The sequence below is a fragment of the Ranitomeya variabilis genome, chromosome 6 (assembly GCF_051348905.1).
Source record: "Ranitomeya variabilis isolate aRanVar5 chromosome 6, aRanVar5.hap1, whole genome shotgun sequence".
Taxonomy (NCBI): Eukaryota; Metazoa; Chordata; class Amphibia; order Anura; family Dendrobatidae; genus Ranitomeya; species Ranitomeya variabilis.
In genome coordinates this window covers 451630365-451702453 of record NC_135237.1, presented here as the reverse complement: position 1 = coordinate 451702453, position 72089 = coordinate 451630365, and positions in this window count along the sequence as shown.

Genomic DNA, 72089 nt, shown 5'->3' with positions numbered 1-72089 from the left:
TTGATTGAGAACATAGTTGTTGATCAATAATAAAAATAATCCTCTAAAATGCAACTTGCCTAATAATTCTGCACACGGTGTATATATATATATATATATATATATATATATATATATATATATATATATATATATATATATATGCAGCGCCCCAGAGTCCTGGTCGTTGCAATACTGTGGCTCCGCCGCTAAGGGGGGCTATGGTACGTCTGATGGCACTGAAGGAGTTCATCTGATCAGGTATCACATGCACCAATACATTTCGCAGTCGGGCCTCCAGGGGGAGCTAAGGGTGCTATTTATTAGGCCACTCCTCACCGTGTGGGTAAACTGGGGGTCAGGCAGGAAGTTAGACAGAAAGCTGACTGGGTTGGAACCAGGCAACACCTTGTGGCAGAGGGTGTTGTGGGGGAAGATTCGGTAGGGTCCCTGTCAGGTTTGGGACCCTGACAGAGGCCTGGCAACGAGAAAGAACGTCACGGGACCGTGCCTGCTCAGCATAGCGGCGGTGCCCTAAGAAAGGACAAGAAGCGAGATATATTGTGCTGAGTGAGAAACGAGATCAAAGCAAGAAGGAGAATACCAGTAGGAGTCGTGCTGTAAGACCGAGGCAACATCCTACTGAGGCGCACAGCCGGCGGCCAGGACGCCGAGGAAGTATTTATATATCTAGCTCCAAGCAATACTTCAAACCAACGGCAGGACAGTCAGTCACAGGCGGGCTGTCTCACCTAAATCACCTACGCAGACATAGGGGGCAACCTGTGGAGAGGGGCGACTCTAGGGTCCCGGAAGAGCTCCGAGCCTACCCGTCATACGGGTGCGTCCCAACCGTAACATCAGGGAGGGACGGAGGATTAGCAGAACATCATCTAATCGAGTTGTTGTGAGGGAACACGAGAAACAGACACAACAGTTGTGGGGACTATCCCGTAAGCACAGCAGGGGAGGACCACAACACATAGCGCTAGCAGGAAGGCACAGATTTCCACCTGCAAAGAGAACTCTGGAGGTGCCATTGGACCGGCCGGACTTGCGCAGCCTGGTGAACCGTATTCCGGACTGAGGACCCAGAGACCTTCAGTAAAGAGGTAAAGAGACTGCAACCTGGTGTCCTCGTTATTTACTGCAAGGCACCACCACCACTATCCACATCTATTACTGTACGCCCCTCAGCAGGGTCACGGGCCGGGTCTAGCCACCGTGACAACCCCAGAGCAGAGACTCAGAGGCCCGGTACCGGGTACCCCTCGGCCCTGCGGCAGTGGGGGCGCTACAACTTGGCGTCACGAACAGGATCTACTTAAGCCTGAAGAATCAGGTCATGTGTGCCTTGGAACTGTGATTTACTATGCTTGGACTGTGACTTATTGCAAAGACTGTGTATTGCCACTTGCCGCCAGAAGTTCCCGCCAAAACTGCCGCCATTACAGCGCTAAGGAGAGCACAGGAGAAGAAGAAGGGCGTGGAGTGGGCGTAGACAAGCTGGAGAGCGCGAAAGACAATGGCTGCCCAGTCTAAATATTTCTGCCCCTTGAGGACGTGTCCGTCAGCAGCCGAGATCCACCTACTGATCCTCAATGGGGGGCGGAGACAACAAAAGCGAAACCGCCCACGAAGGAGAGAGCGGGAAAAGAACCAGGAAGCGACTCACGTGGAGGACGCCATGGCCAGCAGCTCGGAACCCGAATGTGGGGTGGAAGCAGAAGTCTCCCCCAACTACCCGGACGAGTACCGCAGCCACTACTCCACAGACAACGCTGATCTTTTGCAGGCTGAGATGGGAGACCTGATTCACCAGCTCCTTCAGCTGAACACGGGGGCCCAGGCCCCGCACCAGGTAGCGCCGGAAGGAAGTCCTCTGACATCGGATCCTGTACCGCTACCAGAGTTGTTGCTGAGGCCCTCGCCGACACCGTTAGCGGAACCCGCCGCGGAGGAGAAACCTGCATCGGCTGGTGAGTCCGTCGACCCTGTCCCGCCGGCGGAGGACTTGTTAATAGGCCCCGTCGCAGCACCCCCTCTCCCTGGGACCCATAGACTCCAACGCCTGTTACCATGGGAGGAGGCCACGGGCATGGAACACTGCCTGAGGGCCCCGATCGCGCCAACCACCCTGTTGTGTGAGACCCGTGCGGAACGCACGGTCTGTCGCTGGGTGAACCCAGGATCCAACCTCATGGGGTTCCCCGGGGTGAAGACACGGGAAGGGGAGATGGTGCAGGCTCTGAGCTGGGAGGAATACCAGGCCCAGCTGGAACAGCAGTGGAAGGAGAGAGAAAAGGAGTACCAGGCCGGGCTGGAGGCCTACCATCAGAAAGACCTGGCGGTCAAGGACCGGGCCCGCAAGGACCCCACCGCTCACCAGGCCCCGCGCAGGCAGGGCATCATCACCACCTTCAAGCTCCGCGGAGGCTGGGGCTTCATTAAAGAGCCGGGCCTGTATGCTGAGGTGTTTGTAAACCGAAGGGATGTCGAGTCGCACCTCAGAGAGGGCCACCCAGACCGGGATCTCTACCCGGGGGATGAAGTCTCGTACACCAGGCACTTTGGGGAAAAAGGGTGGTTTGCCCTGAATGTCCGCAAGGGGCCGAACCCTGTGATGCCTCCGATTAAGGTGCCAGTGAAGCTGACCCCTGTAGTGAAGGTGCCCCCTTGTGGTCAGCCCATGGTCATTGCCAGGACCACCGAGGTCACCCCCACGTGCACTATGGTCAAGACCACGACATGCAGCATTGTCACCTCCACCACCCTCGTGGCCAAGGAGGCACCTCTTCAGGTGGGTGGTGCTCGTGCTGCTCCAGAATTGAAGACTGTGGGTACGCAGACCCCCAGATGGGACAACAGACCCCCTTATGCAGTACCGGGCGGCTCGCAATACCCAAAGGGGTTTCCTCCGCCGGTGCTGCCTCCTGAGTGGTTCGAGTAAGCAAAAATGCTTTAATGAATGTATATAGTTAACTGTTTCTCTGTTATTTTGCTGCTAAAACCCGTCCAGGGTTAACTCTTAAAGGGATCCCTTTGTTGGCCCGGGATCCCTATTGCTTTTTGGCTTGTTTTCTAATTTTTGCACAAGTTATCAAAAACTGCTGGAATCATGAACAGTGCATGATACAAACTCATTGTATATAGTTTGCACCTTCTTAAAGGTGCTTTCTACTGGTTTTATATAAAAGATGGACTCTTTGCGAAGATACGGTTCTTGGAACTTGTACTGGAGTCCTTGCTGCATACGGACTTGCAGCTTGAAAAGTTGCACTACCTCATAGAGACTTGGTCCCCTCTTAAAGGGGATGTTCGCATCCTGCACTTATGAACAGTGTTGCCTTAAGATAGTTGAATGGCAATAATGTCCTGAAAAGAAAGTATTGATGATGTTGATATGTGAAAGTTAAATGCAACCAATTAGTTGATTGTAAGAAATGTTCAATAATGTTAATAGAAGAATGAGGACAGGAAGTGAACCCATAGGGGTTAGTGGTGAGTCCTCTTAGGAGCCATATAGAGATGGCTCAGTGATCTCAAACTGAAAGAAAAACATGTTCTATACTGTGTATAGTAGTGGAAGGACAGTAGGCTCGGGCGGAAAGGAGCGGTCCTGTAATAGAAAGGAGAGGCAGTAGGTCTGGAGCGTTTAGGACAGGCGGTCCTGCAGACGTAAAGTAGGAGAATACAAAACAACAGAACGGAGTATACAAGTCCCAATACGCATTTTATTTAAAAATTGTATAATTTTATTTATATTATCAAAATATATAATTCAAACTGAGTAATCAAATATAAATACAATACATATAAATAACAGGATTAATACCATAAATAACAGGTGGGTTTTGGATTTATTTATGTAGGCAGTCACTTTGTTTACAGCACTTTAAGCACTTTTCTTGTGGTCCCCGATATGGTGATCTGGGGAGTTAAACTATGTAATTCACAGCAGGCTTAGTAGTATTACTTACTTTGCGGTGATTCGTGCTTCTGATGGTCTCTGGTCAAAGACTTTCTTTTATTTACTCACATGTTACTTTGTAACATACTGGATATCATTTAGAAAATGGCGGCCGCCATGGACTTCGGTGGGAGGGTCTCAGGCTGTGCGCACACGTGCTCTAGAGTCTATGCACCTGACTTCCTGGGCGGTTATCATTAGATGCCGCACACACACCATGTGACGTCACTGAGCGGTTTTCCGCCCCCTGTGTGTGCGGCTCTGACGACCGCCGGGTATGATGGATCTGGACCTTGGACACATGTGCGCCGATGCGCTTGATGAGACTTCCTGTATGCGCCCTATTTTAACCGGTGAGAGAGTGAGCTAGCAACAAACCCCTTTTTGAGAAAGCGACCGCGAAACGTGCGTCAAGGGGGTGGTGTGTGGAGCGTGGTGAGACATCTCAGACCTAATGGGTAAGCTGCTTTATATGATATGAGGTGATGAGTCCTGTAGGCACTATGGCACTTTAGCTAGTGATATAACCTGCACTGTTGCAACTTTTTTTTTTTTTTTTCTTTTCTTTTTGAGCAATATAGCTATGATGATTAGGGCTATTGCCACAGACTGTTTTCATACTATGGCTCCCACAATAGCAGTCCTTGTGATATGATGTGATAGGTGTTGTCATCCGCTCCGCCACTATTATAGTGTTTCCTCCTCCACTAATCCTGTTATTTATATGTATTGTATTTATATTTGATTACTCAGTTTGAATTATATATTTTGATAATATAAATAAAATTATACAATTTTTAAATAAAATGCGTATTGGGACTTGTATACTCCGTTCTGTTGTTTTGTATTTATTGGGGAGTTTCCTAGACTGTCCTATTGTTTCGGACAGAAATATTGGGAGAGATATAACAATCCTTGTCTCTCGGCCACGCATATGTATTAATTTTTGTGAGTTTTGTATTGAGTAAAGTAGGAGAATGTAGCACAGTTGCTTAAGCCTTATAATGTGTTATAAGAAGGTCTTTAGTGGATTCAGAGTGTACATCCTTAAAGGCAATGTTGAATTAATGTTTAAAAATTTTGCACTTAGTAGAATACCCGGTTGGGTAAGAAAAGTTATTTAAAAGTATTTAACCATGTTTGTAACGTTTAAGTGTCCTCACCTCCCATAAAGGGAAGCTCTGTTCAAATATGCTTATTGTTATTGCACTCACAAAAATTGTATGTCTTTTTGCTGACATGTATTGTTGTTTTCTTCCCAGTCCAGGAGTACTGGATTTAACCGGGGGGGAGTGCAGCGCCCCAGAGTCCTGGTCATTGCAATACTGTGGCTCCGCCGCTAAGGGGGGCTATGGTACGTCTGATGGCACTGAAGGAGTTCATCTGATCAGGTATCACATACACCAATACATTTCACAGTCGGGCCTCCAGGGGGAGCTAAGGGTGCTATTTATTAGGCCACTCCTCACCGTGTGGGTAAACTGGGGGTCAGGCAGGAAGTTAGACAGAAAGCTGACTGGGTTGGAACCAGGCAACACCTTGTGGCAGAGGGTGTTGTGGGGGAAGATTCGGTAGGGTCCCTGTCAGGTTTGGGACCCTGACAGAGGCCTGGCAACGAGAAAGAACGTCACGGGACCGTGCCTGCTCAGCATAGCGGCGGTGCCCTAAGAAAGGACAAGAAGCGAGATATATTGTGCTGAGTGAGAAACGAGATCAAAGCAAGAAGAAGAATACCAGTAGGAGTCGTGCTGTAAGACCGAGGCAACATCCTACTGAGGCGCACAGCCGGCGGCCGGAACGCTGAGGAACTATTTATATATCTAGCTCCAAGCAATACTTCAAACCAACGGCAGGACAGTCAGTCACAGGCGGGCTGTCTCACCTAAATCACCTACGCAGACATAGGGGGCAACCTGTGGAGAGGGGCGACTCTAGGGTCCCAGAAGAGCTCCGAGCCTACCCGTCATACGGGTGCGTCCCAACCGTAACATCAGGGAGGGACGGAGGATTAGCAGAACATCATCTAATCAAGTTGTTGTGAGGGAACACGAGAAACAGACACAACAGTTGTGGGGACTATCCCGTAAGCACAGCAGGGGAGGACCACAACACATAGCGCTAGCAGGAAGGCACAGATTTCCACCTGCAAAGACAACTCTGGAGGTGCCATTGGACCGGCCGGACTTGCGCAGCCTGGTGAACCGTATTCCGGACTGAGGACCCAGAGACCTTCAGTAAAGAGGTAAAGAGACTGCAACCTGGTGTCCTCGTTATTTACTGCACCGCACCACCACCACTATCCACATCTATTACTGTACGCCCCTCAGCAGGGTCACGGGCCGGGTCTAGCCACCGTGACAACCCCAGAGCAGAGACTCAGAGGCCCGGTACCGGGTACCCCTCGGCTCTGCGGCAGTGGGGGCGCTACATATATATATATATATATATATATATATATATATACTGTGTGTTACTGGGAAAATTAACTAGACTCAAGATGATTTGGACAATCTTGATTGAAAAATAAAAAAAAACATTGACTATTCTCTATGCTTTATACCCTCATTGTAATGTCAATAGAATCTGGTGGCAAAGGACTACAAGTCAGATAAACATTTGATGAAGAAAAATATGCACTGAAAGTCTATATCAAGGGCAGCCAAGAGAATGCACTTACTGATGTTTAAAACTGAGACTTATTGAAAATTCAAGAGACAAAACAAGAATATCAGAAACATGTAATCAAAACAGGAATGGACAAATGGAAAAAGAAGGCAATGCATGGACAATAATGGACAAAATCAGCACAAAAAAAAAAAAGGCTATGGCTTACAAATGGAACTTTGAAGAAAGAAACTTAAGGTTTAATAGTAGCTTCATCAGAGCATGCCATTTGAACAAATGCCATAAAATCCAGCATTGATAAGTCTTCTGATGATGCTAAATACAGACTAAACAGAAGACTCAATTTGCATAACATTTGCTCAGGACAAAGTATTATAGCGCAGCACACCTAAATTAATTAATCATCATTAAGAAAAGGGTGTGTATTGACCACATAGGGTGTTTATTGTCAACATAGTAATACTTGGAGGTAGTAGATTAGTAAAAAAAATAAATGGAAAATGTTGAAAAATATCAAGACATAAAATTAAAAATTCAAAGACTATACCAAAAACCAACAGTTGTAAAACCATTGATAGCCGGAACACTGGCCACTGTCCCAAAAAACTTTGGGAAGGATGATTCAATGTTTGTGCACATCCTCCAATACAGTATAACATGGTAATTTCATGGGAAGAACCTCATATGTAATGAAGATCAACACCAACTAGTAATTTTTAAGTTATGATTTTTAAAATATTAATATACTCTTCAGCACTGAAATTGCAACACAAAGAAGGAAAAGTCAAGAAATTAGGATGTGACAATAGATCGAGACGATCCATCATGAAAGTCTCTTCATGGCATTGCCCACATGGCCTCCTGGCCAATCTCTGTCTTTCACTGGGTCCAATACAAAAGAGGGACACATCGCTGAAGAGGAAAGACCTTTTATCCATTGTCCATTGACATATTGCTCTGCACCTATCAAAGCGTTGGCATAAGGTCAATGAAACACCTTCACGAGGTAACCTCACAATGGTCCTACTCCCAGCATAATGGTGTGTAGTGGCATAATGTATGGTAGACGGACCCCTGTAGTCTTCATTCCAGGTACACTAATAGCTCAGTATCACATTTATTTGTTCATGGGACCAGTAGTACAGTCATTCCTTCAAAGTGTCTCAGGTGGCATTTTCCAACACAACAATGCCATGCTGCATGTTGCTTTTGCTATTATGAGAAGTCTTGTGGCCTAAACCTGTTACAAGTTCTGCAGTGTCTCAGGACACAGGATGTCATTGGTTGCTAACTGCAAAGGTAGCTGCCAACAGAAGGTCTTAATGATCTGCGTGCCCAAGTGCATTCAGTGTAGCAGAATATTTCTCAGACAACCATTAAAAATCTCATTGATAGCAGCCAAGGTGAGTGAGTGTATTCTTGCACATGGCACTTATACTCGGTACTGAATAAATTGAGATGTTTTGAAAACATTTTTTTTCCATCATTAGCATATCAATATCATGTCTCTTCATTCTATGATTTCCATAATTCCACAACTTTACCTTCTTGGTGTTGCAATTTCAATGCTGGAGAATGTAATAATAATTATAACAATAATCTCAAATGTTTATTATAAAAAAAGTTAAAAAATTAGACATAGTGATTGATATCCATGTCAACTGGAATCAAATTAAATTGCATGCTAAAAAACTGAAAATAATTATTATTAGAGACTAAATGGAGGCAGAATGCATCATCATGTAATAGTTGACTGCTGGCACTGTAATTATTGCTCTACTTATCATTAATTATTAAAATAAATCACACAGAAAATGTGCAAATCTGTCAAAATATTTAAGCCTTTTTAGTTTCATTTTCTTAAGTGAGCTTGGAAAGATGGCAAAATATGTAACCATAGCAACTGATCATTTGTCCTCATTTTAAGCAATTTATATAAGTACTGCATGTATTGGCGAATGTTATTTTAAACTTTTCCATGAAATACTAGAACGGTCTGCATTTACCTGTGACTATGTAAGGAGATGAGCAAATGAAAGTTTGAGGCAACGCTATTTGCTGGTCAAATATTACAGAACAAGAGAAAGTACTGTAGCAAGAACTGCATCAGCTAGAACTGCAGGACGAAGTACATGGTTCCTGAGGGGAAGGGATTAGAGGACACACTAAGTAAAGTGACAGCTGTGGCACAGTTATTCATTATAAACAAATCAGGAGGGCAGGAAAGGGGAAGAGTTGGTGCAAATTTGTCAACGCTTGTTTGGACTCTTATAAACCAATGAAATGTAACAGAAAACACCTATACTATACTGATGACTAATTGAAACCAGACACATTTTTCAACTCTTTTTTGGAGTCTTACATACATGGTAAAAATTGTTGGTACCCCTCGTTTAATGAAAGAAAAACCCATAATGGTTACATAAATCACTTGAATCTGACAAAATTAAATTAAAAATCTATGAAAATGAACAAATGAAAGTCAGACATTGCTTTTCAACCATGCTACCACAGATTGTTTTAAAAAATAAACTCATGAAATAGGCCGGGACAGAAATGATGGTACATTTTTTTAAGAAGGGTAATACATAAACCTTTGAAGGCAACAACTGATGGGTTTCATTAAAACATTGAATATTAAAACACGGTATATGCTGCTGTCATCAAGTGTTGTGGAATAGTGGGGGATAATCCTGGCATTACTCTTTTTTATGAGAGTGAGCCTGTCAGCATTCTCTGTTGACAGGCACTAAAAACCTTGCCCAGGTATTGCTTGACATCTTTAAAAACTTTTTCTTCCTTTTTAAAAATACCCGGTCATCAGGGCCTGGACACTGGGGGTGGGTGTCATGAAATTGGCCCAGGATTTTGACAATGTACCCCTGCCTATGCTGTACCTGGTGTGCATCTCCCTTACCTCTCCTCCTTGCACCCTGGCCGCTAGAGTCTTCTGATGGGAATTTTTTCAACATATTTTCCACAATAGCCTTTTGGAATGGTGCCATTTTAGTAGACCTTTAAACCTCAGGAAGGAGAGATGCAAGGTTCTCCTTGTAGCATGGGTCTAGCAGGGTAAACAGCCAGTACTCTTTTTTTGGCCAAGATGAAAATAATGCGAGGGTCACGGGAAAGGCAGGGGTACTTACAGTCGGCCATATGTGCCAAGCAACCTACAGCCCACACTTCCCTGTCTCCATAATGATGATGACTCTCCTCCTCCTCCTGCCTCTCTTCCTCCTCATTCCCCTCCTCAGGCCATCTATGTAGGAGAGATGGGTCGAAACTTGGTGGGCACTAGCCTCTGTTGCGCCAGTGAGCTGGCACTTGCATGCACTGCTGCATCACTGCCAGAGCAGCAGCAGCTGTAGATGATTTTAGAAAATCGGTGCTGTTGCAGCATACCTTGATGATGGTGCCTCAGAATGCGCAAGGAATGGTGCAGGGTGGGAGAAATCTGCACCAGTGTCATGGACAGGGGATTTGCAAGCACCTAGCACAGGGAAAGAGGCAGTAGTGTCACCTGCTGCCACCAACTGTGAACCGAGTCAGGTACTTAAATGACATGTGCCTAATCATGCTTGTGGTGGTTAGGCTTTTAGTGGTCAGATCCCTGCTGTTGTTGGCATAGCACAGGCTTTAAATGACCATTTTTTGTCTCAGAACTTTCTTTAAAAAATTACCAGACTGGGGAACACCTAAGTCTTTGATGGAGAAATTCACGAGTGTCGGTGCTCTGTGGATCAGTTGTCGGCCTTCTCCCTCTAATCACCCCACTACCTCTTCCTGCCTGTTTCATTGCTCTCGATCTCTCCCTTTCCCTCTCAGTGCTGCTGGCCTCACTCTGTGTCACGATTCACACCGTGACTGTCAAGATCCCTCAGCCGCTGCCTACAATATGTCACGGATTGGGGTGACTTTAGACCAGCAGACGGCTATCACATGTGCAGGGGGCTTATCCTAGTTATCCCTCCACTGCCACAATGTGATGAAAAAAGAACACACGAGGCTATTGACCTCTTGTTTACAGCAGGGGCTTATTGTAGGTATCCCACTGCTCTTCAATATACCATGAACTGCAGGGATTTGTGTCTATCCCGCTTACAGTTCCACTTAACACTTGCAGCTCTCTGGCGCCCCCCTTACTCTCAGGTCAGATTAGGTACTGCACCTGGGGTAATTAGTCGCCAGAAAGGCTGCCTGCTATGTACTGGCTATTGGGCGCACTACAGCAACGCGATAACTACTCCCACTCAGGCAGGAACAATAATTATCAAGCCGCAGTCGCTACAGTGACCCCCCAACAGCCGGCACACGGTAAGCTGCCACCAGCGCCGATTAAACGGGTTCGGCTGCTAACCCCCAAAATAGTAGCGTAATTCCCTTCAGAGACAGGGTACGGTTTAGGGCAGGAAGAACGAACTAGTATTAAAGAGTATACCCCATAAATGATTTTTAGGCAGTGTTTATAAAATATTTTACAAAGATGTTACAAATGAGACAATTGCAAATATGTACAAGGTAATTATGAAAATAAAAGGATTAAATGAAGAAAAGATAACACTCACATATTCTCAGATCATTGCATTGCAGGCAACCAGACATCCCAGCTCATTTGTCGTGCTGCTCAGGCCTCACAGGAAAAGACAAGAAGAAGGAGCTGGGGATCTGGCCACAAACTTAAGACCTACAGCTAGTGACATCACAGAAAGGGCTGGCTTTTCCAGATCCTCCTACCTTTCAGTCTGAGTACTTTGAATACCAATTGGTCTAATGCTTATAACTCCGTTCCAGTACATATCAGAATCATAGCACACCCAGCATTCAGCTTGTATTAACATGAGCTTTCTTATGAGATCAAATATGTCATATTATTTACAGAGCAATCCCTACTTCTTCACCAGAGGGAGCTACAAGCCTGTGATTAGAGTCATTGATAGATCCACCGAGAGAGAATAAGAACATCTATTTTCGTGTTTTTAACGTAAACGGTTTGCGTAATATCTTACAAAAATGGAACAAAAGACTTTCATGATTCTAGAAGTTTCTCTAACAGTTCCTGCTAACACAAATTTCCCTTGCAGCTATGACCGTCGTAAATACCTTCCGTCAATAAAACTCCCCCACAAGGCAAGCTCTGCTACACAGACAGTTAGAACCACAGGGAAGGAAAGAGAACCAGAGAGAGGGGGGGTTTAGCCCCCGCATGCTAGCAAGAAAACTAACTTATGATATTTCATACCATATCGTGACACCTCCCCCTTTTGGCGTGCGCTACGGCGGCAGGACCTCTCGGTATGCCTCCATGCGCACCTCCGTGGGTTCACCCTGGCGGGAGAGTCCATCTGCATTACCATGCTCTTTGCCCGCTTTGTGTTTAATGGTGAAGTCAAATTGCTGAAGGGCAAGGCTCCAGCGTAGCAACCTGCCATTGGTTCCACACATGGTGCTTAGCCAGCGCAGAGGGTCGTGGTCGGTCACCACAGTGAAGGTGCGCCTGTACAAGTAGGGCTGCAAGCGCTGCAGGGCCCAGACTATGGCCAGGCACTCCTTCTCAATGGTGGAGTAGGCCACTTCCCTCGGCAAAAGTTTCCGGCTCAGGTACAACACGGGGTGCTCTTGGTCCTCCGAGTCCACCTGGCTGAGCACAGCACCAAGGCCAAACTCGCTGGCGTCGGTCTGTACCAAGAATGGTCGACTGCTGTCGACTGCTTTCAACACAGGGGCGTTGCACAGTGCGGTTTTCAACGCCTGGAAGGCCCCCTCACAGCCATCTGTCCAGTTGACGATGTGGGGTAGCTTCTTCCTGGTGAGGTCCGTCAAAGGTTTTGCCAGGCTACTATAGTGCTGCACGAAGCGCCTATAGTACCCTGCAGTGCCCAGGAAGGACATCACCTGTTTCTTGTTCCTGGGAGTGGGCCAGTTCACGATCACGCCCACTTTGTCAGGCTCTGGCTTTAGGGTGTTTCCACCTACCCGGTGCCCCAGGTAGTGAACCTCCCTCATGCCCATCTGGCACTTTCCCGGCTTGATAGTCAGTCCTGCTCGGTGAATTCGCCCGAGCACCTCCTCGAGATGCTGCAGGTGTTCATCCCAGGAGGGACTGAAGATGGCAATGTCATCTAAGTACGCCACAGCGTACTTCTCCAGTCCCTGAAGCAGGAGATTGACCATCCGCTGGAAAGTGGCAGGGGCATTCTTCATGCCGAAGGGCATGACCGTGGACTCGTACAGTCCAAAGGGTGTGATAAAGGCGGACTTCTCCTGCGCCTCGGGGCTCAGGGGAATCTGCCAGTATCCGCGACTCAGATCCATTATTGTCAGGTATTCTGCGCCAGCTAACTTCTCAAGCAGCTCCTCGATGCGCGGCATTGGGTGCGCGTCAGAGGCTGTAATGGCGTTGAGCCCCCTGTAGTCCACGCAGAACCGGGTGGTCCGGTCCTTCTTTGGCACGAGAACTACAGGTGAGGCCCACGCGCTCTTTGACCGTCGAATCACCCCCAGCTGTAACATCTCATCGATCTCCTGGCGCATAATCTGCTGCACCTGGTCAGAGATTCGATAGGGTGTTCGCCGTAGTGGGGCGTGATTCCCGGTGTCCACCTCGTGGACGGCTAACTCAGTCCTTCCAGGCCGGTTGGAGAACACGACCCGGAAGGGTTCCAGCATGGTTTGCAACTGCAACCGCTGTGGTTCATCTAGCGAGGCGCTTACCTCCACGTCCTCAATGGACCCACGGGCCTTGGCTTGGGCCAGCATGTCCAGGAGGGTGTCTTCCTCCCCGTCTTCGGGTAAGCTGCAGACCGGTAGGACGAAAGGTTCACGTTCGTGATGAGCCTTCATCATGTTGACGTGAAAGGCCTTTCGCCTACCCCGCGCGTGGTCAAGCGTGACCACGTAGGTGACCGGGTTGAGCTGTTGGTGGACGACGTACCGGCCCTCCCAGGCTGCCTGAAGCTTATCCGTTGGTACAGGAACCAGCACCCACACCTTTTGACCCACGTGGTAGGTCCGCTCCCGGGCGTTTTGGTCGTACCAGTGCTTCTGATCAGCCTGAGCCTGCGTCATGTTGTCATGCACCAACTGCGTCAAGGTCTGCATCTTGTCACGGAAGCGCATGACATACTCCACTATGGACACTTCAGAAGGGTTCGGCTCCTCTTCCCAGGATTCTCTTACCAACCCAAGGGGTCCCCGGACTCGCCTGCCGTACAGGAGCTCGAAGGGGGAGAACCCCGTCGAGGCCTGCGGAACCTCTCTGTAAGCGAATAGCAGGTGTGGGAGGTACCGCTCCCAGTCGCGCCCTTGTGTCTCAACCAGCATGCGTAGCATCTGTTTGAGGGTACCATTGAAGCGTTCACACAAGCCATTGGTCTGTGGGTGATACGCACTTGATACCAGGTGCTTCACCTGCATTTTCTTACAGAGAGCCTCCATTAGGTGAGACATAAATTGGGTCCCTCGATCAGTAAGCATTTCCCTGGGAAATCCTACATGTGAAAAGATGGCCAACAGGGCATACGCCACCTTATCTGCCCTAGTTGACGACAGAGCTACTGCCTCTGGGTACCGGGTAGCGTAGTCTACCACAGTAAGAATAAATCGCTTTCCAGAGCTGCTGGAGACGGCCAGCGGGCCCACAATGTCCACCGCAATCCTCTGGAAAGGCTCCTCTATCACTGGCAAAGGGATCAGGGGAGCCTTAAGAGCAGGCCCCGCCTTCCCCACTCTTTGACAGGTGACACAGGAGCGGCAGTAGTTTGACACATCTGTCCCCATCTTCGGCCAATAGAAGTGTTGAGACAGCCGGGCCTTAGTTTTGCTGATCCCCAAGTGTCCAGCTAGCGGGATCTCATGGGCAATCCGCAACAACTCACCCCGGAATTGCTGTGGGACGACCAGCTGTCTTTCCCTCAACCACTCCTCCTTTTGTGATTCTCCGGGTACTGTCTCCCGGTACAACCTTCCTCCTTCCCAGAACACCTTCTCCTTGTCAGTCTCGGAGAAGCGCGTCCCGGCGAGTTGTCTCAAACTCTCTAGGCTCGCATCTGTGTGCAGAGCGGCCTGAAACTCCTGGCTAGGGGAAGCCAAAAACGATGTCAGGGTCCCTTCCCCACGGGAACCCTCTTGGACCTGCTCTGGGTCCACCTCTGGTTCAGTCACACTGATGACTGAGGAGGGTCCGGAAGGCAGACAGTTATCTGCGTTCCGGGCACTCTGACTGCGGGTGACAGCAGCTACGTAGGCTGTCTCCCCGGGGATTTCTACAGACCCAACAGCCGACGCTGCTATGGGCTCTACCTCCCCATCCACCCCCATTACCTCAGGAGCATTGCTACTTATGGGCCAGTTACCTTCCTCGGTGGCACTGGTCAATTGCATGGCATCACCTTCCTCACGGTTCCCATGTATCTCCCCATTTCTTGTAGCACCGACACTTGCCCCTGCTAGGGGTTCCTCAGCCGTCTCACTCCGCAGAGCGACGTGGCTGAGCACTCCTGTACCTATGGACACATCAACTTTCACAGAAACATTATTATCAGATACAGTTGGCACAGGTACAACATTTTCACCATCAATCCTAGGGAAAAAATGGTTAACAGATGCATCACTACAAGATAAAGCATGGTCAGGTAACACATGCGATTTCCCATCATCATCATCATCATCATCAGGGTTAACTTTACCCTCATTAGTAGATTGGGGAGGAGGGTCATCCACGAAGTATGCAACCAACCTCCCCAAATCAGTCCCCAACAAAACATCAGTGGGCAAATTATCAGACAGCCCCACTTCCTTCACCCCGCTCCCAGCACCCCAATCAATAAAAACCCGGGCCATCGGTAAGGGACAGCTGATGCCCCCAATCCCAGTGACAGTTAGGGTTTTCCCCGGAATGATTTCTTCAGGGGCCGCCAGTTCGGGTCGGATGAGGGTTCGTTCAGCCCCGGTGTCCTTGAGGCCTGTAGCAACACGACCTCCCACAGTGACGGGCTGTACGTTGTCACACACCCTCCCAACCACACCACCCACCAAAAGAACGGCTGCATTAGGCCCTGGGGCCTGGGATGAGGGGTTCTTCTGCCTGGCTGGACATTGGTGACTGAGGTGTCCAGTCTGCCTGCAGTGGTAACACTGGCGAAGTTCGGTGGTAGGTCTGGTGCTGTTGGCCACGGGGACAGGACCTCTGGTGTGTTGGCTGGCAGGGGTACTGGCGTTGGCTGCAGGCTTACCCCCTCTCCAGCTGGTGGTGACTGGCTTCCGCACTTCCGATCTACGGTTGGCCTCATAGGCATCGGCAATCTGCGCTGCTTTCGTCACATCGTTGGGTTCTCTGTCCATCACGAACTGTCGCACTTCAGTTGGGCAAAGACGGAAGAACTGGTCTTTGATCATCAGGTCTCGCAGCTGTGTAAAGGTGGTCACTGACAGTCCTTGGGTCCACTGGTCAAAGTGGGTCCCCAGTCTATGCACCACATCACTGTAACTGTCGTGTGGGCCACGTAGGAGGGTCCGAAACTTTTTACGGTACACCTCGGGTGTAAGCTGGTACTTAGCTATGAGAGCCTGCTTGATGGCCTCATAGTCACCATCTTGTTCTTGTGGGAGAACAGCAAACGCCTCCAGAGCTTTTCCTCTCAGCCCTGGTGTCAGGTACCGTGCCCATTCTTGTGTAGGCAGCTGGTACTGTCTGCAGGCCTTCTCAAAGGCCCGCAGAAAAGTGTCCAAGTCCCCATCCTTTTCCATAACAGGAAAGTGGTCGGGCCGGGGCTTTGGTGTCTGAGCGCTGCTGGGCTCACGACTGGACTGGGACGACCCCTGCATTTGCAGTCGGGCCATCTGCAGCTGGTACTCCTGCTCCGCTTGGGCCTCTCGCTCGGCTCGCTGGGCCTCTCGCTCGGCTCGGGCCTCAGCCTCCTGCCGGTATTGCTGAATCAGCTGCCGACGTCCCTCATGGTCGTCAGTGGGGAATTCTTTCAAGGCCGCCTGCAGGTGGGGGTCCAATTCGCCCGGATTGCTAACAGGGCCAGCATTCAGTGGTTGGACCTCTGCTGCAGCACCATGTTCGCGGGTGCTGGCATCTGCGGCTTCTGGGCCCTGTGAGTGGTCTAGAGCGGCTTCCCATTGCATCAGGGCTGCGACCAGTTCGCTTTTGTTTTTGCTTGCATAGTCAATGTGCTGTGACTTGCATAAGGCAACAAGGGTGTCTCTGGTCTGCTGTTCATAAAAGGTTTCTCCCAGCACAACCATGGTTGCCAAATAAAAGATAGGATAGAAAAACGAAGAAAAAGGGAAGGGATAATTACCAGTACACAATTGTCTCACAACTAATAAACACTGAGTTCGTTCTCCAAACTTATTTGCGCAGAGTTCTCGCAAGAACTTTCTGCAAGTTTTTAGTGAGAGGAATGATTGCTCAAACCAAATCACTAATGCTCTAATATCCCACCGCCTTGCCACCAATATGTCACGATTCACACCGTGACTGTCAAGATCCCTCAGCCGCTGCCTACAATATGTCACGGATTGGGGTGACTTTAGACCAGCAGACGGCTATCACATGTGCAGGGGGCTTATCCTAGTTATCCCTCCACTGCCACAATGTGATGAAAAAAGAACACACGAGGCTATTGACCTCTTGTTTACAGCAGGGGCTTATTGTAGGTATCCCACTGCTCTTCAATATACCATGAACTGCAGGGATTTGTGTCTATCCCGCTTACAGTTCCACTTAACACTTGCAGCTCTCTGGCGCCCCCCTTACTCTCAGGTCAGATTAGGTACTGCACCTGGGGTAATTAGTCGCCAGAAAGGCTGCCTGCTATGTACTGGCTATTGGGCGCACTACAGCAACGCGATAACTACTCCCACTCAGGCAGGAACAATAATTATCAAGCCGCAGTCGCTACAGTGACCCCCCAACAGCCGGCACACGGTAAGCTGCCACCAGCGCCGATTAAACGGGTTCGGCTGCTAACCCCCAAAATAGTAGCGTAATTCCCTTCAGAGACAGGGTACGGTTTAGGGCAGGAAGAACGAACTAGTATTAAAGAGTATACCCCATAAATGATTTTTAGGCAGTGTTTATAAAATATTTTACAAAGATGTTACAAATGAGACAATTGCAAATATGTACAAGGTAATTATGAAAATAAAAGGATTAAATGAAGAAAAGATAACACTCACATATTCTCAGATCATTGCATTGCAGGCAACCAGACATCCCAGCTCATTTGTCGTGCTGCTCAGGCCTCACAGGAAAAGACAAGAAGAAGGAGCTGGGGATCTGGCCACAAACTTAAGACCTACAGCTAGTGACATCACAGAAAGGGCTGGCTTTTCCAGATCCTCCTACCTTTCAGTCTGAGTACTTTGAATACCAATTGGTCTAATGCTTATAACTCCGTTCCAGTACATATCAGAATCATAGCACACCCAGCATTCAGCTTGTATTAACATGAGCTTTCTTATGAGATCAAATATGTCATATTATTTACAGAGCAATCCCTACTTCTTCACCAGAGGGAGCTACAAGCCTGTGATTAGAGTCATTGATAGATCCACCGAGAGAGAATAAGAACATCTATTTTCGTGTTTTTAACGTAAACGGTTTGCGTAATATCTTACAAAAATGGAACAAAAGACTTTCATGATTCTAGAAGTTTCTCTAACAGTTCCTGCTAACACAAATTTCCCTTGCAGCTATGACCGTCGTAAATACCTTCCGTCAATAAAACTCCCCCACAAGGCAAGCTCTGCTACACAGACAGTTAGAACCACAGGGAAGGAAAGAGAACCAGAGAGAGGGGGGGTTTAGCCCCCGCATGCTAGCAAGAAAACTAACTTATGATATTTCATACCATATCGTGACACTCTGTATGCCAGCTTCCCAGATTGGCTCAGTGGCTTCGTCATCCACCACCTTGTTTTCCACCACCGTACCCTGATCCTCCTGACTTGGTGACTTAACAACCTGACTTATCGGCAGCTGTGTCTCATCTCATTATCTACCTCCTTTTATATAACCTTATCTGTTAGCTAACCTTCCATTATTGTCAGCTTTGAAATTAATTATATATTTGGCTGACGTCTGCATTTATCTTAGATTATCAGCACATATGGTGGGGTGTGGTTTAGTGACTTCCTCACTCATATGTATGTTATGGTTTCTTGTGCAATATTTTTTGGTGTATGCTTATAAATAATTATTGAATGTTATTATACATTGTTATACTCATATTAGTCTGTATATGGACTTGATAATGTATTTACAATGATTAGAAGCATTTAATATTGCAACAATAGTCTGTTATTAAGCATATACCCATTTTACCATTTCCTGTTGCACCCATCTAGTGCCTTACCAGTGGTTTCTCTCACTTCTTTTATATGTGTTTGTATACATATGAAAGAATATTTTGTTTATATTTACTAATAAAAATATATTTGTTTTTTTTTAACCCTGACCCTTGTGTGAAGCTTTTCTTTGAAAATTGTTATGCAGTTTGCATTATGGCCTTATGTATAAAGGATAATTATTTTTTGGTGTATCAGCTACCTCCTTAGACAAAATTTGCCATTCCCCACCTTCATCTTCCTGTGACCGTGACTGCTCAAAATTTTTGTCCATCACTAAACAGCATGTCCTCTTGTCCCTCTTGGAACATGCAAGGTGAGACACCACAATCAAAAAATGATGATGTAAATGGCTCCTTGGACTGTTCTAGCATGGAATTACTGGTCCCCTGGGACTTGACATGGTAGGAGGAAGGATGATCAGAGAGATATTTAAGTGATCCAGACTCTTGGCTGGTGAGACAGAACTGTGTGGAAGACTAGTTGGAGTGGTGTTGGCAAGCATACTGAAAGCATTATCTGCTCTCCAACCGACCACCTATTCACACTGGTGTGGTTACAGAAGAGGTGTTTCATGCCTTTCTGCAAAATGTGACAGGAAGCTATGTGTTGTGGATGTGTGTGTTGCTTGTGCTTCAGCAACAGGCTCAGTCGCACTTGCCCCACATTCTCTTCACCTGCATGCACCATCATCAGCACTTCCACTTCCCCGTGCCTTACCACATGCCTTGCGTATTTTCTAATTGCTAGGTCTGTGGAAACCAAGTTTCCTTGATTAATTGAAACAACATTTTTCATTAAAATAACTTTTCACCTAAAGCAGCCCAAGCTTGTTTTTTTTTTTTATTTCAAACCACCGTAATTTCACACAAAGCAGGTTAAAGTGTATGAATGAAAATACATTCAATTTCTTCACAAAAAAATGTGGTCACCTGCGGCAGCTATATATTTAACAATAGATTGCAAAGCCCTAAGCCCTGCCTAGATGCTGTATTCAGCCACTCTCCCTACTCCAACTGTCACTAGGCTAAATGCAAAATGTTTCACATAAAAACAGCAAAGCACAAGATTAGCCCTAAGTAGGACTTTTAGTATGATGGTTCTGCAAAGTATCACCACAAGAGGACTGGTTCCTATAACTATGCACACAGAAGAAAAAAACCATACACCAAGAGCAAGGATAACAGTATCAGAAAAGGAAAACAGAGCAGGGTATCTGTATTAATAATAATAATTTTTATTAGTGGTAATGATACATACAATTAAAAAGTGCACTTGTTGGATACTGAAACAAATATAAAACAAAATTGCCAGACAGATATATATAAGCCACATAGGCCAGCGGTGTGCCGAAAGGAATTCAATAGTAATTTAATTTTTATATGTCTCCCCAATATAAAAAATTTTTTTTAAAAATGAATATATATAAAAAGTGAGATTATAAAGTTGAAAGAAGTAACCCTAAAAAGGGTTAAAAAGTGCATTATGTGGAAAAGTGCAAATGTGCAATATATAACTTAGTGTGGATCACACAAAAAGTATAAGGTGTTGTACACACAAGAAAAGGGGGGGGCTATATGAAAAGAGACATATACCTTGTAAGCGTCACCGATATCCAACAAAACGCACCCCGACGCGCGTTTCGGATACACGATCCTTCGTCAGGGGGTGATGGCTGTATATACTTAGGGGTTTATATAGTTTGCTCATGGCCGGCGCCATTGTGTAGGCGGCGCAGACTCCGACAGACGGACCGGAAGTTCCCGCCCACAGCGTCACGTGATCGGACGCACAGATGGAACCCGGCGTTACCAAGATCACAATGACGCTGAGAGCAGAGACCGCGGGCCCCCGAAGGCGCATGCGCACCACTCTGGCGCCAGGCGTGAGCAAAGGAACAAGGATTTATACCAGAATAGACCAAATACACGGATGGCCGAACAGATAAGTTAAATAGAATATGTATAGCACCCAAAATGTAAACATATAATCAACAAAATTATAATAAATGCCATGTAGTTCGCTGAATGTGTAGGGAAATTAGAAAGCTAATAACAATATATTTATATGTAGCATCATTATATAGTGGAAAAACAATATATACATTACTATATTGCAAAGAATTCATCATGAGAAAAGAAAAAAACAATATAGAAACAAAAAAAACCAAGCATGGGCCCAAAATATACTAATAAGCATATAAGGGTGCAACAGGAGGACCAGGATGAACAACACGTAAAAAATGAAAACAGTGTAAAAAAATGTCCACCAACAGTATCATATAATCATATAGATAATCCACATTTAGAAAAAATGGGGTTGACTAATTCACTATACATAAGAGGATAATTCAATAATATAAAATATAAATAACACACAATCACCAAAAAAAATTGATATTACACAATAGTCTAGTCTGGGCAATAATAGTATGTTAGAAAAAATTCACACAATCATAATGATAGTCTTTTGTGTAGATGAAAGCACCGTCGACCATTCCTCAGGACACGCCAATCGCATGAAAAAGAGGACAAAGTGATGAAGATTAATGGACTTCATGGGAATAAGGTAAGTAGACTTCTGAAAGACTAAAATAATACAAATATGAGTGCCATACAATAACGCATCAATAAACACCTAAAAAATAATAATATCCAAAACAATTAAAAATAGTACACTAATACTGAATAAATATAAGAAGGTATGATTAAAATTACTAAAATAACAAGTTTAAAAGGTTTTTATACAAAGGTTTTTATAAAAAAGGGGCAAAGCTAAGATTTTCATTGAGGCCAAGTGGAGACACAGTATCCAAAGTCCATATCCACTTGGCCTCCATTTGTGCTAAAGGTATGCTGATTTTACCCCCACGTTCATTTGGTTTAATCATGTCGATGCCAATCACTTTCAAAAGTGAGGCATCACAGTTGTGGTGGACCCTAAAATGCTTAGGAATTGTTTTAAGGGTAGAGATGTCTTCTACATCTTTGGCCGCCAAAATACCCAGGACGTGTTCCCTTGTCCTAACTTTTAGTTGTCTTGTTGTGAGTCCTACATAAATGAGGGAGCAGGGACACGTGGCATAATATATCACTGCCTTTGACAGGCAATTAATGGTATGTTTTATTGGATATATAGTCGTCCCTTTAGAATTGGTAAATTCATGGGCTTTTTGAATATTGGGACATGAAACACATTTCCCACAGGGTTTACATCCAGTCTGTAGCCTGGGACTAAAAGGAAGGAAGGGAAGGAGGGTATTACTATGTGCATAGTGGCTCTGCACCAAATGATCACCCAGATTTTTTGATCTCCTATAGGTGATATTGGGCCTATCTCCAATATATTTCTGTAGGATAGGATCAGATTGGAGAATTGACCAAGATTTGGTTATATAAGATTTCATAAGATCAGCTTGTCCGTGATATTTTGTAATGAACCTTACAGGTTGGTTCACGTCAGACGTTTTTTTAGAATATAGGGCTTCATGTCTGGTTGTATGCTTAGCCCTATTGAAGGCTTTTTTTATAGATCGCCTACTGTAACCTCTTTCCAGAAAACGTATTTTGAGCTCTTCAGATTGTTTTATAAAATCAGTCTCATCTGAACAAATCCGTCGTAGACGCAGGAATTGTCCCGTTGGTATTGCTCTTATAACTGATGGAGGATGTGCTGACTTAGCATGAAGTAGGGAATTCACGGAAGTGGTCTTGCGATATAAATCTGTACATAGGCACCCATCCACCCCCCTCCGAACAGTAACATCAAGGAAATCTAGTCCCTCATGATCAAATTTGTAGGTCAAATGGATATTATATTCATTCTGGTTAAGTAGTGTCATGAATTCCTTAAGTGTGTCAGACGACCCTTGCCAAATTAAAAAGATGTCATCAATGTAGCGTGTCCACATGAGGACACGCTCCATCAATGGCACCTCACCCGACATGAATAGGTCCCTCTCCCACAGCCCCAAGAACAAATTAGCGTAAGCCGGCGCAAAGGCCGCGCCCATTGCAGTACCTTGGAGCTGCAGGTAGAGGGACCCCTTAAATAAAAAGAAATTATGCGATAAAGAAAAATCTAATAATTGGATTAAAAATGCATTCATGTGGGTAGATAAAAAAGAGGAAGTCTGCACAAAGTACTGAGTTGCTTTAATCCCATCCACATGGCGAATATTAGTATAAAGGGATTCCACGTCGCAGGACACCAAGAGTGTGTCTTCCCCAATATACAAACCATCGACTTTTTTCAAGAAATCCGTGGTATCCTTTGTAAATGATGGAAGTTCTTCTACTAAGGGTTGTAATTTGGCAGCAATGAATTTGTTTGCGTTTTCAAGATAGTTACCACATCCGGAGATTATTGGTCTACCCGGGGGAACACTGGGATTTTTATGAACCTTGGGTAGAAGGTAAAGTGTTGATACCCTTGGTTCAGACACCTGGAGAGCTATAAATAATTCTTTGGTAATTACCCCTTGTTCAAGGGCCCCCTTTAGGATACTTAAAAGTTCGGTTTTGAATTTATCCAAAGGGTTAAAGGTCAATCTCTTATAGCATTCACTATCTCTCAATTGCCTAAAGGCCTCACTCTCATATAGTGTCTTAGGCCAAATTACAATATTTCCACCCTTGTCAGCTGATTTAAAAATAACATCATCAAGTGTTTTCAATCTTTGGAGAGCCTTCCTTTCATCACCACTAAAATTATCCGAGTCAGAGTAAAGAGGAATTTGATTGAAGTCTTTACTGACCGTTTTTACGAATACATCAATTGATGGACAAGCTGACAAGGGTGGAAATTTGTTAGACCGGGGTTGAATGGATTTGGGAATCTTACCTTCCTGTGGTTCATTTTCCTGTGCCAACTCCTGTAAAATGGCTAACGTCTCCTGCTCCGCCTCTGTTGGGAACATTTGTAAGAGACTCTCATTATGGAAATATTTCTTAAATACTAATTTTCTCGCAAAGAGATGGAGATCTTTGACTGCAGTAAAATGATCAAAGTTTGCCTGAGGACAAAACATTAAACCGCGACCCAGGATATCAATCTCAGTAGGGGATAGTTCATGTGAGCTCAAATTTATTACCTTTAGATTATTCCCAGAATTTTCATTGATGTACCCATATGGTTTCTTTGCAGGTACATAGCGGGGTTCTCTTTTCCGTTTTGGAGTTGAACCCGTTGATATCATGGAAAAGGCGGATGATGAAGTTCCGGACACATCACACAACGGTAAATTTGATGAGGTTGATGGAATCCCATCTCTCACCGATTCCTTACGCTGCTGTCTCCTCCATCTATATACATTTCCCGTAGAAAAGTCCTTTTGATCCCTCATAAGTTTGCTAGATTGTTTTGCTTGAATATCCTTAACCCACTGGTCAATGTTTTTGTCCATTTGTGCATTAATGGACTGGATCTGCTCTGATGTCAAAGTAGCCTTAGCTTTAGTAACAGTTTCATCCAAGAGATCATCAATTTTTGTTAGGATTCCCAAATTGAGTTTAATAAGTAATTCCATTAATTTCCTAGATGTCCCATTGCATATTTCCTCCCAGTTTTTCACAAACTCCTCGTCATCCACAGGAAAAGATGGAGTCACTTGGATTCGTAACCCCCTAGGGATCAATTGTCTTTGCATATAATTATCTAGGAAGGCCCGGTTCCACCACGACCGGGTTCTCTTATGAGTGAGATTTTTTATTTCATTGAATATCTCACTATATTGTAAACCTTTATCAGTATTAGGACCCATATCACCACCACAGAAAACAGCATTGATTTGGCCCTGCCAGGAAGCCTCTCTGGCCTTGAAGTCCATGCTCAGGTTAATGGAGAGAATTCTGTGCAAAACACAGTACAATTGTTACAGAAATTGAAACCACACAATGGGTAAAAAATAGTAATAAAACTTAATAAGGATCAATTATAATACCCCCGGTGATAACAAAGGAAGTGAATGGAAACCACTCTGATCATGAAGAAAAAAACCATACACCAAGAGCAAGGATAACAGTATCAGAAAAGGAAAACAGAGCAGGGTATCTGTATTAATAATAATAATTTTTATTAGTGGTAATGATACATACAATTAAAAAGTGCACTTGTTGGATACTGAAACAAATATAAAACAAAATTGCCAGACAGATATATATAAGCCACATAGGCCAGCGGTGTGCCGAAAGGAATTCAATAGTAATTTAATTTTTATATGTCTCCCCAATATAAAAAAATTTTTTAAAAAATGAATATATATAAAAAGTGAGATTATAAAGTTGAAAGAAGTAACCCTAAAAAGGGTTAAAAAGTGCATTATGTGGAAAAGTGCAAATGTGCAATATATAACTTAGTGTGGATCACACAAAAAGTATAAGGTGTTGTACACACAAGAAAAGGGGGGGGCTATATGAAAAGAGACATATACCTTGTAAGCGTCACCGATATCCAACAAAACGCACCCCGACGCGCGTTTCGGATACACGATCCTTCGTCAGGGGGTGATGGCTGTATATACTTAGGGGTTTATATAGTTTGCTCATGGCCGGCGCCATTGTGTAGGCGGCGCAGACTCCGACAGACGGACCGGAAGTTCCCGCCCACAGCGTCACGTGATCGGACGCACAGATGGAACCCGGCGTTACCAAGATCACAATGACGCTGAGAGCAGAGACCGCGGGCCCCCGAAGGCGCATGCGCACCACTCTGGCGCCAGGCGTGAGCAAAGGAACAAGGATTTATACCAGAATAGACCAAATACACGGATGGCCGAACAGATAAGTTAAATAGAATATGTATAGCACCCAAAATGTAAACATATAATCAACAAAATTATAATAAATGCCATGTAGTTCGCTGAATGTGTAGGGAAATTAGAAAGCTAATAACAATATATTTATATGTAGCATCATTATATAGTGGAAAAACAATATATACATTACTATATTGCAAAGAATTCATCATGAGAAAAGAAAAAAACAATATAGAAACAAAAAAAACCAAGCATGGGCCCAAAATATACTAATAAGCATATAAGGGTGCAACAGGAGGACCAGGATGAACAACACATAAAAAATGAAAACAGTGTAAAAAAATGTCCACCAACAGTATCATATAATCATATAGATAATCCACATTTAGAAAAAATGGGGTTGACTAATTCACTATACATAAGAGGATAATTCAATAATATAAAATATAAATAACACACAATCACCAAAAAAAATTGATATTACACAATAGTCTAGTCTGGGCAATAATAGTATGTTAGAAAAAATTCACACAATCATAATGATAGTCTTTTGTGTAGATGAAAGCACCGTCGACCATTCCTCAGGACACGCCAATCGCATGAAAAAGAGGACAAAGTGATGAAGATTAATGGACTTCATGGGAATAAGGTAAGTAGACTTCTGAAAGACTAAAATAATACAAATATGAGTGCCATACAATAACGCATCAATAAACACCTAAAAAATAATAATATCCAAAACAATTAAAAATAGTACACTAATACTGAATAAATATAAGAAGGTATGATTAAAATTACTAAAATAACAAGTTTAAAAGGTTTTTATACAAAGGTTTTTATAAAAAAGGGGCAAAGCTAAGATTTTCATTGAGGCCAAGTGGAGACACAGTATCCAAAGTCCATATCCACTTGGCCTCCATTTGTGCTAAAGGTATGCTGATTTTACCCCCACGTTCATTTGGTTTAATCATGTCGATGCCAATCACTTTCAAAAGTGAGGCATCACAGTTGTGGTGGACCCTAAAATGCTTAGGAATTGTTTTAAGGGTAGAGATGTCTTCTACATCTTTGGCCGCCAAAATACCCAGGACGTGTTCCCTTGTCCTAACTTTTAGTTGTCTTGTTGTGAGTCCTACATAAATGAGGGAGCAGGGACACGTGGCATAATATATCACTGCCTTTGACAGGCAATTAATGGTATGTTTTATTGGATATATAGTCGTCCCTTTAGAATGAGGTGAGGTGCCATTGATGGAGCGTGTCCTCATGTGGACACGCTACATTGATGACATCTTTTTAATTTGGCAAGGGTCGTCTGACACACTTAAGGAATTCATGACACTACTTAACCAGAATGAATATAATATCCATTTGACCTACAAATTTGATCATGAGGGACTAGATTTCCTTGATGTTACTGTTCGGAGGGGGGTGGATGGGTGCCTATGTACAGATTTATATCGCAAGACCACTTCCGTGAATTCCCTACTTCATGCTAAGTCAGCACATCCTCCATCAGTTATAAGAGCAATACCAACGGGACAATTCCTGCGTCTACGACGGATTTGTTCAGATGAGACTGATTTTATAAAACAATCTGAAGAGCTCAAAATACGTTTTCTGGAAAGAGGTTACAGTAGGCGATCTATAAAAAAAGCCTTCAATAGGGCTAAGCATACAACCAGACATGAAGCCCTATATTCTAAAAAAACGTCTGACGTGAACCAACCTGTAAGGTTCATTACAAAATATCACGGACAAGCTGATCTTATGAAATCTTATATAACCAAATCTTGGTCAATTCTCCAATCTGATCCTATCCTACAGAAATATATTGGAGATAGGCCCAATATCACCTATAGGAGATCAAAAAATCTGGGTGATCATTTGGTGCAGAGCCACTATGCACATAGTAATACCCTCCTTCCCTTCCTTCCTTTTAGTCCCAGGCTACAGACTGGATGTAAACCCTGTGGGAAATGTGTTTCATGTCCCAATATTCAAAAAGCCCATGAATTTACCAATTCTAAAGGGACGACTATATATCCAATAAAACATACCATTAATTGCCTGTCAAAGGCAGTGATATATTATGCCACGTGTCCCTGCTCCCTCATTTATGTAGGACTCACAACAAGACAACTAAAAGTTAGGACAAGGGAACACGTCCTGGGTATTTTGGCGGCCAAAGATGTAGAAGACATCTCTACCCTTAAAACAATTCCTAAGCATTTTAGGGTCCACCACAACTGTGATGCCTCACTTTTGAAAGTGATTGGCATCGACATGATTAAACCAAATGAACGTGGGGGTAAAATCAGCATACCTTTAGCACAAATGGAGGCCAAGTGGATATGGACTTTGGATACTGTGTCTCCACTTGGCCTCAATGAAAATCTTAGCTTTGCCCCTTTTTTATAAAAACCTTTGTATAAAAACCTTTTAAACTTGTTATTTTAGTAATTTTAATCATACCTTCTTATATTTATTCAGTATTAGTGTACTATTTTTAATTGTTTTGGATATTATTATTTTTTAGGTGTTTATTGATGCGTTATTGTATGGCACTCATATTTGTATTATTTTAGTCTTTCAGAAGTCTACTTACCTTATTCCCATGAAGTCCATTAATCTTCATCACTTTGTCCTCTTTTTCATGCGATTGGCGTGTCCTGAGGAATGGTCGACGGTGCTTTCATCTACACAAAAGACTATCATTATGATTGTGTGAATTTTTTCTAACATACTATTATTGCCCAGACTAGACTATTGTGTAATATCAATTTTTTTTGGTGATTGTGTGTTATTTATATTTTATATTATTGAATTATCCTCTTATGTATAGTGAATTAGTCAACCCCATTTTTTCTAAATGTGGATTATCTATATGATTATATGATACTGTTGGTGGACATTTTTTTACACTGTTTTCATTTTTTATGTGTTGTTCATCCTGGTCCTCCTGTTGCACCCTTATATGCTTATTAGTATATTTTGGGCCCATGCTTGGTTTTTTTTGTTTCTATATTGTTTTTTTCTTTTCTCATGATGAATTCTTTGCAATATAGTAATGTATATATTGTTTTTCCACTATATAATGATGCTACATATAAATATATTGTTATTAGCTTTCTAATTTCCCTACACATTCAGCGAACTACATGGCATTTATTATAATTTTGTTGATTATATGTTTACATTTTGGGTGCTATACATATTCTATTTAACTTATCTGTTCGGCCATCCGTGTATTTGGTCTATTCTGGTATAAATCCTTGTTCCTTTGCTCACGCCTGGCGCCAGAGTGGTGCGCATGCGCCTTCGGGGGCCCGCGGTCTCTGCTCTCAGCGTCATTGTGATCTTGGTAACGCCGGGTTCCATCTGTGCGTCCGATCACGTGACGCTGTGGGCGGGAACTTCCGGTCCGTCTGTCGGAGTCTGCGCCGCCTACACAATGGCGCCGGCCATGAGCAAACTATATAAACCCCTAAGTATATACAGCCATCACCCCCTGACGAAGGATCGTGTATCCGAAACGCGCGTCGGGGTGCGTTTTGTTGGATATCGGTGACGCTTACAAGGTATATGTCTCTTTTCATATAGCCCCCCCCTTTTCTTGTGTGTACAACACCTTATACTTTTTGTGTGATCCACACTAAGTTATATATTGCACATTTGCACTTTTCCACATAATGCACTTTTTAACCCTTTTTAGGGTTACTTCTTTCAACTTTATAATCTCACTTTTTATATATATTCATTTTTAAAAAAAATTTTTTATATTGGGGAGACATATAAAAATTAAATTACTATTGAATTCCTTTCGGCACACCGCTGGCCTATGTGGCTTATATATATCTGTCTGGCAATTTTGTTTTATATTTGTTTCAGTATCCAACAAGTGCACTTTTTAATTGTATGTATCATTACCACTAATAAAAATTATTATTATTAATACAGATACCCTGCTCTGTTTTCCTTTTCTGATACTGTTATCCTTGCTCTTGGTGTATGGTTTTTTTCTTCATGATCAGAGTGGTTTCCATTCACTTCCTTTGTTATCACCGGGGGTATTATAATTGATCCTTATTAAGTTTTATTACTATTTTTTACCCATTGTGTGGTTTCAATTTCTGTAACAATTGTACTGTGTTTTGCACAGAATTCTCTCCATTAACCTGAGCATGGACTTCAAGGCCAGAGAGGCTTCCTGGCAGGGCCAAATCAATGCTGTTTTCTGTGGTGGTGATATGGGTCCTAATACTGATAAAGGTTTACAATATAGTGAGATATTCAATGAAATAAAAAATCTCACTCATAAGAGAACCCGGTCGTGGTGGAACCGGGCCTTCCTAGATAATTATATGCAAAGACAATTGATCCCTAGGGGGTTACGAATCCAAGTGACTCCATCTTTTCCTGTGGATGACGAGGAGTTTGTGAAAAACTGGGAGGAAATATGCAATGGGACATCTAGGAAATTAATGGAATTACTTATTAAACTCAATTTGGGAATCCTAACAAAAATTGATGATCTCTTGGATGAAACTGTTACTAAAGCTAAGGCTACTTTGACATCAGAGCAGATCCAGTCCATTAATGCACAAATGGACAAAAACATTGACCAGTGGGTTAAGGATATTCAAGCAAAACAATCTAGCAAACTTATGAGGGATCAAAAGGACTTTTCTACGGGAAATGTATATAGATGGAGGAGACAGCAGCGTAAGGAATCGGTGAGAGATGGGATTCCATCAACCTCATCAAATTTACCGTTGTGTGATGTGTCCGGAACTTCATCATCCGCCTTTTCCATGATATCAACGGGTTCAACTCCAAAACGGAAAAGAGAACCCCGCTATGTACCTGCAAAGAAACCATATGGGTACATCAATGAAAATTCTGGGAATAATCTAAAGGTAATAAATTTGAGCTCACATGAACTATCCCCTACTGAGATTGATATCCTGGGTCGCGGTTTAATGTTTTGTCCTCAGGCAAACTTTGATCATTTTACTGCAGTCAAAGATCTCCATCTCTTTGCGAGAAAATTAGTATTTAAGAAATATTTCCATAATGAGAGTCTCTTACAAATGTTCCCAACAGAGGCGGAGCAGGAGACGTTAGCCATTTTACAGGAGTTGGCACAGGAAAATGAACCACAGGAAGGTAAGATTCCCAAATCCATTCAACCCCGGTCTAACAAATTTCCACCCTTGTCAGCTTGTCCATCAATTGATGTATTCGTAAAAACGGTCAGTAAAGACTTCAATCAAATTCCTCTTTACTCTGACTCGGATAATTTTAGTGGTGATGAAAGGAAGGCTCTCCAAAGATTGAAAACACTTGATGATGTTATTTTTAAATCAGCTGACAAGGGTGGAAATATTGTAATTTGGCCTAAGACACTATATGAGAGTGAGGCCTTTAGGCAATTGAGAGATAGTGAATGCTATAAGAGATTGACCTTTAACCCTTTGGATAAATTCAAAACCGAACTTTTAAGTATCCTAAAGGGGGCCCTTGAACAAGGGGTAATTACCAAAGAATTATTTATAGCTCTCCAGGTGTCTGAACCAAGGGTATCAACACTTTACCTTCTACCCAAGGTTCATAAAAATCCCAGTGTTCCCCCGGGTAGACCAATAATCTCCGGATGTGGTAACTATCTTGAAAACGCAAACAAATTCATTGCTGCCAAATTACAACCCTTAGTAGAAGAACTTCCATCATTTACAAAGGATACCACGGATTTCTTGAAAAAAGTCGATGGTTTGTATATTGGGGAAGACACACTCTTGGTGTCCTGCGACGTGGAATCCCTTTATACTAATATTCGCCATGTGGATGGGATTAAAGCAACTCAGTACTTTGTGCAGACTTCCTCTTTTTTATCTACCCACATGAATGCATTTTTAATCCAATTATTAGATTTTTCTTTATCGCATAATTTCTTTTTATTTAAGGGGTCCCTCTACCTGCAGCTCCAAGGTACTGCAATGGGCGCGGCCTTTGCGCCGGCTTACGCTAATTTGTTCTTGGGGCTGTGGGAGAGGGACCTATTCATGTCGGGTGAGGTGCCATTGATGGAGCGTGTCCTCATGTGGACACGCTACATTGATGACATCTTTTTAATTTGGCAAGGGTCGTCTGACACACTTAAGGAATTCATGACACTACTTAACCAGAATGAATATAATATCCATTTGACCTACAAATTTGATCATGAGGGACTAGATTTCCTTGATGTTACTGTTCGGAGGGGGGTGGATGGGTGCCTATGTACAGATTTATATCGCAAGACCACTTCCGTGAATTCCCTACTTCATGCTAAGTCAGCACATCCTCCATCAGTTATAAGAGCAATACCAACGGGACAATTCCTGCGTCTACGACGGATTTGTTCAGATGAGACTGATTTTATAAAACAATCTGAAGAGCTCAAAATACGTTTTCTGGAAAGAGGTTACAGTAGGCGATCTATAAAAAAAGCCTTCAATAGGGCTAAGCATACAACCAGACATGAAGCCCTATATTCTAAAAAAACGTCTGACGTGAACCAACCTGTAAGGTTCATTACAAAATATCACGGACAAGCTGATCTTATGAAATCTTATATAACCAAATCTTGGTCAATTCTCCAATCTGATCCTATCCTACAGAAATATATTGGAGATAGGCCCAATATCACCTATAGGAGATCAAAAAATCTGGGTGATCATTTGGTGCAGAGCCACTATGCACATAGTAATACCCTCCTTCCCTTCCTTCCTTTTAGTCCCAGGCTACAGACTGGATGTAAACCCTGTGGGAAATGTGTTTCATGTCCCAATATTCAAAAAGCCCATGAATTTACCAATTCTAAAGGGACGACTATATATCCAATAAAACATACCATTAATTGCCTGTCAAAGGCAGTGATATATTATGCCACGTGTCCCTGCTCCCTCATTTATGTAGGACTCACAACAAGACAACTAAAAGTTAGGACAAGGGAACACGTCCTGGGTATTTTGGCGGCCAAAGATGTAGAAGACATCTCTACCCTTAAAACAATTCCTAAGCATTTTAGGGTCCACCACAACTGTGATGCCTCACTTTTGAAAGTGATTGGCATCGACATGATTAAACCAAATGAACGTGGGGGTAAAATCAGCATACCTTTAGCACAAATGGAGGCCAAGTGGATATGGACTTTGGATACTGTGTCTCCACTTGGCCTCAATGAAAATCTTAGCTTTGCCCCTTTTTTATAAAAACCTTTGTATAAAAACCTTTTAAACTTGTTATTTTAGTAATTTTAATCATACCTTCTTATATTTATTCAGTATTAGTGTACTATTTTTAATTGTTTTGGATATTATTATTTTTTAGGTGTTTATTGATGCGTTATTGTATGGCACTCATATTTGTATTATTTTAGTCTTTCAGAAGTCTACTTACCTTATTCCCATGAAGTCCATTAATCTTCATCACTTTGTCCTCTTTTTCATGCGATTGGCGTGTCCTGAGGAATGGTCGACGGTGCTTTCATCTACACAAAAGACTATCATTATGATTGTGTGAATTTTTTCTAACATACTATTATTGCCCAGACTAGACTATTGTGTAATATCAATTTTTTTTGGTGATTGTGTGTTATTTATATTTTATATTATTGAATTATCCTCTTATGTATAGTGAATTAGTCAACCCCATTTTTTCTAAATGTGGATTATCTATATGATTATATGATACTGTTGGTGGACATTTTTTTACACTGTTTTCATTTTTTATGTGTTGTTCATCCTGGTCCTCCTGTTGCACCCTTATATGCTTATTAGTATATTTTGGGCCCATGCTTGGTTTTTTTTGTTTCTATATTGTTTTTTTCTTTTCTCATGATGAATTCTTTGCAATATAGTAATGTATATATTGTTTTTCCACTATATAATGATGCTACATATAAATATATTGTTATTAGCTTTCTAATTTCCCTACACATTCAGCGAACTACATGGCATTTATTATAATTTTGTTGATTATATGTTTACATTTTGGGTGCTATACATATTCTATTTAACTTATCTGTTCGGCCATCCGTGTATTTGGTCTATTCTGGTATAAATCCTTGTTCCTTTGCTCACGCCTGGCGCCAGAGTGGTGCGCATGCGCCTTCGGGGGCCCGCGGTCTCTGCTCTCAGCGTCATTGTGATCTTGGTAACGCCGGGTTCCATCTGTGCGTCCGATCACGTGACGCTGTGGGCGGGAACTTCCGGTCCGTCTGTCGGAGTCTGCGCCGCCTACACAATGGCGCCGGCCATGAGCAAACTATATAAACCCCTAAGTATATACAGCCATCACCCCCTGACGAAGGATCGTGTATCCGAAACGCGCGTCGGGGTGCGTTTTGTTGGATATCGGTGACGCTTACAAGGTATATGTCTCTTTTCATATAGCCCCCCCCTTTTCTTGTGTGTACAACACCTTATACTTTTTGTGTGATCCACACTAAGTTATATATTGCACATTTGCACTTTTCCACATAATGCACTTTTTAACCCTTTTTAGGGTTACTTCTTTCAACTTTATAATCTCACTTTTTATATATATTCATTTTTAAAAAAATTTTTTTATATTGGGGAGACATATAAAAATTAAATTACTATTGAATTCCTTTCGGCACACCGCTGGCCTATGTGGCTTATATATATCTGTCTGGCAATTTTGTTTTATATTTGTTTCAGTATCCAACAAGTGCACTTTTTAATTGTATGTATCATTACCACTAATAAAAATTATTATTATTAATACAGATACCCTGCTCTGTTTTCCTTTTCTGATACTGTTATCCTTGCTCTTGGTGTATGGTTTTTTTCTTCATGATCAGAGTGGTTTCCATTCACTTCCTTTGTTATCACCGGGGGTATTATAATTGATCCTTATTAAGTTTTATTACTATTTTTTACCCATTGTGTGGTTTCAATTTCTGTAACTATGCACACAGGCCTGGAGAATTACTCTCTCCCTCCAATCAGAACTGTCCTTGAGCTGTGCATAGGTGTGAATGTGCCAAGTGTTGTGGTGCCTGTCCTTTTATAACCTATGATGAGGTAATGCGGCTAGTCAATCACATTAATGCTACTACCCAGATTCCTATGACATTACAGTGACTGGCAGGCAATCCCTGCATGTTTATTGGCTGTGTAACAGGCACCAAAAATGCAGGGCGGGGATTCAAGCATTTAATCTGAGCATCAGTGAATGCTTGTTAAGTGCCCAGCACATCCGAGCACCCAGAAACTTGAGTATCACCGAGCATGTTTGCTCTTCACTACTCGTCAACCATTAAGGATGGAGGTGGATCAATCATGCTTTGGGGTTGTGGTAAAGCCATTGGCACAGGGAACTTTTCACGGGTAGAGGGATGAATGGATTAAATGAAATTTCAACAAATTCTTGATGCAAACATAACACCATCTATAAAAAGTTGAAGTTGAAAAGAGGATGGCCTCTACAAATGGATCATGATCCTAAACATACATTAAAATCCACAACAGACTACCTCAAAAGGCACAAGCTTAAGATTTTAATGCGGCCCTCACATTCCTTGATCTGAACATCATTGAAAATCTGAGGCTAGACCACTACAAGATGACTCAAGAATCTTGAAGAACTAGAAAGATTTTCCAAGGACGAATGAATGAAAATCCCTCAAACAAGAATTGAAAGACTCTTGGCTGATACAAAAAGCGTTTACAAGCTGTGATACTTTCCAAAGGGTTTGCTACTAAGTACTAATCATGTAGGATTCCCAAACCTTTGCACCACATTGCATTTTACTTTTTTTTAATTTTTACAGATCAATCCATTTTCAACTTGCTTACCTGTTCTCTATGATAATAATTTTGTCGAGGGGTACCCAAATTTTAACATGCCACTGTAGCTAAATAAAGGTTACTTGCATTTTTTTTATTTAGTTTTATTGCATTTTTGTAACGTGTTTTTATCACATATTTTTCTACTGCAGTTTTGCCTTTTTTTGGTGTGTCATGTTTTATATAAAACGGTTTTGTTTTGTGTAGGACTTTTGCCTGGGCCCTCCCCTTATTAAGTCACATACAAACACACATTTAGGGCTCTCTCAGAATTTAGTATACCATGGACCAGTGTTATACTATGGGGCAGTGCAGACCTTTGATTATTTTCTTATGCCTATTCAACCTGAGAAAACAATCTCAGCATGCTGAAAATGCATCTGATCATTAGATCATGATCACCCATAGAAGTCTGTGAGTGCTTGTGAAACATCGGACTGCACTCAGATGTCATCCGACATCTGTTTACTCACAAAGACAATGAAGAATATGGAGAAGTTAGGTTCTACATCTTCCCGACACCTATGATACAATTCTTTCATGGGAATGAATTCAATTACACACAGAGTTTGAGCCGAGTGTCATTAGCATCATCAGACTGATTCTCTCACATGAGAAAATATATGGCAGCATGAATGAGTTCTAACAAGTATATTCACATTAAGAACAATATAATAAGATATGCACATACCCAATTCCACATTTTTATGTACATAGTACACACCACTATAAAAACATTACTTTCAGATTATAATGTATTAACCCCTTCGTGCCATGCGCCGTACTAGTACGGCGCTGCAGCATCTGCAATTGTGCCGTACTGAGCGCCACGGTGATAGGGTGCGGGTGTCAGCTGTATATGACAGCTGACACCCCCACCAATGCCCACGATCGGCGCTAGTCAGTAGTGACGGGGGCTCCCTGCGCTCTCCCACCGGAGGTACGCGTTGTTCCGGTGATCCGGAAGGAGTCCCCGGATCCAAAATGGCCACGGGACTCCTTCCGGGTCATGAAGTGAGGTTGCTAGACAGCACCTGCTCAGAGCAGGTGCAGGAAGGCCTCCTGCACTGCCTGTCAGATGACTGATCTGACACAGTGCTATGCACAGAGTCAGGTCAGCGATCTGATCTAATATAGTGATGTCCCATGACAATGGTAGAAAGTAAAAAAAAAAAAATAGAATGTATAAAAAAAAAAAATCCCCAAATAAAGGAGAAAAAAAATCCCAATAAATACATTTATTTATGTAAATTAAAAAAATAAAAAATAAAAGTACACATATTTGGTATCGCCGCGTCTGTAACGATCCACTCTATAAAACTATCCCACTAGTTAACCCCTTCAGTGAACACCGCAAAAAAAATAAAAAACAAAGCAAAAAACAATGCTTTATTATCATACAGGCAAACAAAAAGTGGAATAACACGCGATCAAAAAGACGGATATAAATAAACATGGTACCGCTGAAAACGTCATTTTGTCCCGCAAAAAAAAAGCTGCCATACAGCGTCATCAGCAGAGAAATAAAAAAGTTATAGCTCTCAGAAAAAAGCGATGCAAAAACAAATATTTTTTTATATAAAATAGTTTTTATTGTGTAAAAGCGCCAAAACATAAAAAATAAAAAAATATAGAAATGAGGTTTCGCTGTAATCGTACTAACCTGAAGAATAAAGCTGCTTTATCAATTTTACCACACATGGAACGGTATAAACGCCCCCCTAAAAGAATTTCAGGAATTGCTGGTTTTTGTTCATTCCGCCTCCCAAAAATCGGAATAAAAAGCGATTAAAAAATTTTATGCGTCCGTAAATGGTACCAATAAAAATGACAACTCATCCTGCAAAAAACAAGACCTCACATGACTCTGTGGGCCAAAATATGGATAAATTATAGCTCTCAAAATGTGGTGATGCAAAAATGATTTTTTGCAATAAAAGGCGTCTTTTAGTGTGTGAGGACTGCCAATCATAAAAATCTGCCAAAAAAATGCTATAAAAGTAAATCAAACCCCCCTTCATCACCCCCTTAGTTAGGGAAAAATAATAAAATTTTAAAAAATGTATTTATTTCCATTTTCCCATTAGGGTTAGGGTTAGGGCTAGGGTTAGGGTTGGGGTTAGGGCTAGGGTTAGGGCTAGGGTTAGGGTTGGGGTTAGGGTTTCAGTTAGAATTGGGGGGTTTCCACTGTTTAGGCACATCAGGGGCTCTCCAAACGCGACATGGTGTCCGATCTCAATTCCAGCCAATTCTGCGTTGAAAAACTAAAATAGTGCTCCTTCCCTTCCGAGTTCTCCCGTGTGCCCAAACAGTGGTTCCCCCCAGATATGTGGTATCAGCGTACTCAGGACAAATTGGACAACTTTTGGGGTCCAATTTGTCCTGTTACTCTTGGGAAAAAAAAAATTGGGGGGCTAAAATATCATTTTCGTGGAAAAAAAAATATTTTTTATTTTTACGGCTCTGTGTTATAAACTGTAGTGGAACACTTGTTGGTTCAAAGCTCTCACAACACATCTAGATAAGTTCCTTGGGGGGTCTAGTTTCCAATATGGGGTCACTTGTGGGGGGTTTCTACTGTTTAGGTACATCATGGGCTCTGCAAATGCAACGTGATGCCTGCAGACCACTCCATCTAAGTCTGCATTCCAAACGGCGCTCCTTCCCTTCCGAGCTCTGCCGTGCGTCCAAACAGTGGTTCCCCCATATATGGGGTATCAGCATACTCAGGACAAATTGGACAACAACTTTTGTGGTCCAATTTCTCCTGTTACCCTTGGGAAAGAAAATTGCGGGCTAAAACATCATTTTGTGGAAAGAAAAAATGATTTTTTAATTTTCACGGCGCTACATTCTAAACTTTAGTGAAACAATTGGGGGTTAAGAGTGCTCACCACACATCTAGATAAGTTCCTTAGGGGGTCTTCTTTCCAAAATGGGGTCACTTGTGGGGGGTTTCCACTGTTTAGGCACATCAGGGGCTCTCCGAACGCGACATGGGTTCCGATCTCAATTCAAGCCAATTTTGCATTGAAAAGTCAAACGGCGCTCCTTCCCTTTCGAGCTCTGCCATGCGCTCAAACAGTGGTTCCCCCCATATATGGGGTATCAGCGTACTCAGGAAAAATTGCACAACAACTTTTGGGGTCCAATTTATCCTGTTACCCTTGGGAGAATAAAAAATTTGGGGCGAAAAGATCATTTTTTGTGAAAAAAATATTATTTATTTTACGGCTCTACATTATAAACTTCTGTAAAGCACTTGGAGGTTCAAAGTGCTCATCACACATCTAGATTAGCTCCTTAGAGGGTCTACTTTCCAAAATGTTGTCACTTGTGGGGGGTTTCCACTGTTTAGGCACATCAGGGGCTCTCCAAACGCGACATGGTGTCTGATCTCAATTCCAGCAAATTTTGCATTGAAAAGTCAAATGGCGCTCCTTCCCTTCCGAGCTCTGCCATGTGCCCAAACAATGGTTTACCCCAATATATGGGGTATCGGCGTACTCAGGACAAATTGTACAATGACTTTTGAGGTCCAATTTATCCTGTTACCCTTGGTAAAATAAAACATCTGAATCTGGATCTGAAGTAAAAATTTTGTGAAAAAAGTTAAATGTTCAATTTTTTTTTTTAAACATTCCAAAAATTCCAGTGAAGCACCTGAAGGGTTAATAAACTTTTTTAATGTGGTTTTGAGTACCTTGAAGGGTGCAGTTTTTAGAATGGTGTCACGCATTTTCTGTCATATAGACCCCTCAAAGTCACTTCAAGTGTGAGGTGGTCCCTAAAAAAAATGGTTTTGCAAATTTTGTTGTAAAAATGAGAAATCGCTGGTCAACTTTTAACCCTTATAACTCCCTAACAAAAAAAAAATTATGTTTACAAAATTGCGCTGATGTAAAGCAGACATGTGGGAAATGTTGTTTATTAACTATGTGATATAACTCTCTAATTTAAGGGCATAAAACTAAAAGTTTGAAAATTGCAAAATTTTCTGGCGCCTCCTATCTTCTTACGATGATGTCCTCTTCTTGTCTTCATGCTGCGGTTCCGGCGCAAGCGTACTTTGTCTGCCCTGTTGAGGGCAGAGCAAAGTACTGCAGTGCGCAGGCGCCGGAAAAGGTCAGAGAGGCTCGGCGCCTGCGCACTGTAGTACTTTGCTCTGCCCTCAACAGGAGTCTGCATGCTATGAAGTTTGGGACCCAAGGCACAGAGCTCCCCTCCCACCACAAGGCTGTGCAGAGAGAAAGACCCACACACTATGTGACTCTCTCCATGCTGTTAGTCTCCAGCATCAGAGGACCAGCAGCAGCATTGAGAGAAGAGAAAGGGGGCCTAGTCCAGTGTCTTTTGCTGAGTGCAGCAGAGCGTCCACCTCCTCTGTCTGTAACTGACTCAGATACAGCCCCCTTTTCTCTCAACTTAGTTTTTATGCTGCTGTTGGATGGATCATGAAGTTTCAGCAGCTGATTGGGACCACTCCCCTACAGGGCCCTGTGCAGCTGCATTGGCGGTATGTCCACCCTTGGTCATGTTACTAAACTTTGAAAAAACTATATTGATGAAGTCATGTGTGGATTCCAGGTGTTTTTATTACTTCATTGTTTCCAATGAGAACTTCCCTGATGAAGCCACGCTTAGTGGTGATACTCGTGGGGTTCCCTTTCTCCACACACCATGCTGTGACCGGATATTTGTATCTCTGCATCCACCTACTGGTGTTTTTGCTGCCTTTTCTTTTACCCCTAAATGGTTTCTACCATATGCTACAGTCCTTATGTTTAAACCTATAGTTCAACTGACCTCATTGTTTACGGTCTTTTGCATTTGCTCTATTGGGGTTCTCTCAGTGCAGCTTTAGCCACTGGACTTGAATATTTTGTCCATTTTTGGGGTAATTTACTTCATTTAGACTATTGGTTGATCTTCATTTGTTCAATGTTGCATTATTTTTGATACGTCCACTATCCAGACCCCAGGGGAGAAACTTACAACTAATGAAGGATTGCATTACATTTTTTCAATGCAAAAAAGATGTGCAGGCTTTTTCATTCTCCAGTGTCCTCTCAGGCCCTGCAGCTCTTTGTTAAGCCAAAAGGCAGGGGTTGTGACCTAGGTCACCCTTTGGTGACTGATAAGTTCTTGAATGATTGCACTTTCTACAACAATCAATATGACTGTTTTTTTGGGGAAAAGGGGAATAAGTTATAATTGATAATAGCTATGTTAATGGTCAGTGACAAAGTTTTGCTCAGCTGTTTCAAACTAGCAATCAAAAATGTGATATTACAACATAAATGTGTGACCTTCTACATGAAGTTAGATCCTAAACTTGAGGGTTAAATAGCAAAGAGGCACAAATAGTTTTCCCATACATAAACCACTGAAAGTGAAGACCTTCATACACATCATTGAATAAGCATTATCATTAATGTTCACAGATAAAATGATGTTATTAGTACTTGCACTTCTCACTTTTTAACTATGAAATGATTTAATTATTTAAAATGTTAAATCTTTATGATTGGGGCATTACCAGTTTTATTTCAACTTTGTCTAGATGCAATCAAAATGATAATTAGCAATAACTGCTTTACAGCACCATATTCAGCTAATGAATCAGCCAACACTTTAATGTAGAGTGTTGTGACCTAATAGATATTAGTGAGTGTGGCTAGATGTTTACTGTGTTTTACAAGGGCATCTTTTAATCTCACTGCCTTATTTCTCTCTTATTTTAAAATTAACTGGCAGGGTTTTTACAACAGGTAACCAAATCTTCATATTCCTTTAAAAAAAATGTAAAAAATTATATATTAGATACAGCAATAATGTAGATATAGGTATATACGGAAAGATTGAGAGCTAGATAGATGATCCATTAAATAAATTATGGCTATGACATAAGAAAAAGTAATAGTAATACAGTATAAAAGCCATTTAAATGGAACCTGTCATGTCATGAACCTGGAATGCTATCATGTACCCACAAATATAGTAGCAATCTGCAGGTATATGGAGTTAAAATCATCCCTGACTGCCTTACTATAAACATGGCTACAGGGAGGAAATTAACTTATTTCCTCCTCGTAGCCACTCATTTTCAGTTATAATGATGGAGCAGGGAGTGTTTAACATCGCTGCTCACTAAACAGAGAGCCTTGCTGTAATCGCGCCTCAACAGTTTGATTGACAGCCAACTCTACAGTGTGTGTGTTCGGAGCAGGCTGTCAATCAGCGTGTTGGGGAGTGATTACAGTCGTGCTTACTGTATTCACAGCTGTAACCGCTCACTGCTCCACCCCTATGACTGGAAGGGATCGGCAACCGGTAGGATATAAGTTCATTTTTTCCCTGTAGCCATTATTTTAGTAAGCTAAAACAGCATGATTTTAATGTTTCTTATCTGCAGATTGACCACTCAGGTAAGAAAAGGAACCTGACATGCCCAGAAATCTTAACTCATTCCCTACATGGACAATTTCCGTGTTTGTGTTTTCCTCCCCTTCTTCCAAGAGCAATAACATTTATAATTTTTCCATCCACATAGATATGTGGACTTCTTTTTATTTGAAGGATGAGTAGTACTTTTGAATGCCATTCATTTAACTGCACAGTGTACTGGAAAATGGGAAACAAAATTTTAAGTGTCGTGAAACTGCAAAGAAAAACCCTTACTATTCTTACATTGTTATTTTGGAAATTACTTTTACTGTGTACATTGTGTGGTAAAAAAATGACCTGGCATCATTATTGTCAAAGTCAATGTGATTTGTTGGGTTTTTAAAGTTATTTTAATGGTTAAAAAAACAATAATGTTGGAAACAAACATTTTTTGGACTGTATCACAATTTTCTGAATGCTGACCTATAACGTCTTCATATTTTGGACAAGGTAGTTGTCTTGGGGAGCTTACTGTTTTGCTTTGCAAGCCAATGTTTTTATTGATACCATTTTGGGATAGATATGATAATTTCATTGCCTCTTTGTATTACTGTGGCAACCTAAAAAAGTATAATTTTGGCATTTTGACATCCAGGCTTTGCAGTGCCTATCAGCCACTGGTCCTTCACACAGACCTAAGATTCAGAGGTGCTCACACCTCCACAACCAGAAGAATATGGGCTGCTCCGCTGACCTTTTACCTCCAACTGAATAGATGGATGGGAATGATTAGTCCTGCCCATCACTTACCATTCCTGACACCTGAACCCATACTGCTCCACTAAACCAAAACCGTATCAGTGGTGGAGATTTTTTCTGGTGTCACATCACCAATGCCAGGTGCCTCTGTGACACATCCACTCTGTTCTGGACCTGTCAATAACAAATGCCATCTTGCTGCTGTTATGGAAATTTTTGGGTTGGATAAATCTTATCCCTGTGTGTGCTGCGGCCGCTCCCAATTAGACTGAGTATTTTGAGCGCTCATCAAGAATGGACTGTACACAACTGTGACAGAACAACATTCCATCAATACTGATACTTTATTGTACATACATAGTTTTATGATAGCAGATAGAAAGGAGTGGTTAGGGCTTGTTAGGGGTGGTTAGTTAATTACCATATTGTCTAGCTCCTCTGTCATTGGTTATCTAAACAGCTGGCTTGTGATAGAAATATATATATATATATCATGTAGATCTCACTTGCATGTATACTCTTCTATAATCAAATATATACTTATATGCTCACAGCTAATATATACAATATAACCCAGACAGATCATAAAATGGCTGAAATGAACTGATATAAGCCTGATATAACCACTCCTTTCTATCTGCTATCATAAAACTATCTCCTCCTTCTCCACACCCATCTCCACTCCTCTCTTCTCCTCCCTCTCTATCTCCTCCTTCTCTTCCTTCTCCACACCCATCCCTCCTCCTCTCTCCACCTCCTTCTGCACACCCTGATTCTCCCCGTTTCTCTTTACCACACCTTTCTATTTCTCTCTCTCTCTATCTGCTCATTTTCTTTCTCCACACCTCTTTCCTCCTTCTTCAATCAACCCCTCCTTCTTCCTCTTCTTCTTCCTCTTTCTTCCTCTTCATTGCCGGCTGGGCCAACGCCCAATTCAGACAATGTGGTGCTTACAGCACAAGGTCAAGGTTTCCCCCCTTCTATGCCCCTGGCACAGTCCAGCCATTGCCAGTTGTGATATCGGGGAAAGAAGGTGAAAGCCCCCCCCTACAGTGGGCAGCCCCATACACATCAGGTAGCAGACAGCTCAGCCCTGGGTGCAGAGGGGGGAGGACTGATATCACCATGTATTGATAATGTACAGCTTCAGCACCGGTCAGAGCTGCCTACATTCACACCAACATAGAACTATAAGCCTAATCCATCATAGCTTCAACAAGGGGGGAGACATCCTCACATAAAAAAGCAACTTCTAAGTCCAATATCAGTCAGTGTATGACCCCAGTACAAGCTATCACAACTATTCCTCTGATGAAGATGAAGAGGGAACATCATACATGCTGTCCAGTACTAGAAAAGAAACCCACAGGCACCAAGAATACAAGGGCAGATAGAGGCACCACCATTACACTATGTGCACTGCACTTCAAGTCAGGTGACAATCTTCCAGACCCAGGGATGCATCCCATGCCATTTTACCGAAGAATGTAGCAGAAGCAGTAAACATATGCAGCCACCTGGAATGATCTCTGGGCCATGAATGAAAATAGAAGCAGGTGATGCACTCTGGCCAATCATGAAGGAACAATTCAAACTTCCAGCAGAATCAGACGTACATGCTTGGGAGTAAGGGTACTGTCACACAGTGGCACTTTGGTCGCTACAACGGCACGATCAGTGACGTTCCAGCGATATAGTTACGATATTGCTGTGTCTGACACGCTACTGCGATCAGGGACCCCGCTGAGAATCATACGTCGTAGCAGATCGTTTGAAACTTTATTTCGTCGTCAAGTGTCCCGCTGTGGCGGCATGATCGCAGCGTGTAACAAAGGTGTGCACGATATTCCCAATGTCCCATATGACTTCTACATCGCAACTTAGTCATGAAATTATCGCTCCAGCGCCGTGCATTGCAAAGTGTTACCGCATTCTACGATGCTGGAGCGATAATCAAGCGACGCTGCAACGTGACGGATCGTGCCGTCAGAGCGATCAAAGTGCCACTGTGTGACAGTACCCTTAGGGCCACAGCTAATTGAACAGCTCAGAGAGTGGGCCAAAGGCAGATTGGCAGGACAAGCCATGACATGAGCCAAGATAAGACAGAGTCTGTAAAGAAGTTTCATTGCAGAGTAATGCAAGTATTCCAAGACTTGGGCTTCACCATTCATGACCAGATACACAGGCCTTTGGGCATGGACTGAGACAGCCAATCAGGAAACCACTGATAGTGGCTAGGCCTAGGAACAGGTCAATAGCAGTGGACTGACCCAGAAAAAAAATGTTTTATGTGCGCCTAGGAGACTGTTTATTGCCGATTGTCACCAAAATTGCCACCATTATAGCACCACAAAAGAGCGCAAAGAAGGAAAAGGGTGCCGTGCTGCTGAGAACACCAGAAGGGGAGCCAGAGGTGAAGACGCTACAAAGTGCCGATCGACACACCGGAAGAACCGCTGCAGACTCCAGAGAGGAGACACCGACCTCAATAAGGTTAGCAAAAGGGAGAAGCTATGTTGGAGCAGGGGGAAGAAGTGATGGCAGATGCAGCCACAGCCCCTGTAATGCCCCAAGACATTGGGTTGGATGCAGCCGCCGGTCTCATGGCACCCCCGGGCCTCGCCACAAATGCATCTGCAGGCCCCATCTTACCACCGCAGCTTCAATCAGCAGGCCGGACCCCGCTGCCGCTACAGTACCCATCATGTTGTCCACAGTAGCCAAAGGGATTGAGTCCCAACCAGGGGTGCAGAAGACAGCCCCTCTCATGGTGACTACTAACCTGGAAGCGCAACCACCCTACGAAGACAGAAGTGTCAAGTGTTACATTTGTGGCGAGTTTGGCCATTTCCAGAACCAGTGCAAAGCACTCACGCCCCCGAAGAGACTGGACCCATGCAACCCAAGAGTTGGTCCAGAGAAACAGGTCAAGGAAGAAGTGCAGAAAGCAGTGAAGTACCCCGTCCATAGGACAGAGGCAAGCAAGCCAGGTCCGCAAGACACTATGCTCCTGACATGTAAAACGTCTTCTGCAAGACCAATACCTCAAATTACCCTTAAAGTGGATGGTGTTGTCAGATCTCTTCTTCTGCACACCGGTGCAACTGTGAAGAAAACTAAGCACAGTAGAGGCACAAGGCAACAACATGGCGGATATGGCAGCCAAAGAAGCAGTCAAGGGAAGACAATATGGAAAAGTGGAAGAGGTCGTAGAGCCGGATGGCTACTACAGGACGGCTGAAGACAGGAAACCTGACAAGATGACATCCTGGGATCTGCTCAAAAAAGCTGCAAGAGCAAGTCCCAAAGGACAAGAAGGAATGCTGGATGCGGAAGTGAGCAACACATGAAGAAGGAAGGGTATACTCAATGGACTACAAACCCTGTTTACCCCGAAGCATGTACCCTATGGTGGTCCAGTGGGCACATGGGCCCACACACAGATTAAAGACACAGATGAATGATCCGATTGGTGCTTACTGGCTCGCTCCAGAAATCTCCACCCTAACAGCCAAGTTCATAAACAGCTGTCTGACCTGTGGCAAATGCAACCCTGGAAGAATGAAGAAAGTTCCCACACATCGTCTTGCCAGACCACTGTACCGCTTCCAGAGGATCCAGATAGACCACATCCAGATGCCGCCAAGTGGAGGTTTCAAATATGCCCTTGTGGCCATGGACATGTTCTCAGGATGGCAGCCAGAAGCTTTCCCAGTGAAGAACCAGTCAGCAAAGACTACTGCAAAGAAGCTACTCTCAGAGACGAGATATGCAGCTATGGGGTCCCAGAAGTGATAGAGAGTGACCAGGGACCCACATTCACAGCAAACCTCACATGAGAGATCTAGTCAGCAGTAGGGTCAGACTTAGGCCTACACACTCCCAATCACACTACTCAGTGATAGGCATACTCCCAGAGGCCCAGAAAAGCTGTTACCATATGAAATTTTGTTTGTGTCTAGTCCCAGGTTAGGGGTATCCTTTCCCTTAGCAGCTGATTATGCAATATGATACTTTGTCTGCTTATGTAATTGAAATCACCAAGAAACTTGCTAACATCCATTCTCGAGTTTTTTTCTTCATTGCCAGATCCAGATTCAGTGTCCGGTATGCACTCCTAGAAGCCAGGAGACTAGGTGTTGGTGAAAAAGTTTGTAAGGAGAACACCACTCGATCCCAGATTTGATGGTCCTGCTCAAGTGCTGCTGATGACACCAAACTCTGTGAAACTGGAGGGAAGACCCACTTGGATCCACTCATCGCATGGCAAGAGAGCTCCCCTACCAGAAGATGACACCCAAGCCAGAATGATGTTGCGGCCTGACCGAAAAGATGACCTACCTGATAAAGACTACACATTGCTCACTACACATGCTATTGACTAAGAGACTGATTGCAACGAACCCCCGTTAGGGACAGATCTCCTGACCGCCCATTTGCAAAAAGTCTGTACGGAGTGGGGCACAGGCATTAGGCTTGTGTCAGTTCGCCGACAGCACAAAAGAGTTGCAGCGCTTTGGGACAGGAGGCTAGGATTAGGGCAAGTGATATCTAAGGGGGGCTTGTGATAGAAATATATATATCATGTAGATCTCACTTGCATGTATACTCCTCTATAATCAAATATATACTTATATGCTCACAGCTAATATATACAATATAACCCAGACAGATCATAAAATGGCTGACATGAACTGATATAAGCCTGATATAACCCAGACAGATCATATGGGGTTTTCCATCCCAAAAAGCGGAATAGTGTCAGATGTATTAACTGCTGATCAAATGTCTCAACTCTGTCCTACATGCAGAGAGCTACATTTTACTTGCTTGGTCAGCAGTCATATGAGCATTAATCACAATATTCCATATACACTCACTGGCCACTTTATTAGGTACACCTGTCCAACTTCTTGTTAACACTTAATTTCTAATCAGCCAATCACATGGCGGCAACTCAGTGCATTTAGGCATGTAGACATGGTCAAGACAATCTCCTGCAGTTCAAACCGAGCATCAGTATGGGGAAGAAAGGTGATTTGAGTGCCTTTGAATGTGGCATGGTTGTTGGTGCCAGAAGGGCTGGTCTGAGTATTTCAGAAACTGCTGATCTACTGGGATTTTCACGCACAACCATCTCTAGGGTTTACAGAGAATGGTCCGAAAAAGAAAAAAAATCCAGTGAGCGGCTGTTCTGTGGGCGGAAATGCCTTGTTGATGCCAGAGGTCAGAGGAGAATGGGCAGACTGGTTCGAGCTGATAGAAAGGCAACAGTGACTCAAATCGCCACCCGTTACAACCAAGGTAGGCCTAAGAGCATCTCTGAATGCACAGTGCGTCGAACTTTGAGGCAGATGGGCTACAGCAGCAGAAGACCACACCGGGTACCACTCCTTTCAGCTAAGAACAGGAAACTGAGGCTACAATTTGTACAAGCTCATCGAAATTGGACAGTAGAAGATTGGAAAAACGTTGCTTGGTCTGATGAGTCTCGATTTCTGCTGCGACATTCGGATGGTAGGGTCAGAATTTGGCGTAAACAACATGAAAGCATGGATCCATCCTGCCTTGTATGGAGCATCTTTGGGATGTGCAGCCGACAAATCTGCGGCAACTGTGTGATGCCATCATGTCAATATGGACCAAAATCTCTGAGGAATGCTTCCAGCACCTTGTTGAATCTATGCCACGAAGAATTGAGGCAGTTCTGAAGGCAAAAGGGGGTCCAACCCGTTACTAGCATGGTGTACCTAATAAAGTGGCCGGTGAGTGTATGTTTAGATAACCAATGACAGAGGAGCTAGACAATATGGTAATTAACTAACCACCCCTAACAACCCCTAACCACTCCTTTCTATCTGCTATCATAAAACTTTGTATGTACAATAAAGTATCAGTATTGATGGAATGTTGTTCTGTCACAGTTGTGTACAGTCCATTCTTGATGAGCGCTCAAAATACTCAGTCTAATTGGGAGCGGCCGCAGCACACACAGGGATAAGATTTATCCAACCCAAATATTTCCATAACACTGCCTGTCTACAAGTTGATTCATTTTATGTTTTGATAGATAAGACTATTATGGATACGGGAAATCACATATATATTTTTCTATTTTTTTAATATATTTATTTTTAGTGAGGGGAGGGGGGTTGATTTTATTTTATTTTTTTTTTCCACATTTTTTAAAACTTTTTTTTAACTTTTTTGTGTATTTTTTAGCTCCCTCATTCAACTTGAACCTGTGAATTTGTATTACATACAGTACATCAACATCTAATTTTTACTGTGTATAGTAAAAATAAGAGTGTTGACGAGGTTATACACTGCTCAACATCTTGACCACTAGTGATGAGCGAATGCACTTGTTGCTCGAGTTTTCCCGAGCATGCTCGGGTGGTCTCCAAGTATTTGTAACTGCTCAGAAATTTAGTTTTTGTTGATGCAGCTGCATGATTTACGGCTGCTGGCCAGCCTGAGTACATCTGGGGGTTGCCTGGTTGCTAGGGAATCCCCACATGTATTCAAGCTGTCTATCAACTGTAAATCATGCAGCTGACGCAAGGAAAACTAAATCTCTGAGCAGTTACAAAGACTCGGAGATCACCCGAGCATGGGAAGACCCAAGCAACGAGTACACTCGCTCATCACTACATATAATATCTTCAACTTGACTCCTTTCTAGATGATATTCATATTATAACTGGATCAAAAAAACGTGGACTGCACAACTTTTTTGACTGGCCCAAAAAATGAAGAACTAAATCTCGGAGCATTTACAAATACTCGGAGATCACCTGAGCGTGCTCGGGAAAACGCATTTAATGAGTATACTCGCTCAACACTACTGACCACTGCTACATCTACAATAGAGAAAACAAACATTTTTGCAAAACTGCAGTCCGATAAGTGATTCATTGCTGGAATCAGGCTCTCTGTCCCTTCTGCTTTCAGACTACATAACAAAAATCTGCTGGCAGATTCCCTTTAAATTGTTTTGATAATTTTTATAGCAAAGAGTCACATGTTCTGCTAAATTTTAACAAATTTTGACCAAAAACATATTGAAAATAAAAATAATGCCCACATTGGTGTCCATAAAAAACAAGCAAACACATATAACATAGACTTCAAAATAGGCACCAATTAAAAGAGGCTAAAAGCACCAAAAACTAGAAAAAAATGTGCAAATACAATATCACAGGTCTGCGACTAAAAAGCTGTTTGATTATTTTCATCTAATTTCCATGTATTTTGGTGTGCTGAAAACGAAAAAAATATTGAAAAAAATCCTGCAAGTCAGGATTTGCCACAAAATGCAAAATTATCTTCAAATTTAGTATATTTTTCTAAATTTTTGGTATTTTTTATATCTTAGGGTTTTGAAAGTCAAAATTACTATTAATTAATTCACATCAATGCACTGAAGATATACAAGACCCTGACTACAAAAAAATCATCGGACGAATGCTGAAAGCATTTCAAGCTTCAGGTTGCCTGATGAGTTTGAAAGTGCATTTCCTCCATTCCCACCTTGACCACTTTCCTGAAAATTTGGGAGCTGTGAGTGAAGAGCAAGGTGAACGATTCCACTAGGACATTAAAGAGATGGAAAGAAGATTCCAGGGAAGATGGAGCATTACAATGATGGCAGACTACTGTTGGATGACTCTGAGAGACATTCCAGATGCTACTCACAAGCGTAAATGTACCAAGAGAAGCCTCACAGGGAAGAAGAATCGATTTTAGTGTGTGTTAGTGAGTTCATTGCAGTTAAAAAATGATTTTCATGAAACATTTGTAATAAAAAATTAATTTTCTGAGTCTATTTTCATTTATTTTGAGGTATTGTCTTATTTAACATAGTTACTTAAATTGTCAGAAAACGTGATGTCCTATGACAAAACGGAGGTCATTTTCGGATTCAGCGCACTTAAAAATATAAAGATTATGTGGAATAACCAAAACAGCTCTTGGAAAAAATTTTTTGCAGACCTGTGTAATGAGTCGGGCCCTGCATTCTTCTACTGCATATGGGTTTACTTACACCAGTCTAAAACTCGGACAAGTGCTAGCCGATGTTTAATGAGAAAAAAATTGCAGCATACTATGAGTGTCTCCGCAAATCAGAGAATGCACATCAATTCTATTGGTGCGTATAAAACATCGGACTACACTTAGATGTTATCCGATTGCAGTCTGACTTACACAGACACAGATATTGGAGAATTTAGGTTTTCCGTGATACAATTGTCTCATGTGAGAGAACTGAATCACAGTAAACTGACAATCAGCTCAAACTTTGGTCAGAGTTTGTTATTATTACCATAATGAATCCAATTCTCTCAGAAGAGAAAATCATCGCTCATACGAGTAAGTGTGGCAGACAGAAGCTGCACTGTTAATTTAGAATTATCCAGCAACTATAGCGGTTAAAATGGTTATAGCAGACAGGAAAGGGTTAGTTCAGCCCCAGGGGATACTGGGAAAGTTGTTATTGTATCCTGAACATCCAAGAGGAAAGTGTGTGTTAGAGAGTCTCCTGTCAGACTGAAATCAGACAAGCTCTATAGACCAGTTCTTCCTGGAAAGCGATTTCTGTAATCATAGAAGCAGTCAGGAACATCTTTATTACCTCAAGATAGAAGTGAGCAAGCTACAGAGCCGGACTCATCCCTCTCCCTCCACCTCACTGTATGAGCAAGGTACAGTTCTGTTTATGTTAAGACACTGTGTGTGAAAAGAAGTTATCTGTGAAGAGACTTTTCCTTCTCTGCATACTGTCAACATGATTCTGTGCCTTCACATTAACATCCATCATATACTAAAAAAGTCCCTATAACTTTCGGCTCTATAAGGCGCTTCTCTTTCCAACTTCAACAGCAGGGTGACAGGGACAGTAGGGCACTAGTGGCTGTGGGATGTTTGACACTAGGATGTCACTTGAGTATCTGGGTGGTCTGATGTGCCCGACACTCGGAACAGTGGCTGGTGCTCAAAAATAGTGCTTGAATCCCTGCCCCACATGTTTGGGGCCTTTTACACAGCCAATAAACATGCGGGATTGCCTGCCAGTCACTTTAATGCCTTAGTCACCTTGGTAGTGGCATTACTGTGATTGTCAGGTTGCATTAAAAGTTAAAAAAATGTGTTCTGAATTAAATTAGTCATCCATACAGTTAATGTAAAATTGAGGTGGTTTAAAATGTTTAAAAACCGCTTGGCCTGCTACAGTTGACCAAATTATTTGGTTCCAAAAATTGACACTTGTTATCCATACAGTTTAACCTGCTTGTGTAAAATTACAGTGGTTTAAAATTAAAAAAAATTGCTTAGTCTGCTTCAGTTGACCAATTTTTTTGGTTCATTAATAAAATGTATTTTGATTTAATAAAGGAAACTTGGTTTCCAGAGACCTAGCATTTAGAAAATGCGTAAGGCATGCTGTAATGGATGGGGAAGTGGAAGTGCTGATCATGTTGCATGCAGATGTCAAGAGCATGAGGGGAGGTGTGACTATGCCTGTTGCTGGAGCACAAGAAACATACCCATACACGACACACAGTTTCCTGTCCCACTTAGCAGGGAGGTACGGTACACCACTTCTGAAGCCAGAGCAGTGCAAACAGGTGGTTTGTTGGATAGCAGATAATGATTCCAGCATGCTTGGCAGCACTACCCAGGTGTCTACACTGTCCATTCTCAACAGAAAACAGTCTGGATCACTTTGTCCTCACCCTGACCCTCTTTCTTCCTGCCATGTTGAGTACCAGGAGACTAGTGTTCCCACACTAGGACACTTCAAGGAGCACTTTACAACATCACTTCTTGATTGTGGCCCCTCACTCTGCATGTTCCAAGAGGGACAGGAGGAGATGCTGCTTAGTTTTGCTTAAAACTTGGAGCAGCCACCGCCACAAGAAGACGATGTTGGGGAAGGACAAATTTTGTCAAGGGACGAAGATGATGAGACACATTTGCCAATAAGTCAGGTTGTTGTTAAGTCAACAAGTCAGGAGGATCAGGGTGAGGTGGTGGAAGATGAGATGGTGGATGACGAACTCACAGAGGGAAGGTGGCCAGCAGTGCTGAGGGGTAGGGATTGGCAGTACCAAAACAGGCAGGAAGAGGCAGCGGGCTGACTAGAAGGAGAAGGCGGGCAACTGTTCCACAGAGCACTGACACTCCTGAATTTCTCCATTAAAGAATTAGGTGCTGCCAGTCTGGGAGTTTTTTAAATAGAGTTCTGAGACCAAAAAATGGTCAGTTGCAACCTATGCCATGCCAAGATCAGCATGGGCCGCCTGGGTCCATGATTGGTGTCAGGGAGTGACACCACTTCCTCTTCCCCTGTGCTAGTTGCTTCTCAATGCCCTTTCGATGACACTGGCGCAGATGCCTCTTGCCCTGCGCTTGTCCTTGCACATTCTGATGCACCATCATCAGGCACTTACAAATTCTATTCCCTGCACAGCGTACAGCTCTCCCTACCCCAGGCCTTGGAATGAAAGAGAAAGTTTGCACTAATCCACACACAGGTCAAAGTACTAAATGGACACATTTCCAGACTGCTTGCTGTGGAAATGTTGCTATTTTGGCTTGTTGACACTCAGGAATTCTGCTGACTTATGACAGCAGCCAACCCACAGTACTTGGTCCTCAGCCACCACTTTTTTCCTGCTGTGGCATCCCCACCCTGTACAAGCACATGCCCAGGAACATCACCTGTGCCCTTACCAATGCACTTATTGGCATTGTCCACTTAACAATCGACATGTGGACTAGTGTTTGTGGCCAGCAACGCAACATTTCACTGATGGTACACTCAATGGACCTTGTGGAGGCGAGGGCTGATTCCCACCGTGGCAAGGCACATGTGCTCCCGACGCCGATGATTGCTGGCCCTAGTTCTGTCAGGGTTTCTTTCACCTCATACTGAACATCAATTACTGGACCACCTCCTGCTCTTCCTCATCCACCATCTCCTATGTATTACAGTGCCTTGCGAAATTATTTGGCCCCCTGGAACCTTTGAACCTTTTCCCACATATCATGCTTCAAACATAAATATACCAAATGTAAGTTTTTGGTGAAGAATCAACAACAAGTGGAACACAATTGTGAAGTTGAACGAAATTTATTGGTTATTCTAAATTTTTGTGGAAATTCAAAAACTGAAAAGTGGGGCGTGCAATATTATTCGGCCCCTTTACTTTCAGTGCAGCAAACTCACTCCAGAAGTCATTGTGGATCTCTGAACGATCCAATGTTGTCCTAAATGACTAATGATGATAAATATAATCCACCTGTGTGTAATCAAGTCTCCGTATAAATGTACCTGCTCTGTGATAGATCCAGCCGTCCCTCTAAACGTTCGTCTCAAACAAGGAGAAGACTGATCAGAGATGCAGCCAAGAGGCCCATGATCGCTCTGGATGAACTGCAGAGATCTACAGATGAAATGGGACAGTCTGTCCATAGGAAAACAATCAGTTGCACACTGCACAAATCTGGCCTTTATGGAAGAGTGGCAAGAAGAAAGCCATTTCTCAAAGATATCCATAAAAAGTTTCATTTAAAGATTGCAACAAGCAACCTGGGAGACACACCAAACATATGAAAGAAGGTGCTCTGGTCAGATGATACCAAAATTTAACTTTTTGGCAACAATGCCAAACGATATGTTTGGCGTAAAGGCAACAAAGCTCATCACCCTGAACACACCATCCCCACTGTCAAACATGGTGGTGGCAGCATCATGGTTTGGGCCTGCTTTTCTTCAGCAGAGACAGGGAAGATAGTTAAAATTGATGGGAAGATGGATGAGCCAAATACAGGACCATTCTTGAAGAAAACCTGTTGGAGTCTGCAAAAGACCTGAGACTGAGATGGAGATTTGTCTTCCAGTAAGACAAAGATCCCAAACAAAAAGCAAAATCTACAATGGAATGGTTCATAAATAAACATATCCAGGTGTTAGAATGGCCAAGTCAAAGTCCAGACCTCAATCCAGTTGAAAATCTGTGGAAAGAGCTGAAAAATTTTGTTCACAAACGATCTCCATCAAACCTCACTGATCTCAAGCTGTTTGCCAAGGAAGAATGGGCAAGAATTACAGTCTCTCGATGTACAAAACTGATAGAGACATACCCCAAGCGACTTGCAGCTGTAATCGCAGCAAAAGGTGGCGCAACAAAGTATTAAGTTAAAGGGGCCGAATAATATTGCACACTCCACTTTTCAGTTTTTTAATTTCCAGTAAAAATTAAAATAACCAATAAATTTTGTTCAACTTCACAATTGTGTTCCACTTGTTGTTGATCCCTCACCAACAATTTACATTTGGTATCTTTATGTTTGAAGCATGATATGTGGGAAAAGGTTGAAAAGTTCCAGGGGGCCGAATACTTTCGCAAGGCACTGTATCTCAGAGCACGTCATCCAAATTAGCCATAAACTTTAAGCTATGTAGCACTGGCTCAGTGAAGCATCAACAGGCTGTGCTGAAGCTAATTTGTCTAGGAGACAAACCACACACCGTGGTATACTTAAAAGAATAACAGACAAGACAGATCTCTTGCTTTTGCAGCATAACTTGCAGCCAGGCCTGGTCTTGATAATGTGTGTAACTTGGTGGTGGCTCTGAAGGTTGGCAAGCTCACACACGTACCATGCTTGGTGCACTTGCTCAGTTTGAAAATTTAGCAATTTCTGAAAATGCATCAGCACTAGTGTTGAGCGATACCTTCCGATACTTGAAAGTATCGGTATCGGATAGTATCGGCCGATACCCAAAAAATATCAGATATCGCCGATACCGATACCCGATACCAATACAAGTCAATGGGACACAAGTATAGGAAGCTATACTGGATGGTTCCCAGGGTCTGAAGGAGAGGAAACTCCATTCGGTAAATGCAGACTATAACATGGGGCTGCGGGGCAATGTGGAGGCCGACTAGGCTAGAAGAAACTCCACTCGCTCAATGTTGTGTGTGAGCGGGGACCGCGTACTCCTGGCGTGCCCCGGCCGGAAGCAACGCCGGAGCCGTAGCGGTGTTTGTTGATGGCGGGTACCTGATGTGACGTCACAGGGTAGGAGGACGGGCTTTGAACAGGGCAACCAATCTGACGTGTTTCGAAGGATACACTCCTTCTTCGTCAGGGATCCCTGACGAAGAAGGAGTGTATCCTTCGATCAACAAACACCGCTACGGCTCCGGCGTTGCTTCCGGCCGGGGCACGCCAGGAGTACGCGGTCCCCGCTCACACACAACATTGAGCGAGTGGAGTTTCTTCTAGCCTAGTCGGCCTCCACATTGCCCCGCAGCCCCATGTTATAGTCTGCATTTACCGAATCAAGCACAACATCGCTCCCAAGCAGGACGGCTGATATCCTCCACGCGGTGCTCACTCCTGCTCTTACATGTAGTGAGCATATGCATTTAAACAGTTGGCTTGCTCGAAGTAAGGGCTATCATTGGGTGTAATATTCGGGGAGTTTTTGTCTGGACTTATATGTACTCAACTCTTTGAAGTTTTAGATTGTTTATTGCACTACTGTGTTCAGCAACTTCTAGGATTTTCACCATCATTATTATTTTTCTACAAGCGCAGGTGATCTATCTACTTGTACTTTTGTATTTACTTTCAGACGGGGGGCAGCACAGACCCCGTTATCTCACCAGCTGCTTATCTCAACATATATATATATCTATATATATATTTTTTGGTTTCCGTTACCTGTTATATTGCAGTTCCCCTTTAGTTTTGTCAAGTGCAGCGCCAGTGTATTATTATCTTGATCCTAATAATAATTTTTTACTAGCTTTGCACTTTGTGTAAAGCCTTTACGTATAAGTGTAGAAGTACCACAAGTATACGTTCTTATTTTTTGTATGTATGGTGTATGGATAACCTTGCTTGTAATTATTGGCAGGCTTTGCACTGTGTGCAGAGTTTTATGAGTGTAGGAATACCACAACTACACTTTATTCACAATATTTGAGTGAGGCACTATAGTTTGTGCAGGATAGCCTAGTGCATACAGCCCCTATATTCTGTTTTTACAGACTGATTAAAGCCTAGAGCACAGTGAATATCAAGCCTTGGGTATAGTGCCCGTCCAAACTGGTGCACAGTGCACTTCCAGTGTTGTGCATACTGCCCATACAGCCTGGTCCACAGTCAACTTCTAGTGTGGTGTATAACTCCCATCCAATCTGGTGCACAATGCACTTCCTGCATTGTTTATAGTGCCTGTACTGCCTTAACCACTTCCAGTGTGGTGTATAGTGCCCATACAGCCTAGTCCACTTCCAGCTTGTTGCATAGTACCCATCCAGCCTAGTGCACAGTCCACTTCCATCATTTCTGTATAGTGCCCATACAGCCTAGTCCAATTCCAGCATGGTATATGGTGCCCGTAAATATGAGGAGAGCATCAAATAAGGGTGCTGCTGGAAATTATGGTGGAACTGCAGCAGGGAGAGGCCATGGTCATTTTGTGTCTGCTACGTACCCAAGTGAAACACCTTCGAGAGAAAGAGGAGATATCCCCCTAGCCACCCACAAGCCATGGTCCTGAATGCCAGAATATCAATAAATTACTCAGCTTCGCAATACTACCATTCCAGCTGGTAGAGACAGACAATTTTAAAAAAGTGATGGCAGTGGCTATTCCAGTCCTTCAGTATGTTGTACCCAGCTGATACTACTTTTCCAGGCGAGCCATCCCTCCCTACACACACATGAGGTGGAGGAAATCAGGTGTGTACTGCGCAATGCACTCAGTAGCAAGGTACACATTACCACTGATATGTGGAGCAGTAAGAACAGCCATGGACAATACATCTCCCTAACTGCCCACTGGGTCAATGTAGTGGTGGCTGGGCCAGAAGGTGTTGTACCGCATGCCTTTCCACCACTGAGGTTTGTGGAATGTTCCTCTGTCCAGGTTGACCCATCCTCATTACTATGCTTTCTGCACCACCTCATCATCCTCTCAGAGAAAGATCTGCACCACCAACTTGAGCGCTGCCAGGGGGAAATGACAGCAGGTGGTTCTGAACATCTATGGGTCCACCCATCACTACTCTGTCTTCACTGTAATAATTTGACCAGAGAGTTTGGTGAAAAGAAGGAGGAATATGGAACTTTGTGCTTACTTAGTAGTAGATGGTCATCAGCAGGCATGGGTGTTGACTTATCTTTAACTCCTTCCTTCCCCCCATCAGTATGCAACCATCCAGGGTTCATCTACTCTGCTAGATTTTCAGCTGTCCAGTATATGACATCCTCATCCCCTTTCCTCGATCCCACTTTTAACCCTTTCTTACTTCCTCTTTGTGTAGTGCCCCCTTTTAAACCACTTCCTTTATCTATATTTTTATAGATTTTTAATATTAATATCTTCTACCCTTCCCTCATTATAAAGCCATAAAGTTTCCCTTACAAATTATATTGCACTCCAAGGCTGCAAGACACTAAAACACTGTTCATGTGCCTAGAGGTAGTATTTGGATCCATTTTTGATCATAAAAAAAAATTATCCAGCATTAGATAAAACCATTTGAATGGGACAGAATGTCATATAATTAGTGATGAGCGAGTGTACTCATTGTTTGGGTTTTCCCGAGCACGCTCGAGTGGTCTCCGAGTATTTATAATTGCTCAGAGATTTAGTTTTTGTTGAGGCAGCTGCATGATTTATGGCTGCTAGCCAGCCTGAGTACATGTGGGGGTAACCTGGTTGCTAGGGAATCCCCACATGTAATCAAGCTGTCTATCAGCTGTAAATCATGCAGCTGACGCAAGGAAAACTAAATCTCTGAGCAGTTACAAATACTCGGAGATCACCCGAGCATGGGAAGACCAAAGCAACGAGTACACTCGCTCATCACTACATATAATATCTTCAACTTGACTCCTTTCTAGATGATATTTATATTATAACTGGATCTAAAAAACGTGGACTGCACAACTTTTTTTGACTGGCCCAAAAAATGAAGAACCCAACTTCTTTTTTTTTAACTTAGAAGTCTATGGAAACAGATGGTTTGCATTTTGCAGCCATGTTTTCTCTGACTGCAAAGGATCCAGTTTTTTTACAGCATCTGTCACAAATGGTTGACAAATGGGCAAGTGAACAGAGCTTAGTCGAACACATACAAGTTAACTAAGATAATTATGGCAACATATTGAAGTAAGAAATTAAGCAAACCTTCTTTGTTTGCATAAGCAATTTTTTTGAGGTGGTCAAAACAACAAGTTTTACAAGTAGAAACTGCTTTAGGAAATTATATTTCTTTGTGGCATTTTTTTGTCCTAAAGTTTTTGAGTTTTTTGTTATTGGGCTGTTAATCTTACCTTCCTTGTACCAGTGTCCTTTTATTTCTATCCCTTGTACCAGTGTCATGTGCAGGAGATCATGATGTTCTTGCATGTTAATATGGGGGAGGAGTGGGAATGGTTTAGGCAGAGTAACAGGTCTGTGCTCACTGCTGGCTTGTAGCCTAGCTTAAAGAATGATGTAAAACGCAGTAAGAAGGGAGCAGAAGATTCTGCAAAGGAAGCGATTGCAATGACAACAGAACTGATGCCAGGACACAGGAATCAGTAACTGATTCAGTGTAGAGCACAACCTCTTTATGACTTATTTACTCTGAAATGTTGTAATGTTTCATGCAAAAATTAACCTTGCTGCACCCACGCAGTCATCATGCTGCCTGCGGTTTGGGCAACACAGCCCTTCAAATACTGCTGTCAAATGAAGCCAGCTCTAAACGCTGTTGTTAGAGGCAAGTGCTGGTTGTAGTACACAACTGGCATCTGCACTGTGTGGAGAAGGCTCAGTTCCTTAGCCTGCTCTATATGCCAATACGCACTAAATAACGTAATACAATGTAAAAAGGGAGTAGCAAATAATAGTAAAAAGGGATGAATAAACTTTTTTTCTTTATGTTTGTGGATTTTTTAATTTATTTAAAATTTAACATAACAATTAACTCAAAATTTTAGTCTGTAAGATTTTTATTTTTAATAATCCTTCTTTGACTGAGAAACCTGTGCATCCTAAGAGATTATTGCTCACAGAAAATGCACTGATATCGATATTAGGGTATACCATAGATCAGTACAGCACTTGCCCTAACAGGAATTTAGACAGGACAGCTTTGGCATCCTTTGATAGACCAAAACTTCATAAAACTATTTCCCAATGTAGGGTTAATAGAGGATAAATGAAAGGAGCCTGTTTTTTCACCGCAATAAGTACTATAGTTGCAAATACAGTTGTGCTCAAAAGTTTATATACCCCAGCAGAATTTTTACTTTCTTGGTCTTTTTTCAGAGAATATGAATAACACCAAAACTTTGTCTCCACTCATGGTTAGTGGTTGGGTGAAGCCATTTATTGTCAAACTACTGTGTTTTCTCTTTTTAAATCATAATGACAACCCAAAATTCTGCCGGGGTATGTAAACTTTTGAGCACAACTGTACTGTCCTGACTGTGCCACAAATGTATGCGTGTGCATGCACATGTGTTTGAGTAGAGAGAGAATAGATATAATTTATTAGCAGCACTACTGGAGTTAAATCTATAAATATTTTAAAAGGATTCCCTGTCGCGTACAAGTATATGGAATAGGGAACGGTGACTAAACACGTTTGTTAGACTATGGGCTTTGTTTAGACACAATGTTCTAAAAAAGAATTAGGAGGATACAACTTTCTTTTCAATGAAATGGAAGCACGAGCGCCTATGCATCTTTAGTAAACAATAAAATGTTCCAAGTGGAAAATGTAGTTTACCCAGGAGTCCAATTATGTTCTGAGAATTGCATTGCCTTGACTCAGAAGAGCTTTTCTGACAAGACGCTTGTCACATACACATTGTGTCATCCTACCATTTGTCACTTCAGCACTAAAAAAAGACAAAACAGTATGGTGGTATTATAAACAAGGACGGGTATCTGTAATCCCACTGACATCAACAGATTAGGAAGTGTCAGACAAGATTTAAAGTTCAGTAATGGATAGACAACACAAGTAATGTCCCCAAGTGAAATAATATATATCTTAAAAAAATTTAAAGAAATCCATCCTTATTTCATGTGATTCTGTCACTATATTTACCATTACAAGCTACATTACATATATTTTCAAACAGATCTCTTAGACCTAATGAGACTGGTATATAAGTTGGTGTACATGCAGCATGTAGGCTCATGTTTACACTGGCCACTAAACAGACAAAACCTAAAATAAAAAGAAAATAAGAAAATGCCCTGCAGCAAATAAATATATAGAAATAATGCATGAAAACAATATAGGGTACTTAGTTAGCATAATTTTGAATAAAAAAAATGTAAAACCTTACCATATGTCAAGTGACATAATGTGAATGGGGGCTGAGAAGGATTGAAACCTGTCTAAATGACACCCAGCCATTGGTAACTATATGAATGTAATGTTCGGCTCAAGGAAAAGGGAGGCCACAGCCTTATTGGCACATAGAGCAAAAAACTTAATTATTTTTTTACTGCAGGTTTTTTGCTTATTTTGTTTTTATGTTAGGTTTTGTCTGTTTAGTGTCCAGTGTGAACATGTGCCTACACTCTGCATGCACACCAACTTATTTTCAAGCACATCTATTTCGGTTTTTCTCTCAGGATTTTTGCACTCTGTCTCAGTCCATCTCAGTCTTTATTCACATTATGTCACTTAACATATGGTAAGATTTTAATACTAAAGGTTAGGAACATTGTGGATAGGGTTACCACCTTGACGTGGTGGAGTGGCTTTTAAATTTTTTTTTATCAAAATTATGTTAACTAAGTACCGTATATATAATTTTCAAGCACTGTTGCTATTTATTTACTGCAGGATATTTGTTGTTTTTTTTTAATCTTAGGTTATGTCTGATGAGACTGATGTATATACTTTGCATATCTATGTCAGAATATATTATATGCGTGATATTAATACAAACATTTTATGAGTTCAGCTGTAAAATAAAATAGAGCATGAGTCCAAATGTGTTTAGTCTCCACCCATCCAGCCTGTCTTGCAGCTGCAGCTTGTACTGAACTATATGAGATCTCAATATGGAGGAGGGACACTGATGAGATTTCAATAGCGCTGGTTGGGCCTTTGATAGAGATTGAGTAAAACTTTCATAAAGGATTATACTGACATTCTAACATGGGTTCTAAGAAAACCACTTTGAATACAGAGTACTTCCAAGGTGGCCCTAGAGTTCTAGTCCTCTTCCTCTCTGAAGAGACAATTTGTCTATTTCCCAGAGGAGCATTGCGGCTTTATGTCTCCTCATCTCGACATGCTTAATATGTCACTTTTCGCAAGGAGAAATTATACTTCTTGGACCCCGGTCAGATGCCTCTCACTCAGCCAAACCAGATCTCCACTTTGAACTGATGAGGGGCAGGACCCTGAACACAGTGTCTGCAAATTGAGATTCTTGTTTGGCTTTTATCCTAAGTTATGTGGTAAGGTTCGTTAAAGGGTCGACATTGACTGTTAGGATTGCAACTTCCAATAGGTGGCCCTAGAGTTCTAGTCCTCTTCCTCTCTGAAGATACAATTTGCATATTTCCCAGAGGAGCATTGCAGCTTTAAGTCTCCTCATCTCGACATGCTTAACATGTCACTCTCCACAAGGAGAAACAATACTTCTTGGATCCTGGTCAGACGCCTCTCACTCAGCCAAACCAGATCTCCACTTTGCACTGACGAGGGGCAGTTGTTATGATTTTCCCAATGGCAGGGAAATCAAAATAACAACGGACTAGCTCTCGGGTGATGGGAACTAAAGTGACCGTGACCTGAACCTGACACGACACTGGAAGTAGCCGGGGAGTGTTTCCTACGATGCCCTAGACACCACGCGCCAGCCGGAGATCTAACTACCCCTATCAGAGGAATATACAGGCCTGCCTTACCTCCAGAGATGAACCCCAAAGGAGATAGCAGCCCCCCACAGATATTGACGGTGAGTCAAGAGGAAAAGACATACGTAGGATGAACAGCAGATTTAGCACAGTGAGGTCCGCTTACTAGATAGCAGAAGTACAGGAAAGAGTCACTTCACGGTCAACTTCAAAACACTACTCAAAAACACCATCCTGAAATTACTTTAAAACTCCAGTGACAACTCATGCCACTGGAGTGGCAATTTCAGTCCACGAGAGCTTCCAGCTACAGAGAGTCACATTGCAAATAGCTGGACAAAAATAGCATTAACTAGAAACAAAATTCAACTTAGCTGAACAGGATCTTGAGGCAGGAGAATGCAACAGAATGCTACTGATACATTGTTGGCCGGCATCGGACCAGCAGCCAAGCAGCCTTAAATAGGAAACTCCCCTAATGGGTGTCAACAGGTGATCAAGGATAGAAGAAGGCAAATGTTATGGTTCTCAATGGCAAGAGAACATAGCCCAGCAAACATAAGTACTAGCTCTTGGAAGGATGGAAACTAAACTGACCATGAACTAAACCTGCCGCACAACTAACAGTAGCCGGGTAGCGTTGCCTACGTTTTTTATCCCTAGACGCCCAGCGCCGGCCGGAGGACTAACTAATCCTGGCAGAGGAAAATATAGTCCTGGCTCACCTCTAGAGAAATTTCCCCGATAGGCAGACAGAGGCCCCCACATATATTGGCGGTGATTTTAGATGAAATGACAAACGTAGTATGAAAATAGGTTTAGCAAAATTGAGGTCCGCTTACTAGATAGCAGGAAGACAGAAAGGGCACTTTCATGGTCAGCTGAAAACCCTATCAAAATACCATCCTGAAATTACTTTAAGACTCTAGTATTAACTCATAACATCAGAGTGGCAATTTCAGATCACAAGAGCTTTCCAGACACAGAAACGAAACTACAGCTGTGAACTGGAACAAAATGCAAAAACAAACGAGGACTAAAGTCCAACTTAGCTGGGAGTTGTCTAGCAGCAGGAACATGCACAGAAAGGCTTCTGATTACAATGTTGACCGGCATGGAAGTGACAGAGGAGCAAGGTTAAATAGCGACTCCCACATCCTGATGGAAACAGGTGAACAGAGGGGATGATGCACACCAGTTCAATTCCACCAGTGGCCACCGGGGGAGCCCAAAATCCAATTTCACAACAGTACCCCCCCCTCAAGGAGGGGGCACCGAACCCTCACCAGAACCACCAGGGCGATCAGGATGAGCCCTATGAAAGGCACGGACCAGATCGGAGGCATGAACATCAGAGGCAGTCACCCAAGAATTATCCTCCTGACCGTATCCCTTCCATTTGACCAGATACTGGAGTTTCCGTCTGGAAACACGGGAGTCCAAGATTTTTTCCACAACGTACTCCAACTCGCCCTCAACCAACACCGGAGCAGGAGGCTCAACGGAAGGCACAACCGGTACCTCATACCTGCGCAACAATGACCGATGAAAAACATTATGAATAGAAAAAGATGCAGGGAGGTCCAAACGGAAGGACACAGGGTTAAGAATCTCCAATATCTTGTATGGGCCGATGAACCGAGGCTTAAACTTAGGAGAAGAAACCCTCATAGGGACAAAACGAGAAGACAACCACACCAAGTCCCCAACACAAAGCCGAGGACCAACCCGACGCCGGCGGTTGGCAAAAAGCTGAGTCTTCTCCTGGGACAACTTCAAATTGTCCACTACCTGCCCCCAAATCTGATGCAACCTCTCCACCACAGCATCCACTCCAGGACAATCCGAAGATTCCACCTGACCAGAAGAAAATCGAGGATGAAACCCCGAATTACAGAAAAAAGGAGACACCAAGGTGGCAGAGCTGGCCCGATTATTGAGGGCAAACTCCGCTAAAGGCAAAAAAGCAACCCAATCATCCTGATCTGCAGACACAAAACACCTCAAATATGTCTCCAAGGTCTGATTCGTCCGCTCGGTCTGGCCATTAGTCTGAGGATGGAAAGCAGACGAGAAAGACAAATCTATGCCCATCCTAGCACAGAATGCTCGCCAAAATCTAGACACGAATTGGGTTCCTCTGTCAGAAACGATATTCTCCGGAATACCATGCAAACGGACCACATTTTGAAAAAACAGAGGAACCAACTCGGAAGAAGAAGGCAACTTAGGCAGGGGAACCAAATGGACCATCTTAGAGAAACGGTCACACACCACCCAGATGACAGACATCTTCTGAGAAACAGGAAGGTCCGAAATAAAATCCATAGAGATGTGCGTCCAGGGCCTCTTCGGGATAGGCAAGGGCAACAACAATCCACTAGCCCGAGAACAACAAGGCTTGGCCCGAGCACAAACGTCACAAGACTGCACAAAGCCTCGCACATCTCGAGACAGGGAAGGCCACCAGAAGGACCTTGCCACCAAATCCCTGGTACCAAAGATTCCAGGATGATCTGTCAACGCAGAAGAATGAACCTCAGAAATGACTTTACTGGTCCAATCATCAGGAACAAACAGTCTACCAGGTGGGCAACGATCAGGTCTATCCGCCTGAAACTCCTGCAAGGCCCGCCGCAGGTCTCGAGAAACGGCAGACAATATCACTCCATCCTTAAGGATACCTGTAGGTTCAGAGTTACCAGGGGAGTCAGGCTCAAAACTCCTAGAAAGGGCATCCGCCTTAACATTCTTAGAACCCGGCAGGTAGGACACCACAAAATTAAACCGAGAGAAAAACAACGACCAGCGCGCCTGTCTAGGATTCAGGCGTCTGGCGGACTCAAGATAAATCAGATTTTTGTGGTCAGTCAATACCACCACCTGATGTCTAGCCCCCTCAAGCCAATGACGCCACTCCTCAAAAGCCCACTTCATGGCCAAAAGCTCCCGATTCCCAACATCATAATTCCGCTCGGCAGGCGAAAATTTACGCGAGAAAAAGGCACAAGGTCTCATCACGGAACAATCGGAACTTCTCTGCGACAAAACTGCCCCAGCTCCGATTTCAGAAGCGTCGACCTCAACCTGAAAAGGAAGAGCAACATCAGGCTGACGCAACACAGGGGCGGAAGAAAAGCGGCGCTTAAGCTCCCGAAAGGCCTCCACAGCAGCAGGGGACCAATCAGCAATATCAGCACCCTTCTTAGTCAAATCAGTCAATGGTTTAACAACATCAGAAAAACCAGCAATAAATCAACGATAAAAGTTAGCAAAGCCCAAAAATTTCTGAAGACTCTTAAGAGAAGAGGGTTGCGTCCAATCACAAATAGCCTGAACCTTGACAGGATCCATCCCGATGGAAGAGGGGGAAAAAATATATCCCAAAAAGGAAATCTTTTGTACCCCAAAAACGCACTTAGAACCCTTCACACACAAGGAATTAGGCCGCAAAACCTGAAAAACCCTCCTGACCTGCTGGACATGAGAGTCCCAGTCATCCGAAAAAATCAAAATATCATCCAGATACACAATCATAAATTTATCCAAATAATCACGGAAAATGTCATGCATAAAGGACTGAAAGACTGAAGGGGCATTTGAAAGACCAAAAGGCATCACCAAATACTCAAAGTGGCCCTCGGGCGTATTAAATGCGGTCTTCCACTCATCCCCCTGCTTAATTCGCACCAAATTATACGCCCCACGGAGATCTATCTTAGAGAACCACTTGGCCCCCTTTATGCGAGCAAACAAATCAGTCAGCAGTGGCAACGGATATTGATATTTAACCGTGATTTTATTCAAAAGCCGATAATCAATACACGGTCTTAAAGAGCCATCTTTCTTAGCCACAAAGAAAAAACCGGCTCCTAAGGGAGATGACGAAGGACGAATATGTCCCTTTTCCAAGGACTCCTTTATATATTCTCGCATAGCAGCATGTTCAGGCACAGACAGATTAAATAAACGACCCTTAGGGTATTTACTACCCGGAATCAAATCTATGGCACAATCGCACTCCCGGTGCGGAGGTAATGAACCAAGCTTAGGTTCTTCAAAAACGTCACGATATTCAGTCAAGAATTCAGGAATCTCAGAGGGAATAGATGATGAAATGGAAACCACAGGTACGTCCCCATGCATCCCCTTACATCCCCAGCTTAACACAGACATAGCTTTCCAGTCAAGGACTGGGTTATGAGATTGCAGCCATGGCAATCCAAGCACCAACACATCATGTAGGTTATACAGCACAAGAAAGCGAATAATCTCCTGATGATCCGGATTAATCCGCATAGTTACTTGTGTCCAGTATTGTGGTTTATTACTAGCCAATGGGGTGGAGTCAATCCCCTTCAGGGGTATAGGAGTTTCAAGAGGCTCCAAATCATACCCACAGCGTTTGGCAAAGGACCAATCCATAAGACTCAAAGCGGCTCCAGAGTCGACATAGGCATCCGCGGTAATAGATGATAAAGAACAAATCAGGGTCACAGATAGAATAAACTTAGACTGTAAAGTGCCAATTGAAACAGACTTATCAAGCTTCTTAGTACGCTTAGAGCATGCTGATATAACATGAGTTGAATCACCGCAATAGAAGCACAACCCATTTTTTCATCTTAAATTCTGCCGTTCACTTCTGGACAGAATTCTATCACATTGCATATTCTCTGGCGTCTTCTCAGTAGACACCGCCAAATGGTGCACAGGTTTGCGCTCCCGCAGACGCCTATCGATCTGGATAGCCATTGTCATGGACTCATTCAGACCCGCAGGCACAGGGAACCCCACCATAACATCCTTAATGGCATCAGAGAGACCCTCTCTGAAATTCGCCGCCAGGGCGCACTCATTCCACTGAGTAAGCACAGCCCATTTACGGAATTTCTGGCAGTATATTTCAGCTTCGTCTTGCCCCTGAGATAGGGACATCAAGGCCTTTTCCGCCTGAGGCTCTAACTGAGGTTCCTCATAAAGCAACCCCAAGGCCAGAAAAAACGCATCCACATTGAGCAACGCAGGATCCCCTGGAGCCAATGCAAAAGCCCAATCCTGAGGGTCGCCCCGGAGCAAGGAAATCACAATCCTGTCCTGCTGAGCAGGATCTCCAGCAGAGCGAGATTTCAGGGACAAAAACAACTTGCAATTATTTTTGAAATTTTGAAAGCAAGATCTATTCCCCGAGAAAAATTCAGGCAAAGGAATTCTAGGTTCAGATATAGGAACATGAACAACAAAATCTTGTAAATTTTGAACTTTCGTGGTGAGATTATTCAAACCTGCAGCTAAACTCTGAATATCCATTTTAAACAGGTGAACACAGAGCCATTCCAGGATTAGAAGGAGAGAGAGAGCGAGAAAGGCTGCAATATAGGCAGACTTGCAAGAGATTCAATTACAAGCACACTCAGAACTGAAGGGAAGGGATAAAAAAAAAAAAAAAAAATCTTCAGCAGACTTCTCTTTTCTCTCCTTTCTCTGTCAATTAATTTAACCCTTTCGGGCCGGTCAAACTGTTATGGTTCTCAATGGCAAGAGAACATAGCCCAGCAAACATAAGTACTAGCTCTTGGAAGGATGGAAACTAAACTGACCATGAACTAAACCTGCCGCACAACTAACAGTAGCCGGGTAGCGTTGCCTACGTTTTTTATCCCTAGACGCCCAGCGCCGGCCGGAGGACTAACTAATCCTGGCAGAGGAAAATATAGTCCTGGCTCACCTCTAGAGAAATTTCCCCGATAGGCAGACAGAGGCCCCCACATATATTGGCGGTGATTTTAGATGAAATGACAAACGTAGTATGAAAATAGGTTTAGCAAAATTGAGGTCCGCTTACTAGATAGCAGGAAGACAGAAAGGGCACTTTCATGGTCAGCTGAAAACCCTATCAAAATACCATCCTGAAATTACTTTAAGACTCTAGTATTAACTCATAACATCAGAGTGGCAATTTCAGATCACAAGAGCTTTCCAGACACAGAAACGAAACTACAGCTGTGAACTGGAACAAAATGCAAAAACAAACGAGGACTAAAGTCCAACTTAGCTGGGAGTTGTCTAGCAGCAGGAACATGCACAGAAAGGCTTCTGATTACAATGTTGACCGGCATGGAAGTGACAGAGGAGCAAGGTTAAATAGCGACTCCCACATCCTGATGGAAACAGGTGAACAGAGGGGATGATGCACACCAGTTCAATTCCACCAGTGGCCACCGGGGGAGCCCAAAATCCAATTTCACAACAGGCAAATAAGTGGCACTACCATAAAACACCACCAGGGGAGCCCATAAACAGAATTCACAACAGTACCCCCCCCCTTAAGGAGGGGGCACCGAACCCTCACCAGAACCACCAGGGCGATCTGGATGAGCACTATGAAATGCACGAACCAAATCAGGAGCATGAACATCAGATGCTGTCACCCAAGAATTATCCTCCTGACCATAGCCTTTCCACTTAACAAGATACTGAAGTTTCCGTCTGGAAACACCGGAGTCCAAGATCTTTTCCACCACATACTCCAACTCACCCTCAACCAGCACAGGAGCAGGAGGATCAGCAGACGGAACAACCGGCACCTCATACCTCCGCAACAATGACCGATGAAAAACATTATGAATAGTAAAAGATGCTGGGAGGTCCAAACGAAAGGACACAGGATTGAGAACCTCCAGAATCCTATAAGGGCCGATAAACCGAGGCTTAAACTTAGGAGACGAGACCTTCATAGGAACAAATCGAGAAGACAACCAAACCAGGTCCCCAACACAAAGACGAGGACCGACACGCCGATGACGATTAGTGAACTGTTGAGTCTTCTCCTGGGACAACTTCAGATTGTCCACAACCTGTCCCCAAATCTGATGCATTCTATAAACCACAGCATCTACTCCAGGACAATCCGAAGACTCCAATTGACCGGACGAAAAGCGAGGGTGAAACCCTGAATTACAAAAAAATGGAGAAACCAAAGTGGCAGAACTGGCCCGATTGTTAAGGGCAAACTCTGCCAATGGCAAAAAATCAAGCCAATCGTCCTGATCAGCGGACACAAAACACCTCAAGTAAGTCTCCAAGGTCTGATTAGTACGCTCAGTCTGGCCATTAGTCTGAGGATGGAATGCAGACGAAAAAGACAAGTCGATGCCCATCCTGGCACAGAACGCCCGCCAAAATCTAGACACAAACTGAGTACCCCTGTCAGACACTATATTCTCAGGAATACCATGCAAACGCACAACATTCTGAAAAAATAGAGGGACCAGCTCAGAGGAGGAGGGCAATTTGGGCAAAGGTACCAAGTGAACCATCTTGGAAAAACGGTCACACACCACCCAGATGACGGACATCCTACGAGAAACAGGAAGGTCAGAAATAAAGTCCATAGAGATGTGCGTCCAAGGCCTCTTAGGATTAGGCAAGGGCAACAACAACCCGCTGGCCCGGGAACAGCAGGGCTTAGCCCGAGCACAAACATCACAAGACTGCACAAAAATACGTACATCTCGAGACAAGGAAGGCCACCAGAAGGACCTAGACACCAGATCCCTGGTGCCAAAAATTCCAGGATGACCTGCCAACGCGGAAGAGTGAACCTCCGAAATAACTCTACTGGTCCAGTCATCAGGGACAAACAGTCTACCAGGCGGACAGCGATCAGGCCTATCCACCTGAAACTCCTGCAAAGAGCGCCGCAGGTCTGGGGAGACAGCTGACAATATCACCCCATCCTTCAGGATGCCAGTAGGTTCGGAATCACCAGGCGAGTCAGGCTCAAAACTCCTAGAGAGGGCATCCGCCCTCACATTCTTAGACCCAGGCAGATATGAAACCACAAAGTTAAATCGAGAGAAAAACAACGACCAGCGCGCCTGTCTAGGATTCAGACGCCTGGCTGACTCAAGATAAATTAGATTTTTGTGGTCAGTCAAGACCACCACCTGGTGTCTAGCACCCTCAAGCCAATGACGCCACTCCTCAAATGCCCACTTCATGGCCAAGAGCTCCCGATTTCCAACATCATAATTTCGCTCAGCGGGCGAAAACTTTCGAGAGAAAAACGCACATGGTCTCATCACTGAGCAGTCAGGACCTTTCTGCGACAAAACTGCACCTGCTCCGATCTCGGAAGCATCTACTTCAACCTGGAACGGGAGCGAAACATCAGGCTGGCGCAACACAGGAGCAGAAGAAAAGCGGCGCTTAAGCTCCCGAAAGGCCTCCACAGCCGCAGAGGACCAATTAGCAACATCAGCACCCTTCTTGGTCAAATCAGTCAAAGGTTTAGCAATGGCAGAAAAACCCGCTATGAATCGGCGATAGAAATTAGCAAATCCCAAGAATTTCTGAAGACTCTTTAGAGAAGTAGGTTGTATCCAATCACAAATAGCCTGAACCTTAACAGGGTCCATCTCCATAGATGAAGGGGAAAAAATATATCCCAAAAAGGAAATTCTCTGAACCCCAAAAATACACTTTGAGCCCTTCACAAATAGAGAATTAGCTCGTAAAACCTGAAAAACTCTCCTGACCTGTTGAACATGAGATTCCCAGTCCTCCGAAAAAATCAAAATATCATCCAAATACACAATCATAAATTTATCCAGATATTCACGGAAAATATCGTGCATAAAGGACTGAAAAACGGAAGGGGCATTCGTGAGACCGAAAGGCATTACCAAATACTCAAAATGGCCTTCAGGCGTATTAAATCCGGTCTTCCACTCATCCCCCTGCTTAATCCGCACCAAATTATACGCACCACGTAGATCGATCTTAGTGAACCACTTCGCCCCCTTTATGCGAGCAAAAAGATCAGTCAGTAAAGGTAACGGGTACTGGTATTTAACTGTAATCTTATTCAGAAGTCGATAGTCGATACAAGGTCTCAATGAACCATCCTTTTTACCCACAAAGAAAAACCCTGCCCCCAGTGGAGACAAAGAGGGGCGAATATGACCCTTTTCCAAAGATTCTCTGATATACTCCCGCATAGCAGTATGTTCAGGTACAGATAAATTAAACAAGCGACCCTTAGGAAATTTACTACCGGGAATCAACTCAATAGCGCAGTCACACTCTCTGTGAGGGGGGAGAGAATCAGTTTTAGGGCCCCTTCACACTGGTCGATTCTGCTACGATTACGACGCATTTGCGTCATATTCGACATCGCAGTACGAGCTCGTAGCCAGCGGTCACACTCTACGATGTTAACGCTTTTTCTGACGTAGTTGCGATGTGAACGTCACGCGTCGCAATCGTACGCTACCCTTCACACCGCCATAGTCCTACGACTCCGAGCGTGACGTATTACCAGCATGGGCATGCTAAAACATCACGCCCAATCAGGAGACAGGTATGCGGAAGCCCAACCCACGTAGTCGCATTACGAGCTCGTATGACCGCCGTCACATACTACGATTTCGACCGCCACAGCGAGACATTTACGACGAAAGAAAGTTCTGCTCTTTCTTTCACATC